Source organism: Lycium ferocissimum, chromosome 4 (assembly GCF_029784015.1).
Source record: "Lycium ferocissimum isolate CSIRO_LF1 chromosome 4, AGI_CSIRO_Lferr_CH_V1, whole genome shotgun sequence".
NCBI classification, from domain to species: Eukaryota; Viridiplantae; Streptophyta; class Magnoliopsida; order Solanales; family Solanaceae; genus Lycium; species Lycium ferocissimum.
Genome location: NC_081345.1, coordinates 46,091,411 through 46,158,443, shown reverse-complemented (window position 1 = coordinate 46,158,443; position 67,033 = coordinate 46,091,411). Strand labels below are relative to the sequence as shown.

Here is a 67,033-nt window from a genome sequence, read left to right as displayed (position 1 = left end):
CCTTCCGTGTTTGATCTGGGGTTGAGTTTGGGTCCCATTGGGTGGGGACTGTTTCCCCCCCTTCCCCAAAACCCAAAAGAAAGTGAGATTTCCAAACACGAAATATAGATGAGTCGGACCTCAAAGTGAGTATCGGATATCGTAAAAGAAAGAAAGCAAAAAAATAAACAACATAAGCCAACAAAAAATAAACAAGATGAGGTGACGTTCAATAAGTACCAAGCAAAGATAAAGTGTAAAAATGAAATATCCTATCGAATTTGAGTATTTGCTAATGTATTACACTAAATACCTTTGAAATATAATTTTTATCCTATTGACTGTAACTATGTAAGTATTTAATTTTACATATAGAAAATAGGCTTAATGCATATGCAGGCATGGGCGGATCTACTTGAGGCCCAGGTGTTTGAACACCCTTGGCAAAAATTAAAGTGTATAGAAGTGAAATTTCTATGTTTATGTGCATATATTAACTTTTGAACACCCTCGGTAAAAAATTACAGTGTATATTTAGCTTCTTCTTTTTTCCGAACACCCTGAATGAAAATTCTGGATCCGTCACTTAATGCGGCCCACTAAACTTGCCCGTTTTTTTTTTCATTTTTAAGACACTAACAAGTGTGTTGCTGCCCTATCAACCCCAAACTCGCCTGTAGCGCCTATCAAACAATCCGACTTACATAGCATTTCACATGATGTATCCTTGAAAGTTAAGCTAATATATGTATGGAATTTGACTATGTTGATAAAGATAATGCTATGCTGATGATGTATTCATATGTGAATTCTTGATTCTCTTTGTAAAATATGTTTTGATTTTCAGCTATTTTTAGTTTTATTTTCAGTTATTGTGATTTGTAGAGTCTTGTGCCACATACTTGAGTTAAAAAAAAAAATGAAACTCACCATATATCTTTATGTAAATCGTATCGTGTTTGATAAACACATTTCGGCGCCAATTTCGAGCTTCGGACAGTGACGACACTTTGGTTGAAAGGCCAAAACGAAAAAAAGGGGCCAGGTTTAGGGGCCGCATATGCATTAAGCCTAGAAAATATATATATGCAATTAAGTCATACCACAAGCGTATTTTATGTAATCTACCCTTTTTCTTTTTTCTAATCACCTCAAATTTTAGGTGAGAATTGAAAAGGCAGGCAGCAGGCAGGACCATGACAACAGTCCAACAACTGCAATTAACAGTAGTATTTTAAGTACTGTTTTTCCCACGTGAGGACTTTGACGTTACTATTCTTTCTTCTTTTTTTTTTGTCCCAATATGATAACGACTGAATTTCATACTTCATTGGATAATATTTCAATACATTTAGCACCTAGGTTTTCTATTTTTCTTCACAATAATTACTATTTGGCCCCATTTTTAGCAATGAGTATTCATATTAAATTTCCCACAGTAGCAATTGTAGAGAGTACACTGTTTCTCAATGTTTGTTGTGTTTAAGCTATGAACAAAAGGACCATTTGCAAAGACACAATGTGCACAAAACTGTAAAGAGACTTGGAAAAGGCTCATTCATTAGACAAACATGAAAATAGTACTACTAATTAATTGATGGTCCTTTGTGTGTGTGACAAGTGATTGAGTGAACATTGCTTGCACTCTCATTGGGGAAAAAACATAGACATTTGCTTTTGTTCCTTTTCTACAAAAAGAGGAAGGTAGATTGATTCCTTTCATAATATAGCCTCTGTTGTGAATTTACCAGAAATAAATCTAAATTAGTACTTTGTTATTCACGTAAGGATCAAAGTTTTCGGTTTATCGCTCTTTTCCAAAGTTTCATTCGTATGGCTTATTATGAGTTTAATCAAGGAAGCCGGCCTTTCAAAGGAATGAGTTCGGCCCCAAATAGCTTTTAATCGAATCATATAGTTGTATGAAAGTTTTGTCAAATATGTACAAATTATTAATTAAGAATCCAAAGAACTTTAAAGAATTAGAACTCCGAACCCACAAGCTTCGAATCCTGGCTCCGCTTCTGTTTAATATCACAATAATTCACACAACTTTGAGTATCTCTTTCGTTCTTATAAGAATCAAGTTACCTCTTTCTCCACTCGTCCGCCACCCTACCACTTCTTAATACTCCCTCCGGATAAAAAAAAAATTAACTTACTATTTCTTAGATACCCTTGTAGAAATACTAACTTAGACAAAAAAATAGATAATTTGACTAAACTACTCAATTAAATAGTGCGTTGGGATTTGATCATATAACTTAGTAAGGGCAAATATAAAAAATTAGGTTAATTCTTTCGATTTCTTCAGTTGGAGCTGCTTTTTTTTATCAAAAAAAAAAAAAAAGACAGTAGACTCTTTTTTTTATCTGAAGGGAGTATAACATTAAACAATTTGTTGTCGTTGAGGCATATTACTCCAACTTTTCTGAGACGCATCCAAAGGTCTAAAGGACAAAACATCTGGCACCACAATCTTCTTTAATTCTCATTTTTTGTGACATCTTTTACTTATGTCAGCCTAATTCCTCGAGTATAGCTAAAGCTTCCACCGTGCACAAATATATGTAGACCTGTGATCAATTTATCAAGCTAGGCTTTTCGTCTCTCCTTGATTCATCTCCTATAAATACTTGTTGGGAACCGTATATAAGAAACTTCACTTGATCGAAGTCATTACATCTTTTCTCTTTTAATCGTGCTAGTTTATCTATATTATTTGCGTGACGTGAAGCGGCGATTTTTGAGATTCAAAATTTGAAAAAATGAATAAACACAGTAATACTTCATTGATTAGTGGAGTATTTGAACTCATGTTTATTTTCCTTCACAATTTGCATTATTTGGCCCCACTTTTAGCACTGAGTATTTATTAAATTACCCACAGTAGCATTGTAGTCGTGTGCACACTGTTACCTCAACGTTTGGTGTGTTTAAAGCTATGAACAAAGGGACCATTTCCAAAGACACAATGTGGACAAAACTGTAATGAGGCTTGGGAAAGGCTCATTATTATACAAACATGAAAAAAGTATATGTAATTGATGGTCCTTTGTGACAAGTGATTGAGTGAACATTACTTGCACTTCAATTGGGAAATAAAAAAGTATAGACTTTTGCTTTTGTTCACTTTCTACAAAAAGTGCAAAGTGGAATTATTTTTCCTTTCAGAAATGGTTGCTTTTCCCCCTAACCCCTCGACGACCTAACAGTATTATTTTGTGGCATGTACAGTAATTTTAAACAGTTAAAAGATGTAGTAGCATTAAATTTAAGTTACCTAAATAGTTTTACTAAAAGTGTATTATTTATATTAAATTCACATATATATCTGTCTAAGCTTGGTAACCAAACTCGTATGAATACTAATCACACTTTCCTCTAAGGATGCTTCAAATCTAAGAGGATCAAATGTCGACGTCTACTAAATATTTAGTTGGTTTGAGATTTTCTTTATATCGATTGTTGAACTATTTATATTCCTCACCCATTCAACCCCTCCCGAAAAATAAAAATAAAAGAACAAGGGCAAAATTGGCCCCTTTTCTTGTTTGCAACAACCGTTAGTAAGAAGAGTATTTTTGAGCTATTTAGCTAGTTTGAGTTTTTTTTTTTTTTAAAAAAAAAAAAAAAACTAAAAACGTAACAGCAAAGTATTTTTGAGCCAAAAGCATAACGGAGGATAAATCTGATCTATTTTGAATAGTTCAAGGGTATGTTTGGCGTTGGGCCTTTCCCCTTGTTATTATGTTGAATAAGCTCTTCATATTTAAATAGGCGCTCAAATCATATTCGCTTAGTGATAGAATGAATATTATCTGCCATTTTTTTAAATTTCTTGTATGATATATTCAAGAATATCCTAGTGTAATGCGTGAGTCAAAATGTATGCTAAGGTCCTAAATTAGACCAATTGAATTTGATCAGCTATATTTAAAACTAATAGCAGTAACTAGTAAGTATCTTTGAATGATGTTTCCAAGTTGATATTTTTTAGCACGTGTTCCTTCGTTTATAATAGAAACCCGTATGAATTATCAATGTAATATAATCCTACAATTTCTTTATCAACCCAAATTTAATTAATCTTGCAAACTATCAAACTTTTAAAAAGTCTTTAAATGTATTTTTCAAAAGTATTTTTCAAAAATGTACTTTTGTACAAAAGTTTCATTTTTTTAGCGCCAAAAAATTGCCCTTAATGCCCTAAAAGACTTGTTTCTCCCATAATTTGGCCAAATACGTCATTTTTTTTAAAACTAGTCTTAAGCATACGTGCATTGCACATGTGTATCGCATGAATCAATAAATAATTTATGTAAGAAGAATACATTTTTCATTAAAATAAATACAATAGTCTAAATGATGAAAGTGAAATGTGGACATAATAATTAAATTTCAATATTTACTGAACATTCAAGCAATGTGAATTTTATTAAATTAATATATATTATTTGTACTATAAATATTTTAGTATATGAGAGACATATATATTATTTTATTGTATCTCACATATAATATCTTTTTATAACGACATTTTTAGCCTGTGTTAGGTTACCTTATATTGTTTAAGTTGTTCTGTTATGATTGAAACTTTTTGTTATTAAAATTGATATCACTTTTGAAAGTGTAACATATAATTGTCATGTATAAAATATAATGTAGCACATGCAATGCAACATTGAATATGCTTTATTTATTATCATTGCAAATAACAAACATGTTAAGAATTATTTAAAAGAAATTCCTTCATTTTTGGAGATAAAAATAGAATTTTTGGGGATAAACATGCTTAGAAGCACTAGTGTACGTTTGTTGGACGTGTCTTCTGTGACTACCAATACGAATGTATAAAATATAGAATAAGAACAAATTATTTGCAATAAGACTTGATGTCGATATAGATACAACATTCTTTTATCCGAAAAAAGGAAAGATTTAATAATTAAAATGTTAGATGATTTAAAAGTTTTAATATTAGGAAAAAAATTAAATGATTGTTTTTGCCTAGTGTGAAATCTATTTTTAAAATATTAAAATGTTCGTGCTTTAAAAGGACTCCTTCGATAGTTTTATTTGAAAGTTACAACAATTTTTTATTATTCCAAAATATATATTATTATTAATGTTATAACAAAAAAGGAGTCCTATGACAATTTTTAATTTTCAAAAAAATATATGTTTAGTGTTATAATTATAACAAAGAACTCTTATAGCTATATTATTACTGTTATAAGTATAACAGAGAAAGGACTCCTAAGGCAGTTTTTATTTCAAAGAAATATATGTTGCTACTACTTAATAGTGTTATAATTATAATAAATAAAGGATTCCTAGGGAAATTTTTATTTTGCCAATAATAACGGTATTTATTTTTGTAAAACATATCTATCATTAGTTTTATATATAATTACAGCTTTATTCAACTTAAGACACACTTACAAGAGGATTAAAAAGAATGACATTTGCTAAGGTGCTTCATGATCCAGCTTTAGCAACATAGGTCTTTTGAAGGTAGTTAATTAAGTTGAGATAGGATAAATATTGATCTCTAGAATGTGAGGGTGCAAGGTTATTTCCAACAGTCATTTACTTGATTCATAGAATCACTTTCTGGCTGGCGATGAGTCACATATATTCAGAATCGAGTCAGGGGCACTCATGCTCGGAAAATCATCCGCATAATGCTTCGGCTTACCAACACAATGTTAGCAAATTTTCATTAAAATAAAAGAAAATAGGAAGAAACATAAATTTGACTACCATTATTGGTAATTATCTTGGATCAAAACTTGAGTATTGTTCAGTTTATTCTCAATTATCTCCAACTGCCATTTATCGGATGCTTATGATGACTTTATGAAATGGAGTCGGCGGTACTCATGCTCGGAAACTCATTCGCACAATGCTTTCCGGATGCAGTGTTAACAAATTTTCATTAGAATAAAAGGAAGAAACATAATTTTGACTACCATTATCGATAATTACCTTGGATCAAACCTTGAGTATGTTCGGTTTATTCTTAGTATTTATGGTAGGACATATGCATTATTTTTAAAAATTAGTCAACTTTAGAAAAAACAAGAAAATTCATGTAATTAAGAAAATTAAATTACCTCAAGCAGGACTGATATTCTATACATCATGCAACAATAGTTGATAGAATACCTGTAAATTAAACAATTCAATATAAGACATTAGACCAGAGGTATTAACAGTGAATCAAGCACACAACATTACATACTTACCTTCATTAATAACGTGATATATATTGTGGAAGCGGGTTGAAGTCACATACTTGATGGCTTGATGAAGATTCAAGATAATTAGCCTTGAATGATTAATGTAAAACATATCGAATTTGTCACAATTAATTATAGAATATCTCTTTGAAAAATTGAAACTTAACAATTTCAGCTCATCTGTTAGTATAAAAAAAATTCTGCAATAATGAAACTCGATAAATACAACTCTTTCCAGAAAGATTAAATTATGAAAATAGAAAATAGATTTTGTAAACAAGTTGAAGTCACATACCTTGACGACTTGATAACGATGTAAGAGAATTTTTCTTGAGTACTGATCAAAAATCGTCAACCATATCATCGATAACAAATTAACAATCATAATCAATCTCTTTGAATAATTTCAGCTATACAATTTCATATTACCTATTAGTATGAAAAAAGATTATGCAATAACTAATTGTCCTTTTTTTATATATATAATTTGAATACTAAAAATATTGCATTACTTGAAAACTTACATGTAATTGGCTTTGTAACCGACTTGGAACCAATTGATGTTGGAATAAAACGATTGTGACTTGCAAGAATATATAAAAGGGCAAAGGAACCTTGATCCAGTAGGAAGGAGTGTATTAATGTAAATTAATTAATTTCAAAACCCTAAATAACCCTAACTTTTAGGACTTGTTATATAGTCAAATAAGGAAAGACTTGATAACTAAAATTTTGAATTAACTTTAGAATCATATTTTTTTATATAAAAAAAATAGTACAATTACAGTTTTGTCTATTGTAGAGTCTTTTAATGAAGGGCAAAAAGTTCAATCAACATTTCTAAGGCCCTTCGTGCTTTTAGGATAGTACTAGTCTCTATGTTCATGCTTTGCACGAAATATCTTGCTTCAAATACTATGAAAAGCTTTTTTTTTTTTTTAAATTAAAACCAAATACTATGAAATGCGTACTTAAACTAATAAATTTTCAACTTATATATATATATATATATATATATATATATATATATATATATATATTATCAAGTATTCCAATTTCAATGTAATGTTGAAGGGCATAAAAATCGATCAATATTATCAAATCAACATTTGACACGTTTTTTTTACCTATGTGCAATGTCATTAAATGTGAAATGGGAAGGGCAAAAAAAGTCCCGAACATATTGCAAAATGGTTTAAGTTTGTCCTCCTTCTACCTATTGGACTCCTATCGTCCTCAGCGTTAGTTTTTGGGCTAAAAATTCCTTCCACCTATAGGACCCCAAATGTCCTTACCGTTAAAAATGTCCCTCATTTTAATGAAATTATATGTCGTACGTATGATTTTTATTAAATAGATGGTACTGATTTGTTGACGCACGTAGATATAAGATCCAACCCATAAGTAACCCGATTCATCCAAATTTATTATGTAGCTTAATTTAGTAATAGTATAATGTTATTTGTTAATTAGGAATTCAAAGACATAGATATTGGATAAAATTTTCATAATTACAATTTTATTCAATATCGTTATATTTATTTTACTCGTTGTTTTGAAATAAATACTCTAATTTAATGACTCTTATTTTATTTTTAAAATCAAAGATAAGAGGTAAAAGGTAAACTAAGAATACCTAAACCTATTAAAATGAGGTAAAAGGTCAACTAAGAATACCAAAGCCTATTAAAATATAGTATAATAATTATTACCTACCCATGTGCAAAGGAGTTGATATTTTCGTAGATGTGATTTCTAACTGATAAATAAATAAGTTCCCCTGCTTAATCAGTTCCAACTTCCTAGCAGTAATAGTATGGTAACCTAAAGAAAATTACTAACGTGCTTTTAGGTTTTTTGGTTTAATAAGAAGTATTTTTAAAAGAAATAGAATTAGAACTTATTAAGGGTATAAAAGTTGTTTAATATCTAAAAAATATTTTGATCAATCAACATTTATATTCATGCTTTTATAATAATATTAATAGATGAGCACTTCTTAGAAAAAATAAATATTTTTGAAAAAAAAAGGCGTCAAACGGTATTAAAAATACTGATTAAGTGCAAGTGTGAATTTGGACTGTCTGTTTTTCTTTGTCAATATCGTCATCCACGCGTGACTTTATTTGAAGTTGGTTCCTTTTTTTCTTTCATATATGTCGGCAAGCAATTGAAATTTCAGAACTTTTAAGTCAATATCACCCGGTAACATCTTGTAAGAGTTTTGTCACGGTTAATGACGGAATCAGAATTTTCCTCAAGGGGAAAATATATATATAAGTTAAGAGATCGAATTTGACCATTGTATATGCAGTGTAATTTTTCAGTGAAGGTGATAAGAATAAAATTCATAAAGTTTAAATTATGAATTCGCCTTTGGATGCCACTACTGTTATAGGTCAGGTGCGGAGCTACAATATCAGTCTTGTATTAATTAAGAAGTCTATTAAGTATATATAAATATTTAATTATGAACTCAGTAATTAACTAAAACGAGCTATGAATTCAATAACAAGTTTAGAACACATAAGGTAAAAAATTATAATCATGTTAGTATATAGTACAGCTATATTTGAAAAATGCTGTATTTTTTTAAATTAAATGAGATAATGGAAGGTCAGATATTATACGAATTAAGAAGCTGAAATTTGGTATGTACAATGATACTGATGAGATTAGACTGAACTAGAAGTGGGATCCAAACAGCTAGCTATTTCTGAGTCTTTTTTTTAAGTGTCCTTTATGTTCAGTCCTCTCTGAAGGTCTTGTTTCTTCATACCATACCCACCACCATGTCCCTACACAAATATATATAATAGCACCACTATTGTGGCTGTTGCACAATATTAATTGGAAGTGAGTACATAAAAGATATTTGTTGCTTTTGACTCGAACTATATATTCAATGCATATATATTTAGCTGCACTAATTATTATTCCTACTGCTTCAATTTTTATGATATAGTTTAATTGGGCATGGATTTTAAAAAAGGATATAAAGACTTTCAAAACTTATGGTCTTGAATATATTGTACCATTTTTCTAGCGGTAATGTAATCTTAAAGATACCATATGGTTAAGTTAAATTATTTTCAAACTAGAAAGGTGACATTCTATTTTAAGCTAACTAATAAAAAAAATAGTGTAGTGATACGGTACCTAAACAACCGCATGTGGTATATACCCCCTCCTTTCCAGGAAAAATAATATTTATCGATTCAAAATCATAGTATAACCCCACAAATATTATAGCATATTTAAGATCAAACGTTTCAAACAAATTTCTTTCTTTTCTTAAACTGCGTATCTAGTAGTCAAAGAGTAATTTTTTTAACATCCTTTACTTTCCCTTTTCATTTTACTTTATTGGCCTCTAAATTTTTTTAGTTTTGCTTTTTACTCTTTTTTGGGTAAAAATAAGGAAGAGAGAGCAGGTGAATTTGAAGTACACTAATTAGAGAAACAAGTAGCTGAACATACGCATAATATATTTGTACAGAGACAACACACCTATGTATGACTCCCTTTGTCTGTGCAAATAGTTAGTTGCTCAGAACTAAAGGACCACCAACAAAGCCAGAACAATAGATTCATTGGGATCAGAAATACCCCAAATAAAGTTATGTAAATCAGTTGAACTAATAGTCACTGAACATATGTTTAATGTAAAATGTCATCATTTGATAAACACACTACATGCTAAATTGTGCCATATAATTTTTTTTTTTCTTCGTTATGATAATACGTTGTAAGAGGTCGAAAATCGTGTTGTTCCTAATAGATGAAAAGAGCTTTTACTTCATGTGAAATTTATGAAAGTTCAAAAAGTTGTAATGTTAGAAGACGAAGACCAATAGCAAAAAAAAGGGATGTAATCTATTCCTTGGCCTTTAGAGAGAAGAGAACGTCAATCGCGCAAGTTTTTAGGAATGTAGTGTCTACTTTAAACTTTGGAGAGGAGAGGGCAAGGAAGAAATCGGTCTGTATTAGTAACGAAAAGGCTCCTGTCTTCGACCAAGAATGCTGTCAAGTAGGAGGGTGACTTAAAAAGAATCACATTGTCCATGCCCCATGGTAATCTTAAGGATTTAAGTTCTATGCGCTGATAGTATAAAAATTATTACATTATCTAATTTGTGACACCAAATTAGTTGACATTTTTACTAAGTTACCAATTAGTTAATATTTGTCATTGAGATTTATCTAAAAGACCTTATAAGTGACATGAGTATATAATTATTGAATTTAAGTTATATACGCTCACAATGTAAAGATTTTTACACCATATTGAACTTTAACTTGTGATAGCAGGTTAGTTACCATTTTTAATAAGTGACCTGATTGAATAAATAAATTCATGTTGTCTGTACGTAAAATTTAAACTCATAAACATTTTTCAGACCGTCGATTCATATAACTCAAACTATAATCTTAATGACAGCAAAGTAACATCAGTAAGAAAATAATTATATTAGTACTTAAATGTACACACAGGGACATTTTGGGAGATACCTTTTGCTAGAAAGAATCAATAATACAACCAAGCCTAAAATATTCCTAAACAAACAACAACAAAGGATACAAAGCCACAGTACACAAAGCACAAACAAGAAAAAATGATCTAATTAATCCGCATGGAGCTTCAGATTTATTCTTCAATGGCATAGTTATAGAATTAGTACTATTCTTGTTCCCACACACATTAACTCCAAGATGAACTCCATTAGCTTCACTCAAACACAGCCCTGGATTTCCACTTAAGTCCAAATTCCTCCCTAGCCTTTTCAAGAAACTTGAATTAAATGGTACAACACCAGCCAAATAATTCCTGCTCAAATTCAAGTGGTACATATGTGAAAAACCCGAAAATCCAACAGGGATTTCACCCGTTAATCGGTTATTCTGCAGTGACAATGTGGTTAAATTCATAAGTCGCGAATAACCTGGTGGTATTTCCCCCGAGTAACCGGACCCTGCAAGCCTAAGTTCTTGAAGTTTTTGTAACTGACTAAATTCCTTAGGCAGTGTTACAAACATTGGATTATCATCCATAAGAAAATACTGCAACCCTTGTAGCTTAACTAGCCCTTTAGGAAAATTCCCACTTAATTTGTTGTTACTCAAAGCCAAGAAATTTAAAGAATGTAAGGTTTCAATTGTGTCTGGAATTTTGCCTGTGAACATATTTGAGCTCAAGTCAAGTTTTTGAAGAGTACCAAGTTGACCAATTGTGTTTGGGATTTGACCAGTGAATGAATTGTAGCTCAAATCTAGGTCAACAAGATTCTTCAGATTGCCAATTTGGTCTGGAATTTTGCCTGTAAGTAGAGATGATAAAATTAGCCCATGAAAACATGACTAGCCCAACCCGCTTAGCTCAAAAAATTACATATTTGGCCGGTCGGCTAAAAATAATTACATGTGCTGGCTAAATATACAAAAAATACTCTATTATGTACCACAAAATGTATATTTTATGTATATTATATTTAATATACAAAAAATATATAGTTGCTGACTATTAATTTGATAGAGCCGCTATTTATGTCAACAACAATAACAACATACTGGAAATTGAAATCCGCACGGTGTGAAGATGGGGAGGATAAAGTATCTGCATGACTCTTATCTCAAAGATCTGAGGAGATTTGTTTCCGAAAGGCACTTGGCTTCAAAATGACTATTTATGTCAATATCTCTATAAAAAAAAATGAACTTATATGTAACCTAAATTGAACCATGAGAAATCTTATCAAAATATTTTCAAAAAGTAATTATGTTTATTTGATATGTTATTTAGCCATTAAAATGAAAAATAATACTCCAGTTTTATTATGTACTAAAAAATTATAAAAGAACAAACAAAGAATTTAAAACTGAGTCAGAAGGCGCTAGTAAGAATTTGGACGGTTTGGGTTAGGACTAGCTTTTTAGCTCAACTTATTTCAAGCCAATTCAATAACCCACTTTATTAACTCAACCTATTTTGACTCGACCAAATTCAGTCCAACCCACCTATTTAACACTCGTACCTGTAAGCTTGTTGTAGCTCAAATCAAGATGAACAAGTGAGCTCAGGCTGAAAATCTCTACTGGGATTTGTCCAAGAAGATTGTTTTGTGACAATGTGAGGATTTGAAGTGACTTCAATGATAAAATTTGAGGTGGAATTGTGCCAATAAGTGCTGGATTTGATCTTAAACTGAGCTGCTGTAGTACTGAAGAGCCAACAACTCTGGTTTCTTGAAAAGAGATTTTTGTTTTTGTGCGTGTGAAGCATTGGATGAAGAAAACAGATTCAAGATTTGGGAGTTGGAAAATCAGTGAAGGAAAAGTTGCTTCTTTTTTGCAGGTGGGGTTTGGTTTTGTGCCAAAATCAAGCCTAGTGACATGGAAAAAGTTGTCATCAAGATTGCTTTTTTTGCATTCAATTCCAGGCCAAGATGAGCCCTGTTGACATGGATTTTGATGTGTGGTTCTCCAGTTTTGGTCATTAGACATGGATTCCATAATCTTGAAAAGAGTTTCTAGTTCATGGGTTTCCATGTTTGTGATTGGTTGTGTGAGATTCTTGATTTTTGTTGCATGTTGATTGGTGGAGACAGAAGGGGTAGAGAGAAATGAGGAGATGAGAAGAAGCAGAGGAAATAGAGAGGGTGTGGATGGATACATCGTGTTGTGTTGTAAGTCTCTGTAAGTTTCTGATCAATAGTTGGAGTTCTATTTGGTTTTTAAGAATAGAATCATTTTTGCAAGAACTGTTTGAAAGGGTTTTTGGGGTTTGGTTTTCTTGGGGGTTTTGTGGGGTGGGGTTGGCCTGGGCGGGGGTGGCGGGGGATGGGGTTTGAACTAAGGAGATATGACTGAAATGATGGATGGGGGAGTGGGGCATGATTCTTGAGTTAGAAAAGAATCATTATTTAAGCAATGTTTGGAGTGTGGGGGGTCGGGGAGAGGGGGCGGGGGTGTTGAGGTTTAGTGTCATTGGGAGGTCGGGCGGAGTTAAAGTTCTAATTATCGGACATAATATAGTAATTTTGGTCAAAATCTTGTATTTACATTTTTTAAAACTAATTGAAAGATGTAATTAATTTATTCATAACTCAATAAACTATCCCTCCGTCCCAAAGTTGTTGTCATATTCCGCTTCTCGAGAGTCCATTTGACTAATATTTAAAACTAAATTGGATTAGATCAACATAATATTTTAAGTTAAAATTTATATATTGATAAACTATACAAAAAAAAATATTACAAGTTTCAATCTTTCTCATGCTAATATGATGACAAAATACATTAAAAAAATGTTGATCAAAGTTAAATAGTACTCCCTCCCATTATAAGTGTCACCTTAGCCAAAAACATGCATATTAAGAAATCAATAATACAATATGAAGTTTACCAAATTACCCCTATATAATAAAAATAAATTACTTTTTCCTCTTGATTAGAGCATGCACAAGTAGTAAACCTTTTGACATTGGGAATCCAACAATACCAAGTTTTTATGTGGCTTCTGCAATCATCATTTAGATGTTACTTTAACTTGTTAGTTTTTATCTAAGAGTAGAATTGAAAAAAACTAGCTAATTTTTATCTTGATTTTCTAAGGTGACACTTATTATGGGACAATTTTTTTTTTGCTAAGGTGATAAGTACTATAGGACGGAGGGAGTATAATTTGCGAGAAGCGGAAAATGACAACTAATTTGAGACGGAGTGAATTTTTTTTTTTTTTTACAGAGCTCATAATTTCAAATTTCTGAATCGTCTGAGGTGGTGGGGGTGGGGTTGCGCGGGGAGCGGGGGTTTCATAGGGTGTGTTTGTGCTGAGGGAGACTGATATGATGGGTGGGGACATGATGATCTTAAGTGAGAAATTGAAACCAAGGTAGGGTCAATAGGACATTCGAAGCCACGGGAAGAGACAGAAAGTTGATGGAAAGTAGCAGAGAATATATTTCATTCAACTTAAGTTACATATTTTGATATTGACAATATCTCAATGGATAAATTATCTTTTACATTATTAGTGTTTTCTTAACTTGTGATAATAGGTTACTTACTGTACTTCCTACGAAGAAGATTTTCCTGAAAAATGAGTGATTTTGTTACTTATTTTTCGATATTTAGTAAGTAAACAGAATATATTATCCGAAAAACATTTATATATAATCTACGCAAACACTATTGGTGAGCAGGGGCGGGAGCCTTGGGGTGTGGGCTAGGAGGCAGGGGCTGAGTGAATTGTTACTTGTTAGGGAGTAGGAAGGAGATAATCAGTGTGGAAAAACTGTTGGAAACATACAATTGGTGTTTAAATTTATGTGGAAGGGTTATGAAATTCAAAATACACATTTGATATAGATCACATCCAATTTTTAAAAATAAACTTGCAGTAACTGTAGTACAAATAAAGAAAAAATATATTTATGCTGGTTAGGTAAAAGAAATTTCTAATCCATATACAGAGGAACAATACAATTCTGCTTAATACATTTCCAAATTACAAGTTTTTCCAAATTACAAGTTTTCTCCTGTGATTTTGCCCAATTTCAGAAATAGGCAGTTTCCTCAGTGTTTCTTTGCTTCTCTTTCCGCCTAAAAAACATGTGAAATTCACAATAAGAATGGCTACATTATATCAAAACACAGATTAATACAAAAAAATATTTGGTTTGGCACATTTAACCTTTAAATAATTAAAATGTGTGTTTTTGGTTCCTATATATAGGAAATTCAATTATTGAGACAATTTTGAATTATATTACCCTTAAAAATGGAGTAATAGTATATTTTTTAACATAAAACATTAATAACTAAATGGTTTAGTACTTGCTAATTTGTTAAATTTGTGAAGATTCATAACAAGAGGAATTAAATTTGCACATATCAATTAATTAAAGATTAAATATGCTTAATCAAAAGGATCAAAATCAAGATTTGCGATATTTAAGGGACTAAAGCACAAAGTCCCCGATTTATTTACTTTAATTTGACAAGGTAATTTTTTTTTTTTTACTTTCAAATCATCCATTCACATTTCTTTTCTTTATTTTAGCGACACTCATAAAAATTAAACATGTTCGAGAAATATTGTTCATACTTCATACCGCTCTGACCACCCTATTCATTAAGGTTTTTTTAGTGAGTTAGACACTCTTGGCGCATAATTAAATTGGTTTGGAAAACTTTACTCATACCGTTCTGATCACCTTATCCATTCACGTTTTCTTTAGTGGCTTAGATACTGTTAGTGCATACAAATTAAACTGGTTCGAGTTCGTACCGCTTTGACCACCTTATCAAAGGCATCTGGTCCATACTTCTCTATGTATCTTTCAACAGCTTTCCTTGCATCAAGGCTCATCATTTGGAGTGCCTTCCTCTGATTTTGGGGATAATTTGAACTTACAGGGCTCCCAACTTTAACGTGTTTCCTTATAATATTCTCATGTATATAAGCTGCTCCATTGAAAATTGGTAGCACCAACCACATACAGCATACTAGCTTCATGTATGGCCAGAATGGAAGCCTGAAAATGATAGTAAAATAAAATTGAGAAAGTAATTTGTTGAGAATATGCATCTAAGGGGTATCCTAACATTGATGAAATGTGTAAAAATCATGAAAGATCATTGTTCGAATTCTAGCACAGACGAAAAAATGTTAGGTGACTTCTTAGAGACAGATTTAGGATTTAAACTTTATGAATTATATATTCTAAGACAATGACCTCAAGTGCCAGTAAATGATTTTTGAATTTAATTTTTGTGCATATTTAATGAATTGTTTAATACAAATATATGATATGAGCCAAAACTATTGATGAACTAGTAAATTCACGATTACAACTTGACTTGATAGATAGAGCAATCCGGTACATGCAGTGGCGAAGACAAAAATTCTGACAAGAATGTAAAAGAAAAACAAGAATGCCATACTTGGAATCTAAACATATGACCTTAAGTAATTTTTTTAAGCACCTTCACAACTACAATCCAAGCATCTCTTTTGTTAACCATATCAATATTAAGGCCAAACTCTAATGAGAGGCCTTAACTTTTAAAAAAATTATATGTATTTATTTATCTAAAATTTATTTTTCTAGCTTTTTGAGACGCAAAATTACTAATAATTTTTTTATTATCAATATCTTCTAATAATTCTGTTTCAATTGACAATATAGCTAATCTGTTCAATTTTTCTTGAGGCATTATTGATCTTAGGTAAGACAATTTTAATTTTGAGAAATTTTTTTCGAATAGCTAATAAAACTAATAAAAGACAGAAAGATAGAACCTGATTCAAGAGATGGATAACTTGATTTTAAAATAATTTTCGCTCTTCCAAAATCCACAATCCTTGAAAACTTGAAAAAGAAATCCAAAGTATATCTTCGAAAAGCTCTTTTTTCCCTCTTAAAATAGTGTATGATCAATTGATTTTGAGCATATATAGAGAATGGAGATTGAAGAGTTTGGTTGGAGATTGAAGAATAAAAAATCAAAGAGAATTTGTGTTTGATAAGTGATGAGTATTGAGGAAAAGTTAAACAGTGGTGAGAAAAAAAAAAAAAGTCAAATATAAAGTACAATAATTTATTAATAGAGAATATAAGATGTATGTAATATATTTTTCCCATGAAATCATGCGTCCCTAAAATATTGTAAATTTATGAATAATGATTTTACATCTTTCTATCACTAACTTTTATTATTCTCTCTCAATCCCAAACGGTGACCTCTTCGTCCTTTTTTATGTTTTTTTTATTTTTTGATTTTTTGTTGATTCCCATTTTTATGCTAACAAGATAGTCGTGGTAATTTTTTTCCTAAACTACTAGATTAAAAAAAAAATACTACATAGTATAAAATAATGTGGGGCCCTCATAATTGTGGGGCCCTAGGCAATTGCCTATGTGGCCTATAGGTTGAGCCGGCTCTGCTACAATCAAAGCATCTCTTTTGTTAAGGGAATTCAATATTGTGTATATATATACCCCAAAAAAAAAAAAAAATCCTATTTCTATAGTATAATTTGTCAACGAAGAGGATTCAATTGAACCCCCTTCTCAATAGGTAGCTCCGTCACCGTGTACATATGCAAATTGGGAGGTAGCGGCCAATCAAGTACCTAGTGAAATAATACTAGTAACAATAATTTGTTCAGAGTATAAAGTTTTGTTACCATTGGAGGACTTTCCAGCAAGATAACTCAAATAGAGTAATGAATGAGTAGAGAACCCAATAGGTCAGCCATTGTTGATCATCTAATGGTGAAGGGCTCTCAATTGCTCTCATAGAAGAATACCTGTTCAATACTCAAGAACAATATATAGTTAAACATATGTTGTGCATTTTATTCAGGCTTTTCACTTGCAAGAAACTAATTACTAATTGATCAGATGGCAACTTACAGAGGATAAAGAAGCATCACTCCAGGGCTGTTAAGAAAAAAGGAGAGAGAAAAAATCGAAAAGTTAGGTCTTAATTTACCAAAAACACAAAAAAATTAAAAAAAAAAAAAAAAAAAAAGGAATCCACAAAATAAAAACTTTAATCTCTAGAGGAGGTCATTATATTAAGATCATACACCACATATATCTAACCCAAAAACAAAAGGAAAAAAAAAGAAGATGTAAATTAATTAGAAAAGGAAATAAAAAAGAAATGCATGTTGAGCATATATTTTTCACACTACAACAAAAAATGGTGATATAATACGTATCATCATATATAGATATATTTAAGATAGTTTATACAGAACATACAGGCAGTAGAAAATTTTAATACGTATAACATAAATTTAAATTTGAACAATCAAAAACATAAATGTATATATATTAAATATTAAATCGCCAAGAACTAAAGTACCCGATTAATCCATTCAAACTTTTAGCAATGGTTCCAGCAGCACCAGCACCCATATTGAACAAGTACTTAATTAACCTCTCTTACTTTGTTCTTGCCTCTTTGCAAATTTGATTTCTTTTTTTGTCTTTCCCTTCCAATTTGTGAAAGAAAATCGTGAATATATATATAGAAGATGAGGGAATATGAGATATTTAAATACTATTTGCTAGATTATATAAGTATATTAGTTAGGTGTTTGATAGAAGAGGCAGGCAAGTAAAGAATATCTTTTGAAAGGAGAGAAAGTCTTATTGTCCCCTTGCATGAAGGAAGTAAAGAGAATATGGTCAAAGAAAAAGGAAATTAACATTTACACATAACGCAATGCTGATCATACAAAGTGGTTTATTCATGAGTCTTCTGTCCTATTGCATTACCTTTGCCTCTACTCTACGTCAACCATGCACCTCCCCAAGTCCAATATATAGAGTTCTATAGTGCAGGGTTTTGTAGATTCTATTGACTTTTTGATAACACTTGACTACTGAGACGGATTTAGAATTTAAACTTTTAAATTTTTTAGCATTGAACTATTATATTTCTAATGTTATGCATTCATATCTACTATTTATTGTAATTTTAGTACATTTTTACATATAAATTTGTACCCCACATCTAAAGTTTGAGGTTCAATTGAACTCTTAGTTATAGTGCTCCATCGCCCTCTTGACTACTATTTTTCCTTCACAGGGAGCCTGCAACTATGGAGCTAATTAATAGCGTGTTTATTCAAGCTTGAAAATTTACTTATTTGAAAGTAGTTTTTAGTAGAAGTAGTTCTCGAAAAAGTAATACTTTTGGAGAGTAGCAGTTTATGCTTGGCTAATGATTTTTTTTTTTTTAATTAATATTAGATTCGTCCTTGATGCTGGCGAGAGATAGCAGATACATAGCAGAATAAATAAAATTGTTCAAGCTAGCCCCAATTTTACCGTCATTAAAAGAAAATAAAAAATAAATGATCATTTCAAAATAAATAAATAAATAAATAAAAGTAAGAAGAAGATAACAAGTAAATTGGACAAAACACAAAAATGAGTAACTGGGGAATTAGTTAAAAAGAAAAAAAGTTGAAAACCAAAGAGACAATTTGGGCCAAACGGACCGAACCTGTCATTTGCACTTTTGTTCCTACATTTTGTGCGGGTCTTTAATTTTTGTCCTTTCTGTAGGAGCATAAGCGTAAGTTACGCATCATACTACAACAAATTATGTCAGCTCCCTTAAAAAATTTATGCTCCTGTAGTCATAAGTTTCATTTTTTTGCGCGGATTTCCCTCTTTGGTGTTGGTCTTTAATTTTTGTCTTTCGCTTAAAAAGTTAACCGAAAATACCCAACATTCTAGATTCGAACCCCCACTTAGTAAAAAAAAAATCGCAAGACTTTTGTAAAAAATCTGCATTATGCGGCAGATTTTGCCTTAAGGCATAACTAAAAGTCTGTCAGTTGTCTTAAGGCATAAAAACATATGCCTTGCGAAAATATTGTTATTTTTTATGCTACTGGATTTCAAACTCAAAATCTCGAAGTATTTTCGACCATTTTTTAAGCAACAATAACATACATACCCAGTGTATTCCCACATAATAGGGTCCGAGGAGGGTAGAATGTAGGCAAACCTTACCCCTACCTTGAAAGGTAGGAAGGTTGTTTCTGATAAGCTCTCAACTCAAGAAAAGGTACCAAGACAATAATAATAATAATAGACAAAGAATAGCAACATATAATAAGATAAATAACGTTAAAGAAAGAAAGAGAGAATCAAGCAAGCTATATGAGAGATATAAAAAATAAGCTAGTGAACAAAGATAATAAAACTCCTAATGGTGAAAAGAAATCCTCGCGGCCCCCTACTAGCCATCTAACCTCCTTCCGACCATTTTTTAAGCGAATGACAAAAATTAAAGACCAGCGTGCAATTACTTGGAAGTTGGGAAACCAAAGACAAATTGGGCCTGATAGAAGGTCTTTAGATAAGCCTAATTCATTGAAGCCCAAAATAGAAGGCCCAATTAAAATTGTGTCTATTTCGGGTTGGCGCCTTTCTTGCCTAAGTCCGATCCATTTACCCAAGACCCTCACTTCCTCCACTCTCTCATCTCTTCCTTCCTTTTTTACACACACAGTTACACCTTTCACTATGTGACATTTTTTTTTTTTCCTTCATACAAATAACGTAAACCAAAAACAAACCCTAAAAACTTCTCTTTGCAAACAACAACAACAACAACGTAAGTCTCTTTCTCTCTCACACACACACACACACACTCTTTCTCTCTCTTGTTTAGGCCATGTTTGGTAGTGTTATAATTATAACTGGTGTGTGTTTTTAAAGATGTTTAAACCCGAACCGAATTAATTCCGGGTTATATTATTCGGGTCTATGATGTTAGTTTTAGTTTACCGATCCGATATCCATAAGGGTTTTAATTAATTCTGCTTTTCTGACCCGACTTTTCATTTATTTATTTATTATTAACCCTAATAATGGACCGGGTTGCGGGTCGGGTTATGGGTCATGGAGACCCGGGTTGGTGAGTGCAAAATTGGGTTCTAGGTTGAGCTTTTTACAGTAATATTCGTTTGAATTTTGCATTTTTTACCTTGTAATTTGTGGTTAAAGTTGCAATAATTGGTTTCCAAACAATGTAACTATTTGAATTTTGCCTTTGAAGCGCTAATTGTGGTTAAAGTTTCAATCTTTGGGTTTCCAAAACAATTTAGTGCTTTGTAAACAATTGAGGATTCATATGAAGGCCAAACCAAACTACCTTTTTTTTATTTTATATATATAACCGTGGTGTGCCAGCTTGCGCGCACCTAGACTAATTCCACGGGGTACCTGCTACTTTCAACCAGCATATGTACTTTTACAACACGACTCGTTGGATTTTGCCTTTCAACCTTTAATTTGTGGTTGAAGTTTCCATCTTTGTTTGTTTTGCAAACAATGTAGTGCTTTGTAAATTAATGAGGAAATTCGGTAGTGTGTAGTTTAAGTGTAAGTTTCTTCTTATTGTCTTAGGTGGGTTTGGGAATTCATATGGAGCAGAGTGGATATTGATATTCATATTGCCGAACCCAACTAGTTTGGGATTGAAGTTATAGTTGTCTTGTGCTGCCTTCGGCGGGTAATTTAAAATTTAAGGGCTATATAAAGCTTAATACACCTTTAGAGAAGCATTTGATAAAGCGGTAAAAATTTATGTAATGTGTGCGGATGTGAAGGTGTTTTTTGTAATGTAAAGATATGAACTCAAAGGGTAAGAATGTAAGGAGGCAGAAGGCATGTTGTTTAGAACACATGAAACATCTTCTTTTTTATAAACCAGCCGATCGATCCTCACAAATGTTCGAGTAATTATCTAAGAAGGCTTCTTCTTTTCGGGTGAAGTCTGAGAAGGCTTATTTATCTGTAGAATAATGTGTTGGTGAAAATTATGGTGTATTTGTTTTGTCTGTACTGTATTGAAACGTGTGTTTGAAATGTTCTCTAGTTGTGTGTCAGTTTAGGAACGGGAATGGAGAAAGTCGTGCTATTTTGTTTGCTCATAAAAAAAAGGGTATCTTGCTTTTTTATTGACAGTGAATGATCTTATGTTGAACACTTGTTTGTCATGTTTTCATTGGAACTGTTCATGAGTTTTGCTTCCATTTTTCTTGCCTATGACATTTGTTATCAGTTCATTTTTGACCACTTTGTGATGACATTACTTTACTAATTTTAGGATATCCTGCCCAGAGAGGATCCTTTAAGTTGTTTTAAAAGTTCCGTTCTTTGGATCTTATTTTAGTTAGAAGCCATTTCACAAGTTGTTGATGTTATTAAAGTATATGGTTGGCGCAGTCAGATTCTAACAAGGAGAAAAAAAGAATGTCAGACCTGGCTCTTGAACCTGCAACATGAAGCATTTTTGGAGCCGCCTTTATGCTACAGTAGAAGATTCCCTTATGTCAGGGGATTCAACAATTTATATTTTAAAAATAAAAAAAAATTACCTTGTATGCTTAGTATGATTTTTGGGCTAAGAGGATTCAATTGAACCCCTTCATGCAATATAGCCCTGCCCCTGATGGTAAGTATACACTTCCTTTTTCTCCCAAGTATTACTCATTATTTCTTTGTGAAAGCTTCTTCAGAGGTTGAGCTTCCTTATAGTCTATTGAATGTGATGCAATTTTTATGTGGATTGTGACCTTCCAATTATTGGTGAATATTCATATAAAGTGTTGTCAATTTTTGGCAAGATATATATGGCGTCGTTGTGCTTGTGTGATTGAAACCATTGTATTCCAATTGGTAATTTAAAAAACTACGTGATTTTGTTTTTTTTAACGATCAGAACCTGTCGGGATTCACGCTTTACATTAACTGCATGATTTCAAGCTATGTTATTGAAGCTTTGTCGTTTCTTCATTTATTCTGGTTTAGAACTAATAATTGTCTTGTCATTTTCTCCACGTCCCCCTAAAAAATATCTCAGGTATTGCTGCAGTACTGGAAGCAATGGAGATAGAGGAGGAAGGAGTCATAGTAAATTCCAGTAGGCTAAAATCTGTTGTGTGGAATGACTTTGATAGAGTAAAAAAAGGTGATACTTTTGTGGCTATCTGTAGGCACTGTAAAAGGAAACTTAGCGGGTCTAGTACCAGTGGTACTTCACATTTGAGAAATCATTTGATCAGATGTCGTAGAAGATCAAACCATGACATAAGTCAGTTGCTTACACGGGGAAAGAAAAAGGAGGGACCCCTTGCCATCTCAAATTTTAGTTATGATCAAGAACAGAGAAATGGTGAAGCAGTCAGCATTGTGAGGACTAGGTTTGAACAAGGACACAACCATGGGATTGTTAACTTTGATAATAGGCGAAGCCGGCTTGATCTTGCTCGCATGATCATATTACATGGCTATCCTTTGTCTATGGTTGAACATATTGGTTTCCGTATATTTGTCAGAAATCTTCAACCCTTGTTTGACATTGCAACATTTGATGGAGTTGAAGCAGACTGTCGGGAAATATATTTGATGGAGAGACAGAAAGTATATGAAGAGTTGGACAAATTGCCTGGGAAAATCAGCCTTAGTGCTGATACATGGACTTCTAATGGTGATGCTGAATACTTGTGTTTGACGGCACATTACATAGATGATTCTTGGCATCTTAAAAAGAAGATTCTGAATTTTTTAACAACTGATCCTTCCCAAACAGAAGATATGCTGTCAGAAGTTATCATGACTAGTTTAAGAAATTGGGATATTGACCGGAAATTGTTTTCCGTGACATTTGATAACTACTCAACATATGACAAAATTGTAAGTAGAATCAGAGAGCAGCTTTGTCAGCACAGGTTTCTTTATTGTGACGGTCAATTATTTGATACACGCTGTGCAGCTAATGTTGTTAAGTTGATGGTCCAAGATACCTTAGAAACAGCAAGTCAGATAATCCACAAGGTACGGGAGAGTATTCGATTTGTTCGAAGTTCACAGGCAACACAAGAGAAGTTCGATGAGATGGCTCAAATTGCTGGGATTGCTTCCCAGAAGTGCTTGAATCTTGATAATTCATTTTATTGGAACTCAACTTATATCATGATTGAAACTACTTTGGAGTACAAAGACGCATTTCCCCTTTTGCAAGAAAGTGATTCTCGGTATGCAATGTGTCCAACTGGGACAGAGTGGGATAGGATAAGTGCCATTGCTAGCTTCCTAAAGCTCTTTGTTGAAGTTTCCAATGTTTTTGCAGGAAGCAGGTATCCTACTGCAAATGAATACTTCCATGAGATCTGTGATATTCATTTGCAGTTGATTGAATGGTGTCAACACTCGGATGATTTTGTTAATTCTTTGGCTCTAAAGTTGAAAAGCAGATTTGATGAGTACTGGAAAAAATGTAGCTTGGCTTTGGCGATTGCGGCTATCTTAGACCCACGATTTAAGATGCAACTGGTTCAATATTATTATCCACAAATATATGGTGATAGTGCTCCAGACTGCATTGATATTGTCTCAGATTGTATGAAGGCTCTGTATAATGGCCATGCTATTTACTCACCGTTAGCTCCTAATGGTCGAGCTGAAGCTTCTAGTGCTAATAATGATCGGCTGACAGGCTTTGACAAATATATCTATGAGAGCTCACTGAGCAACAACATTAAATCAGATTTGGACACGTATTTGGAGGAAAAATTGTTCCCTAGAAAAGACAATTTTAACATATTAAACTGGTGGAAGGTTCACACCCCAAGGTATCCTATTCTGTCCATGATGGCACGCAATATTCTAGGAATGCCGATGTCAAAAGCTTCACTAGAGTATGTTTTCAACACTGGGAATAAGGCTCTTGAACCGTATCGCAGTTCGCTAAGATCAGATACCTTGCAAGCTTTGATGTGTGCCCAGGACTGGATGCGCGATGAATTTGAAGGTTAATATTTATTAATGTAGTTTACAATTATGATATACTCTATATTAGCTGTAAAGCATAAATTCTGAATCTTTCTTCAACAGATACAAAGGCTTCATCAAGCACCGTCACTCTGGCCCTGTGTTATGATGCAAAATAAGAGCAAGTCTTTGGTATGCTTTTGTTAGCCCAGGTTGCCATTCTTTTTGCGTTATCTGTGTATATTTAGCACCTTTTAAACGGTCTCCTCTCTCTCCTTATGTTAAGATTTTGTAGAAATTAGTTCATTTGAAGATTTTGCTTTTCTGGAGCTCCCATAAATTAGTTCAAGATGGGTACTTTTGTTCAAGAATCTAAAAGCTTTTCGCCATCTTAACCCTCATCAATTGACTTATCTCTATCTAGTTTTCTTTTCCTTCTTTTTGGGTTCTTTATGGTATTGAACATGTCAAAAACTGGAAGACTTTTCCACAAGGGATGATCATTCAGAATTTATGTAACTCATGCTCATTATGGTCTGCGATTCGTTCATCCGAACCAGCTGAGAGAAAAATCATGAGGTATTCGTGGACTTTTGCAGTTTTCATTCCCAGCCTCAACCTACCGGCAGATGGTATTGTCTTCTGTTTAGTATTTTGGGCCTCTTGAGTTGGACCATATAGCAGCTGAAAAGGGAAAAGGTAGTGAGTTATTCTGCTTAACTGATAAAAGTTAGATAAAATAACCAAGGAATTTTATAGGGCTTTTGCTTACTATGAAGCCTTACTAGAAACTTATGTAGTAACTTTCTAATTTCAGTTTTTTCAATATTTGGTACTATATTCTGGCAAAAAAAGAAAGTGCGTTATATGAATCTGGAACAATTTTTACAACATAACTTCCAACTTATGGAATCTGCACAATTAAAGGTATGTTAATTGGGGCAATAATGCTACCAAAATTGACTCATTTTTTTAATTCTTACAAAAAATGACCCAAACTTTGTTCTCACTCTCTGCCTTCTTATATGTTTGTATATGTTGGTATGAATGGTCTGTATATGTTTGTATATTTTGGGTTATTTTTTGTAATGTAAGTTTAATTTTGGGCCATTTTTTTGTATGTAAGTAACTAACTTGTATATTTGTGAAATTTTTCCGTTTGAGGGCCTGTTTATGTATTATGTCATTAAAATATCATAAAATGTATAAAAAGCATAAATGCAAGTAAAGCTTGGAATTCTCATCTTGTTCAAACTCCTGTTCTATTCAATTCAACTTCCTTAACTACATCACCTATTTGTATCAAATAAAGACTGATTCAACTAATGCTGATCCAACTATTTGTGTTCCTTCTAAGATCATACGACAAATAGGGCAAGAATGACTTTCATTTAACCAGGGTTTAACACAATCTCCATGAAACAAATGTGAGCAAGGCATACACAACAAAACTCTCTCCTCTCGAAGTTCTTCGAAACAAATGACACAGTTATCGTTCACAACATTTTCATCAACCTTCGTTCTCTTCAGCAACTGCAACATGGACGATGTACTAGCACATACCACCGCGTTGAGGTGTAACAACGTGTCGCATGGCATGTATACAGAAGGGTCGAGTTTGAGACGAAGTGATTTGGCATGAATTTGGTTATATTGGAGTTGTTCAGGGAGATCATGAGGTGGTCTATAATAATGTAGGTCATGGGTAGTAAGATGAAATTCAAGGGACAACAATGGGGGAGCTGGAGAAATGTTATTAGTACTATTACTTAATTTTTCTTGTGGTAATTGAGAAATTGTGACTCTAGCAGAGGAGGAGGGATGTCGTATTCGAAAACAGTTTCCTCCATAATCAAATAGTTGAGATGGATGGTAAACGAAGTGGTATTAACTAATAGTGTGTTTATAATTATACTAGTTGAGATCCTAGACCAACTCAGCTTAGGAACCTGGATTTGACTAATTTTTCTTGTTCAGTTAGGAAAATCAAGAGATAATTTATCATTTCATACCTATTTCAAGAGATAATTTATCATTTCATACCTATTTTACCCTTCTTAGTAATTACTACTCCCTCCGGATCAAAAAGAGTGTCCGCTTAGCCATTTGCACACCCCTTAAGAAAATACTAACTCCTAGAAAAAAATAGGTAATTTGACTAAACTGCATCTAATTAAATAGGTATTGCGATTTGATCACATAGCACTTGAGGGCAAGTTACGGCAAAAGATTTTAATTCTTTCTTGATTTAATTAGTGGACACTCTTTTTGACTCAAGATAAAAAGTCTAAATGGACACTCTTTTTTTATCCGGAGGGAGTATTAGGTTGGAAAGTTCAAAGAATTTTTAGTGGCTCCGTAACTTTTAAAGTATGTTTTATTGCTTTCAATCATTGGTTGACTTAGTAATAATTATGGGTGATATAGTTTGTCATTCTATATATGTCTCCGTGTATGAAGTCAATACATGACAAGTAAAAATAGTCAGAGGGAGTAAATCAGTACTTTTTTCCTATGGAAGATGGATTGTCATAAATAAGGGGTGTTCATGCATGATTCGATTTAGGTCGGTTTTCTCCTAAAAACAAATTAAATCAATAAAGTTGGTTTTTCAAATATTGAAAGTAAACCAAATCAATAAAGTTGATTTTTCAAATATTGAAATCAAACCAAATCAATTAAGTCGATTTTTTATTGAATTGGTTTTTTGGATTTTTAGCATTTTCTTAAAGATGCGACTTGTTAAGATACCTTTATAAAATGGCATTATCTTGATGAAAATGTTATTTATCAAGATATCTTGATGATAATTGAACTAAAATTAATAATTTAAGAACTCAACAAAAGACAAGTTATTTTTAATATGAAACAAAATTTTGGACTTATCAAAATAAAGACACAATCAGAGTAGAATGCCAAGACAAATTAAGGAACTAGACTACAAACCAAATATTACTATCTACCGTAAAATTCTAACTTTTTTTAATATATAAATATATGTATATATGTGCAATTTTATTTTTTTAAAAAGGTTTTTATGTATTTTTGAAAGAATTTAATTTTCAAGTAGCTTTAAAATGTGTCTTAGAGTGTAAATAATTGCACATTTAGTTATGAATTTTTAATATTGTATTAATTTTATATATTATTTTCTAATTAGTGAAATATGCATGTACTTTTGAGATTTTAAATTTAAATATTCTTTTATCTTTTATAACACTAAAAATTATTTTTGGAATAATTTTATCTATAATAGCTTAATAAACTTTAATCTCAAATATTATTATAGGTGTATCACAATCAATAACTATAAGAGCAAAAAGCCAAAAAAATTGTTGGAACAAACGACAGTCACACGGTTATAGAGATTTGACTGTAATATGTATTGGCAAGCGAAAGTCTAACTCGAAAGTCTAACTTGATTTTTTTTTTTTTTTTTTTATGTGACTCACACAACATACTTGAATTGTATGAGACATCTTTTTGTCTCACAAATAAGTGAATTCAATTCTTACAGTATGGGGTCCACAAATTTTGAATCCACATTTTTTGTGAGACGATCATGAACTTCTTTTTTCGGAGAGGAAGCAATGACGGTATCTGGGGAATAAGCATTTGCTAACTCGATGGCAGCAGCCGCATTAATACAGAGGATGTAAGCGTTACCCGGAATGATTGAGCATAAAACATTTGTAGGTTCATTGAATGATAAATAACTACAAGTGATGGAGACAGACGATTTAAATAACGAAAAATTCAATATTTAAAAATTATATCAAGAATGACTAAAAAGGTGGAAACAAGACCAGATATAATTTGATAATGACTAAAAAGGTGGAAACAAGACCAGATATAATTTGATAATTTTGAATAAATTCAAAATCTTTATAAATAGAGTCAATTATTAAAAAGATGTCTCACACGTGATAAAAAAGTTTCGTCCAACTTTGAGTAAAGCACTTTTGCTCCTCTTTTTAATTTGGAAGCCCCAGACTCCAATGTGGTGTTGACGATTCAGCTATTTGCATCATGTTACATGCTTCCTCATCTTCACTCTTTCTTGAGCACCCTAATATTTTCCAGCTTTCTTATAGTAAAAATCAACGATTTTAGATCCTGTATTTATTATATTAGAAAATTTATTAACTATATTTAATTATTTAATTGCTGATTCAACAATTAAAATGAGCTATGTGTTCTATGGCAACTACATTAAATCAGATTTGGACACATATTTGGAGGAAAAGTTGTTCCCTAGATTATTATTTGATTTATTGCATGTGCCTAGTCAAATATAGACAAGTAAACGTGGAGCATATTATAAGTTTCAAACTTTTTTTTCATTCTTACATATTATAAGTTTCAACTTTTTTTTTTCATTCTTACATTCACGTGAATCGGTAAAGAGGGTGTATATAATTTCAGTCACTATATTTTAATCATGGCACATGCTTCCTCATCTTCATTCTTTCATGAGCAACTTAATATTTTCAGGTGACTTATAGTAAAACAAGTCAACGACTTTGATCTCTCTATCAACTTGGTGCTTTGAGAAATCCAAAAGATTTAAAATGTTTTCAGGTAAGCTTCATGATTTTCATCTATACACTGAATCTTAATTAGTCATGCAAAAATGTCTTGTCTTAATTTTTTTGAAAGGTCCTTTTTTTTTTTTTTTTTTTTTTTTTCTTCACTATTGGAGTGAAGCTACATTAACTTTTATTTAGACCTTGTATTTGTATTAAGAAATTTATTAAGTGGGCGTTTGGCAATAGATTTCAAATATTTTTTACTTTATTTGGAATTTATGGAGTTGGAGTTGAAGATGGCTATATGTTTTGCAAAGAATATTTAGAATGATGTTCATGCTTGAATGTACTTCAAAACAACTTCAAAAGTGAAAAGTGAGTTGGAAAAAAGGTTATAGGTTGTTTCCAGATTTGAAATACAACTTTAAGTTAGATTTGAAATATTTGTGGTCAAACACTAATTTCAAATAAAGTGAAAAATAATTCCGGAAAAAAGCGAATATTTTTTTATGGCCAAATGGGTCCTAAATATGTATAAATATATGACCTATGGATTCATGTCAAGTTCAAAAACTCATAAACTCCAAATTCTGGTTCCAACTCTATATTTGTGAATTGACTAAAAAAGTGACATGAGCTGATCTTCAATAAAGGGGTTTTATGCAGTATGGGTAGAGGCGGATTCAAGAATTTTAAGTTAATGGATTCAACATTGTGCATTCCTTGAAAATATGGAGTTCACAACTTATATGTCAAGCTAAAAATGGTGGATTTAACTGAACCCATCCTTGTACAAATACCCCACTAATCATGAGTTTGGTGTAATGTGATATTTGGTCTTTCTCTTCTTCAGTGGATGTTTTTTCTTGAAATCTTTATTGAAGCATATGTTTAAAAAGATTGATTCTTTACATGTTCAATTTGATTATTTTTGTCAATATAAAGTAAAACTGGAGTAAATTGATTTTATCATAGATAATGAGATAGAGAAACTTATTTGAACAAAGTCATGATCCACATCTTTTGTGTTTCCATGGGATTTATCATTCATTTGTTAACTTGAACTGTGAAAGGGAAGTCTTGAAGCAACGACAAAATTCTCTGTATGACCTATAGGTCACGAGCTTAAGCCGTGGAATGCTTACATTAGGGTAGGTTGTCTAAGTCACACATCCCTTGGGGTAATGACCCTTCCCCGGACCCTAGGTGAATGCGGGATACTTCGTGCATTGGGTCACCCTCTTTTTTTTGGTGTGAACTAGAACTGTACTTTTAACCTATTCTTAAGTTGTCTCCAAATGTATGAGAAAATAATGGTCCTGTTGTTTTCATTGTTTACCAGGCATGCTCAATCGAGGAAACAAGATACTAAAATTACCAAATAATGTCCAAAATAAACGACTGCCCGTTTTACTTGTATCTCTACTCTTCATTTCTGCTCTATACTTGGTTTTGCATCGAGAAAACGGAGAAAAATCAGGTTCATCATCTGGGATACTCAAAAAAAATTGGGATAGCTTTAGCTCTGTGGTTAAGTTAGACCCCACAGTTGAGTTCAGAAATGGAACAGATATAATATGGCAAATCCCGGATTCTCCAAAGGCAATTCTTTTTCTTGCACATGGTTGTGATGGTAAAGCAGCTAACTTTTGGGACAAATCAACTAAGTGCCCGAATTGTGTTGGTCTACCTGAAGAGAGACTTATTACACTTAATGCTTTAGCTAGGAAATTTGCAGTTATCGCGGTATCAAGTGCTAAGCCATGCTGGTCGTTCAAAGAGGAAAGACTTATAGTTAAAGATATTATTGAGTGGTGGATCGCAAAACAAAAGCTTCAAAATTTGCCTCGTGTTGCTTTGGGTGCTTCGTCTGGTGGATATTTTGTTTCGATTCTTGCGACTGATTTGAAGTTTAGTAGCATTACGGTTATGATTATCGAAGGATTGTACGATCAAATGGAGATTCCGGAGAGTTACCCGCCTACACTTTTTGTGCACATGCCCAAAGATAAAAGCAGGATGCAGAAACTAGAACGATTTATGATACTCCTAAAGGGGAAAGGTGTTGATGTTGCGGAGGTCAAATGTTTAGAGTTTCCTTTGTTTCCTAATTTCTTTGCTGATAGGATTCCGCATATTGATGTTGCTACCTCGGCGAAGTTGTTTAGTCTATTCCGGGAAAAAGGTTTCGTTGATAAGAACGGTTTCATGACGAATGACGGGCGTGATATTCGTTGGAACGAGACTCTCCAAGAGAAAGAGATTATTCTCCCAGATAAGTCCTTAGTCAATCACATTCAAGAGGAAATGAATCTAGCATTTGCTTTTCATGAAATGACTAGCTTGCAGTCTGAGCAAATCTTCAACTGGTTCGAGACTCATTTGAGCTAATCAGGACGAAATTTCCTCCAAATGCATGGGAAGAATGCCACTCCGCTCTGCTTTCAACAACTGACAAAGGACCTAATAATGTTGTTTGGGCCTTGGTGGATAGAGTTATGTGGTACCTGTGCTGGTAGGAGGTAAAAGGTACCACATGGAATTAGTCGAGGTGCTTGCAAGCTAGTGTAGACACTACGGTTATTAAAAAAAGAATAATATTATTTGGTGCTAATAATATGTTGACCACGTCCAATCCACATCCTGTGTTTGCATTGTGATGTAAAACAATGTGTAGACATTCATACTGTTTGGCTGTTGAGTGTCCATTTAATATTGATGGACCATGATGCATCTAATTTAGTAGGTGCAGTTGTACTGTTGGTTGATTTGCATTTATAGTGATGTTACATAAATAGTACTGCACTTTTTAAAGCGTATAATGTGGTGAGCCAAAGGTGTAATGTTATACTACAATTCTTTTCCGCTGCTCATAATCAAAACATTCATTACAATGTTTCATTGAGCAAGGTTTTCAAGATCTCATGAAGACGACTTGATTAGATCTCATGAAGACGACTTGATCTTTTTTTTTTTTGGTCACCCTTATACATAGATTATTATTTGTCTGAAGCCATTGATGCACTTAAAAGAACCAGAATGAAACTGGTAACTTGAACTCTAAAACTGAATTCTGGTATGCACTCACCAAACACAGCCAGACAGGTTATTTTTTACTGGTTTCAACTTTTGTTGTTTTAGCAGATAGAATAAGCTCGTCAATGTAGTAAATTTATTCATTTTGGGCTGGACATGTTTTGATCTACTTGTGTAAGTTAAACATGAATGAAATTTTTGGAACACAAACTGACATGTTCGCTCCGCAAGTCTTGGATTATCATCCGGACACAAATAGTGCACATTCAATGATGGATAAATCTTTTGGAGTTCGGTTTATGAACGAACACTATGATGGAGAGAAGCCATTTCATTGGTCTCACGTGCTCCTATATGCAGGTATTCATCATCAATTCCTACTCACCTTCAATGTTTGTTAGCAATAGTACTGCTGTTATATTATCTGTGATGGGGGAAGGTCGGGAGATTGTGTGTTAAAGCCGTGGAAATAGACTCTTATATAAATGCAACGTAAGGTTGTGTATAATAGATTTAATGTGGTTCAACCCTTCTCGTACCCCATGCATAGCGGGAGCTTAGTCCACCAGGCTGACCGTTTTAAGTTAAGTGGCTCTACACAAATATATGATATTGTTTATTTGGATATATGGTTTCTTCACAAAGGAGACAATCTAATGTTACTCAAATCTGGATACAGAATTCACACATGTAAAACATCAAAGTAATATTTTACATATGCCTGAACATAAGTTAGTATCCTGTTGAAACATGAAAATTAACCCCTAAATTAAACTCACAGGAAATCATAATGAAACTGGACATGAGTGCAAGATAAAGGGTGATTTTTGAAACATGGTGTTTCAAACTCTAGGCTTTACTCGACCCTCGTTTGCTAACTTGAATCGCTGTGCCTGAGCTGCAGCAGCCTTGTTTGAACTAAGTGCTGCAACAAAACTATCCCTAACTTGTTTAGTAGTGTAAGGGAACTTCTTGCTCACCATGGAGTTCAACAATGAAGCTGTTCCTTCCCTGTAGAGTTCCCCGAGGCCATCAGTACGAGGGTTTGAAAGTGCTTGCAGCAGGTTGAAGTTTGGCCCGAGCCCCGGAGCACCTGCAGGCACACCAAATGCACTACCAACAGTTGCCCACCATCCAAACAAGCCCCATATTAAAGTTGGGTTAGTCGTCCAGTAACTGCAATTCATAACATCACATTAATACTACCAAAAAAAAAAAAAAAAAGGAAAAACTGGATTTAGCTACGAATTTCATCGCTAATCCATCGCTAAGTTGCTCGTAGCTAACTTTTGATAATCCGTCGCTAATTCATCGCTAAATAGTCTTAGCAACAAATTTTGTTGTTTAGCTATAGCATTTGTCCGTCGCTAATTCCTTTTTTTTTAGTAGATGCATACTCAATTTTATCGGATGTCCCTGAAGGGACTTCATAATTAAATAGACTGTATGTAAAGCTGATTAGACAATTCACTTACTTGATCGGGAAAGGTGGTGAGTTTGGATCGAATAGAGGTGGAGGTAAGTAGATACCAGGAGTGCTTGGGATGCCTGGGTTGATGATAGGAGTAGTTGGTGGGAGAATTATGGGTATAGTGGGGGTACTAGGTGTAGGAAAACTTGGAGGGAAGGGAGAGTAACCACCTCCAGAAGGTGGTGAATTGGGGTCAAATGGAGCTGAAGGTGTGGATATATCAGGAGTGCTCGGAGTGTCAGGGCTTATGATAGGAGTTGTTGGTGAGCTTCCACCAGAAGTTGGAGGGGAGGGATAGTAACTACCTCCTCCAGAAGGTGGTGAATTAGGGTCAAATGGAGTTGAAGGCGTGGATATATCGGGAGTGCTCGGAGTGTCAGGGCCTATGATAGGAGTAGTTGGTGTGGAAGGGGTACCATAAGTTGGAGGGGAGGGATTGTAACCCCCTCCAGAAGGTGGTGAATTGGGGTCAAATGGAGTTGAAGGCGTGGATATATCGGGAGTATTAGGAGTGTCAGGGCTTATGATAGGAGTAGTTGGTGCCGTTCCACCAGAAGTTGGAGGGGAGGGATAGTAACCACCACCTCCAGAAGGTGGTGAATTGGGGTCAATTGGAGGTGATGGTACGGAGATATCCGGAGTGCTTGGTGGGGTGGAGGGGGTGGTAGGTGTAGTAGGGGTACTTGGTGTTGGAGTACTTGGAGGACTTCCAGCAGAAGTTGGAGGGGATGGCGTAGAGTAACCACTTCCAGTGCCTCCCGAAGGAGGAGTTGGTGTGGGAGTCTGCCCGCCCGCACCTGCACCCCCTCCACTTGGGGGATTACCACAGTTAGCCGGTGGTGTTCCTCCATGGCTACCGCTTCCATGTGAAGGCGATTTTCCAGAGCCACCTCCTGAGCCATGTGATGGAGGTGTTCGCGAATCTGTCCAAAAAAAAATATATATATGGAATTTGATTCAGAAATTTGACAAGTGTAAGTAATAAACTAATAAAAAGACTGAAACATAAGTGTTCTGAGAAAAGATTTATCATCCGAAAAGAGGAAAAAACGGAGTCTTTGTCTAATTAAATGCATTCAGAAATGGCATATAGAAACTTCCAACGAAATAGTGCTTTTTCAACTCTCAAAAATGGAATCAAAATTGTGAGATTGATGAAAAGAGAGGTTTGCATGAACCTGTCGACAATCAAAAATCTAATACAAACATGGCAAGACACATTATTAGCCTTAATATCTAGACTCAGCAAACATTTAGTAGTACCAAGAACATTTCTTATTTGTTCTCTTTGTAATTAGTTTTCCCTTTTTAAGTTATTCTTACAGTATCATAGCAAATATTAAGCTTGTAACTAGTTAAAGATAGCAGCTTCTATTAATATATTTGAAAACAGCTAGTGATAAAAAGACTTGAGGCAAAAACTGCATGAGATAGAGAGGTAATAAGGAGATACTTCTTGGAGGACTTCTGCAAGAAATTACAGGAATGACCAAATTCTGCAAGAGTAATGCAGCAACTGTAGCCCACAGGATTAGAGAAGTCTCCTTGCTTCTCTTCTTCTCCATCTTGCTTTGCTCTCAAACTGAACGAGAGGAGAATGAATAAGAGAGGGAGAAAGGGGAAGGGGGGTGGGTGAAGACTTCAACTGATGCATATTGATACAAGAGAAGAGTTGTATATAAAGAGTAACAAGGGACGTACCTATGTTGGTTGAAGGTAGCAGATACCCTGTGAAATGCACGCAAACTGGTTCGGACAGTACGATTAAAGAGATTAATTGATGCCTAGTGATACAAGAGAAGAATTGTATATAAAGAGTAATGAAGACGTACTTGTGCTAGTAGGAGGTAGCAGCTATCCCGTGAAATTAGTCAAGGTGTGTGCAAGTTGGCCCGGACGTGACAGTTAAAGAATGTAATGATGCCTGACAAGAGAAGAGCTGTATATACAGAGTAATGAGGACATCCTTATGCGCTTATGCTAGTGGGAGGTAGAAAGTACTCCAAAAATTTAATTGAGGTGCATGCAAGCTGATCCGGCCAATACACGTTGAAAAAATGTAGAGAGTAGTGAGGACGGAAGTTAATATAAGCAGAGGTTAAAGAGTATGAGGTGAGCTGCATATGTTGCAGGTTGCATTTAAGGCGTCATTTAAATCTCACATAGAAGAACATGGACAAATGCCCTTCATCACTCTAAACCTATTCAAGTTATGTCATTGTCACTAACTCAAAATATTTTTCATAGTACCAGTTATGAAGTTGTGAAAAAACCATATTAGCACTTTATGTTTAGGAGAACCTTATAGAATTGCCTGTATTATTATGTGGAATACTGGAATGTGTTCAAAGTCTACGTTGTTCAGACTCTTTAAAAATTTCCTCAAGTGCGTGTCGGATTCTTCAAAGGTTGTGATTTTTGGATGATAAAATATGGATGTAGCAGTATTTTTGAAGAGTCTGAGCAACATAGGTCCAAGCGACATGCTTTATGCTGCTACTTGTGAAGTCAATCTCATTATATATGTAGAATTTAAATGTATCGCTCATATGGTGATTATTTGAAAGTTCGAGCCCTACTACTAAGCCTACCATCCCTTTCTCTTCACTTGATACAAGACAATCGAAGTATCTATCACCCTACTGGTCTCCATTTAGCGACGGCATCTGAAACCTATGTTGCTCGGACTCTTCAAAAATGCATTACTTTTGGAAGATCCGACATTCACCCGTCGATATTTTTTTTAAAAGTCTGATAACATAGTCGGGAACCCCACTACTGTTGCTATCCTTCACACATGCCTCCTATAATTATCACTCACCTAGGCTCGTCCAGCAAGCTCCTATCGTGCAATACGGTGAAATATATCTTAGAGAATGTCATGGTTCTCAAGATTGTAGTGGCATTCTATAAGTTCCTGTCATTTTTTTTTTCTCTTGTGAAAAGAGATTAAAATAAAAGCTTTTTTTCTATTTCCTTTCAACAATAAAACAAAGTAAGCATGTTCTCAAGTGTGTGTGCGTGTGTTTTAATTTTATATTATAATTAACATTTTTAAGTAGTATCATTGCCAAAGCCAAAGGTATGGGACTTTTGAGTTTCCACAAAGGAGATACTTGGAAGAAAAGTGCATGAGTAAGACTAGTTTTGAGCTGACATGGAGTAATATGAGACTTTATGCCTTCTCAGTTAGGTAGGTGAAAGTATACACATTGAATTGCTGTAGTAAATGAGATAGCATCATTACTGTCCCTCCTCTTGGGACTTTGAGCTTTTAAATTCACTATTTTTGTGTCAAAGGCCCCTTATGACTTACTCCCTCCCTCCGTTCACTTTACTTGTCACATTTTGCTTATCGAAAATCAAAATATATGGACTTTGACAAATATTTTAATATTTATTTCTTCATAATATTAATGTGAGAAAAATTGCAACTTATAATATCTTTTGTATAGTTTTCGAACATCTAAATTTTAATTTTAAAATATTGAATTAATCTGATGCAATGCAACTTCAAAGATAGTCAAGTTCTCTCGAGAAGGGGAACATGACACGTAAAAGTGAACGGAGGGAATTTGTTTTTCGGATTTTTTTTTAAATGTCGAGGGGTAGAGGATCCGACACTGGTGCGACATTATTTTAGTAGAGTTCGAGCAACATAACTTGTGACTATTGTGGAGGAAGAAGAAGCTTGGTTTGGTGAATTCAAAAAGAGTGTAATCTTATTATATTAGTAATATATTTTATTTCATTTTTTACTTATATATACATAGTTTGAGTAGAAAATATTTTTTGTTGAAACTACAAAACTCATCTCAGATCTCTCTTATTAATGCTGCTAGAAAAAGGAGCAACATAGGCTGCAGAAGATGTGCATAGAGGACTTGGACTCAATGGAGTTGTAATGAATGCATAGAGATGAGACCATCATTAATATGAGGAGACGCCCATTTTCCTTGGCATTATCTGCACCTTCAAAATAACCCAATGTGGCCTGCTTGTCATTTATGTGAGCTACTTACATTCATATAATTACTGTTTCTATTTCATTTTATATCACTTTTTTGGTTATTATGTTTCAAAAAGAAGTACATATTTCTTTTATTTGAAAATAATTTAACTTTACACTTTTCATTTTACATCTAACGACATATGTTTTTATTGTCACAAAAATTGTATGGCATATTTAAGAGTAAATTCAGAACACCAAGATGAAGGAAAACTGTGAAAACAATGTGATTGCGAGAGAATTAGGAACCATTGCTTGATAGAGGTTTGATGGTATGATGAAGTTACATAACTGCATAGGTCAAGCTTGAGCAGTACAGTTAGGAAATGCTGTAACTGCTCAAATAAAATTAATAACATATGTTACTACCTTTATTACTTACCAACTTTTCTTGCCTCCAAATCTCTCTTTTGGCTTTAGAAACTTCGATTCATGACAGCTACTAAGTACTGCATCTAATAAGTGTTGCATCTTCGTTACGTGTAAAAGAGACTTCCTTCCTTCATATACCAAACGCTCGCTAATAAGTACTGCATCTTCAGAATTGTACTATATGATTTCGAGATAATTGTAACATTGGATTTTCTGCAAGGGTTGAAAGCCTGACGGAGCAATGCCGTATAGAGGTAGAAGGCCTCACGGGTCGTGAACTTATTTTTTGAAGAAAGTGTTGAATAATGATTCCATAATTGAAGAGGCTTTGACAAAATTTTGGCATTCTCGCTTGGGTTATTAAGACTAACTTGTCTTTCATGCTAGGGTCTACTAACAGAGATCTCACTAATATGGTAGGCCCTAATGATCTCCAATGTTTCTTCTTATTATAAATCAAATCACGTTGCCTATGACTCATTCAAGGAGAAACACTTCCTACTATTAGTTTTTTTTTTCATTTCCATTACTCGAACTTAAGATTTCTTATTAAGGTTAAAATAGATCTGATCAGTCCCTCCGCACTTTTCAATGGTTAATACCATCAAAAATGTATAAAAATGACCAAATTTTCCCTTCATCATATTACCAAATCTGAGACATTCAATGTTGTATCAATTTGAGTAATTGCTTGGGATTGATGTCAAACAAGGACTACTTGGCACATTTGACTTTGAGAGAGTATTGGAAGGGGGTTTTCTCCTGCATTTCAGTTACCAAGGTCCAAAATTTCAAGAGCAATAGGTGCAAGATTGGAAATAGAGAAAAAGGTTCTTGAATTTGCAAGAGAGAAGAAAAGGCAAATAAAAGAACATTTGAAAAAAGGAAAATTAGAAGACACATTATTTTTGTCCTAGATACCCGTGCATTATTTACTCTATAACATTATTTTCGTCTCTCAACACTTCCTTTTATGTGTGGAGCCAGTTCTCGTGGGTCAAGTACGTGCAAAACTTTGGCCTTCAGTAACGGTGGGATTTAAGTAGGCATTTGGCCATGGAAACCAAATAATTTCACTTTATTTGGAATTTTTGAAGTTGGAGTTGTGTATGGTAATAGCTTTAGCAAATAATATCTGGTTGTTCGAATGATTTTTTCTAAAAAAATATGAAATACGATTTATAACCTCGATTTTTAAAAAACTAGCAAAATCACCCAACTTGACTAATTTATCCGAATTTGTCATCCTTATTATTTTCTTCCTCTGTCCAAACCATATTTATTAACTCTATCCTTACTATTTTAAGCAATATATAAAAACCACATTCGTTAATTCTAATGCTTATTATTTTTTTCAAACTAATCAACTCCAAAGAGTGTCAAGTTCTTTCCTATGAAGTTTAGAATATTGCGTAATGGATATTAGAGCATGCAACAGTTTGGTGGCTAATATAAACGGGGTCATTTTTACAAAACAAAAAGTTTATGATAAAATTTGAAAAAGAAAAATAAATGTAATGGACCAAAACTGAAAGTGAAAACAGAATTTTAGGTGTTTTATATTTGAAATTTTCATGTTGAAATGCAGATTTTCAAATAAACTTAAAAAAAATCCGAAAAAAAGTATAGCTTAAGCCCGGACGTATTATTAGTTCTTAATTATATTATCTCCATACAGAAAAGCTACTTTCCGCATGTACCATCTTTTGTTTTAGCCTTCAAATTGAATTAAATTTAATCTTGGAAACTGGATTTAATTATTCATGATAGAATTCATATTAATATCATGAGCTCTGGTCTATATGATGGAAAAAAATTACAAAATAAAAGATTGTGTCTTATAAAAGAAATACAGAACTTTCTGTTGAGAAAATGCAGTGATTTATGACAACATTTTGATGCCCTTCTCCAAATTTTACCTGTAAAGGCTCTAAACAGCCAAGGGAACCCTTTTCTTCGAAGTTTGTGGCTTTAAAATCATTAGCATTGGGGTTAAAAAAAATGTCTGAAAAAAACAATTCTGTCTAAATTCCAAGTTGAGGTCAGTCATATGACCAAAAAGGGTCGTGGTGGATGGATAGGATCCTGGGTATAGAAAAAATCTTGTTAGGAAGTACTTCAGCCTTAAGAGGGCCTTACACGGTCCGAATCCGGATTAGTCGGGATCCCAATATGGGTAAAGGGCACGGATGAGAAAAAAAAAAAAAAAAAGCCTGTCGTATGAATGTCTTTAAACTACAATGTTTAAATTCCAAATTGAGATCAGCTATATAAATCCCCACTGACAATCGCTCCATTTAAACTCATCTAAGACACAATTTTAGAAGTATTTCAACATCACATACAAGGGGAAAAGAATCCTAAAATCTTAAATCAGAAAGAAAATTCCGTGCTCCTCTCTTAAAGGATATTTAAATCATCCACAATCTGCCTGTAATTTTCACATCTTTTCCAGGGAAAAACCATTGAAGTTTGAGAAAATCTGTACTTGATTGTTGATTATGCTTTTTCACATTCAATCAGATAGCAAATATAATATACTCAAGTCAGCTATCTTGCTCAGCCACTACAAAAATGTCACCAGGGCGTGTGTCAGATCCTCTAAAAGTAGTGCATTTTTGGAGGATCCGATACGGGTGCAACAATATTTTCGGAGAGTACAAGCAACATAACAATACATGTCAGAGTGAAAACAAAATAAGATAGTCCCTAATATAATACACGTTAACTATCCAATGACCATAGACATCCAAGCTAATTGAGCCTTAGATCTTCTTTGAAGTTTGAAGGAAAATATAAACCTGGCCAGCTTATATATGCAAAAAATACTTCATCCACTATGAATCATTGCTAGTAATATTGTCAAAATATGATACAAAGCTTGATATGCTTCGCGGACCGATGGCTTCATTCCCTACTTAAAGGAACAATGTACTTACATTACAAGTTCACATGTTCCAGAAAAGCACAAGGAACAGAAAATTCAACCAGGTTTAACAGTTGAACACCTCAAAACCTCGAAAGCAAGCCCAATTCCTACTTCTCTATCTGACCTGCAGAAGATATAGCAAGAACCAGTAAGAAATCAACCAATTGGAAGTTGGAACAGCATCGGGTCGAAGCACCACAGGTATTTAAAAGTTGAAAAAGGAACACATCATCTTCAAGAAGAAAAAATAAAGAATTGACCTAAATAGCTGTCTACCCAAGCTTAAACTAAAATAGCAGGTGGATGTATAAATAGTGTATAATCTATGTGTAATATGTGCATAACCTTGTAAATGAGTGTATAATCTATGTATGGCGGCTAAGAGAAGTAAGCAGTGAATCTGGCCAGCTATTGCTGTAAGGATCCCAAAAATAAATGGGTCAAGCAAAGTACAAGACTAAAACTAATATGCACACCCTTGCTCCAATTCTGCTATCTAATATCTCTGCGCTCTCTCCCATCCCTGTTTTTAGGTTTCTCCACACCAAAGGCTAATAATAATTACATAAAAAAGCATTTACCTCCAAGTCAAGATAATGGAGTAACATAATATTACAATTTATCTTTAGCTAGCATTCATGTTCTATTGAAAACCTCAGGAACTCAGCACCTTTTGGCTTTACCAGTTTTTCCAACTTTTTCCTCTTCAACATGGACAAAAATAACCTCGGGCATTCTAGTTATGCTTTGAAAATAACCTCCCAAACCATATCATAAACATGTGTCTAGTTCTCAGGCTCCACCTCCCATGAGCAGAGGATTAGTTAATTATTTTTATGCCTCTTTTTTGGCCTCCTTACTCTTTTCTTCATTCCTGGCAAATTCTGTAAAATTATAAAGACTAGGTTACTCAAGTGGCTATGCCTATCCCTCCAATCACCAGTATAAGAATTCTAATTTTCCTTTTATCTGAGCTCCTAAACAGAACCCACCCTTTATCATTTCTTGTAAAATCCAAGCTCTTCCCCTTCATTCAGCCGGACTACCTAATATAATCCTCATTGCCTAGCAAAAAAGGTTCGGCTTCTCAAACAAGAGAAGTACCTCTGAATCCTCACTCTCACTGGCAACGAAAGCTTGATCTAGTCCATCAAAGCAAGACAGTACAACGAAGCGAGAACGTTTATGCCCCTTATATTTGTCTATGAACTTTATACTTTCCTCTATATTCCAAAGATAAGTTTCTTGGTTTCAAAGACTTACCAATATATATATATATTGTCTGCGGACAGTACAAATGAAGTTATTGTTTCATCCTCCTGAGTTATTTGCTCAGCTTTTGATTCCACTCCAAATAATAGTATCATATTATCTTTACAAACAGAGACCATATGTTTCCCATAACTAGTTATCCCTAAATCTGCTATTCTACTAATCCGATGCCCTTCCCAACACTCCAGCTCTTTCCCTTCAAGATCCCACGTCTAAATGACTTCTTCTATTCCCAGAATAAATAAATGAATTTCCAAAATGAAGTCAATTATACAGTGTAGTATTTTATGTTTTGCATGACTTCGAGGCCTTTTGATTCTAGAATTAGACTTGCAGATAAGCAAATATTAAACCCATCAAGAGCCACAATAAACTACAGAGATTAAAATGACTACGAAGTCCTTTGCGACTTAAGGTTATACACACCAGAAGAATTTTGACCTTCAGCAAGAAAAAATTTATCCTCAAACATGAGCTCTACCCTTAATTATTAATATCATTGAACACTCCAATATCCTCTATAAATGAAATTGTGAGAAGTATTCACCCCGAGATCTTTGAATAACCCAATAAGCTTGGTTCCCCTGGGAAGAGGGAGAAGAAATCCAACTCAAAATTACAGCTTGAAATCATCCCAGCTTATATATCTACTAGGAGTTCCATTTACTACATAAGTGGCTGCTCTCAGCAAAAATTGGTTAAAAAAATTCAATCTTTTAGCCTACAAGAGAGTAGCTTCAAGTATGTACAGCAGATACAGGGTTAAATAGAGAATTCTAATTTATAAAGTGCCATAACATGTGACAACAACAACATACCCAGTGAAACCCCACAATATAGGGTTTATAAAGTGCCATAACATGTGAGAAAAAGTATAATGCCAGGGTTAACATAAGCTCCTCAAAATTTCCCATTTCACAAAATGAACAGACCATGTTGGCAAGAACAAAACAACACATGAAAAGGAAAGAAAAAAGGTGGGGTTACACGATAAGTCGATACAAAATCAAGAAATATCCTACTCAAATTTACACCTTCAGATCATCCAGCTTATATATCTACTAGGAGTTCGATTCACTACATAAGTGGCTGCTCTGAGCAAGAAATATGTAATAAAAAATAAAAAATCAATCTTTCAGCACAAGAGAGTAGCTTCAAGTATATACAGCAAATACAGGGTTAAACAGAGAATTCTAATTGGAAAAGTTCCATAACATGTGAGAAAAACTAAAATGCCACGCCCAACAGAAGCTCCTCAAAATTCCCATTTGACAAAATGAACAGGACCACGGTGGAAACAACAAAACCACACCAAAAGGAAAAAATGAGATTACACAGACGGTCTATACAATATCAAGAAATGAGCTTTTTTGGTTCTGTCCATATTACGCCTTCAAATCATCCAGCTTATATCCTAATCAAAATTACACATTCAAAGTTATAAATCTAAATAGTTTCATTCACTACATAAGTGGCTGCTTTGAGCAGAAAATATGTATAAAAATTCATATCTTCCAGCCTACAAGAGAGTAGCTTCAAGTATATGGAGGGTTAACTAGTGAATTCAAATTGGGACAAGTGCCATAACATGTAAGAAAAAATAAAATGTCAAAGCCAACAGAAGCTCAAAATTTCCCATTTCACAAAATGAACAAACCAACAAGGAAAGAACAAAACTACACAAAAAAAGGGTTACACGATGAGTCAATACAAAATCAAGAAATGAGCTTTACATCATCCAGCTTATATATCTACTAAGAGTTCCATCCACTATATAAGTGGCTGCTCTGAGCAAAAATATGCAACCAAAAAAAAAAAAAAAAAAAAAAAAACAATCTTTCAGCCTATATGAGAGTAGCTTCAAGTATATAAATTATAATACAGCATATACAGGATTAAATAGAGAATTCTAATTGGCAAATTGCCATACCATGTGAAGAAAATAAAATGCCAGAGCCAACAGAAGCTCCTCAAAATTTCTCATTTGACAAAATGAACCAGACCAAGTTGGAAAGAACCCAAAAAAAAAAAAAAAAAAAAAAGAAAAGGAGAGGTGACTCGAGAAGTCAATACAAAATCAAAACATATCCTAATCAAAACTACATCTTAACATCATCCAGCTTATATATCTACTAGGAGTTCCATTCACTACATAAGTGGCTTTTCTGAGCAAAAATATGAATAAAAACTTCAATCTTTCAGCCTACAAGAGAATAGCTTCAAGAATACAGAGGGTTAAATAGTGAATGCAAAGCGCCATAACATGTAACCAAAAAAAAAAAAATGCCAGAGCCAACAGAACCTCCTCAAATTTTCATATGACAAAATGAACCAGACCAAGTTAGAAACAACACACCAAAATAAAAGGGGTTACACACTTACACAACAAGTCGATGCAAAATCAAGAAATGAACTTTATGGGCTCTGTCCATAAATTACCCCTTCAAATCATCCAGCTTATATCCTAATCAAAATTACACCTTCAAACCATCCAGCTTATGTATCTACTAAGAGTCCCATTCACTAATAAGTGGCTGCTCTGAGCAAAAATATGTAAAAAGATTCAATCTTTCAGCCTATAAAGAGTATCATCAACTATATACAGCAGATACAGGGTTAATTTAGAGAATTCAAATTACAAAAGTGCCATAACATGTAAGAAAAAATAAAATGCCAGACCAACAGAAGCTCCTCAAAATTTCCCATTTGAGGAAATGAACAGACCAATTTGGAAAGAACAAAACAACACAAAAATGGGGTTACAACATAAGTGGATACAAACTCAAGAAATGAGCTTTAACATATATCTACTTAGAGTTTCATTCACTATATATATGCTCTGAGCAAAAATATGTAAAAAGATTCGATCTTTCAGCCTATAAAAGAATATCATCAACTATATACAACAGATAAAAGGATAAACAGAGAATTCTAATTACAAAAGTGTCATAACATGTGAGGAAAACAAAATGCCAGAGCAAACAGAAACACCTCAAAATTTCCCATTTCACAAAATGAACACAAAATAAAAAGGGGTTACGATACAAGTCGATACAAAATCAAGAATCAAGCTTTAAATCATCCAGCTTATATATCTACTACTAACAGTTCCATTCACTACATAAGTGGCTTCTCTGAGCAAAAATATGTAAGAAAAATTCAATCTTTCAGCCTAGAAGAGAGTAGCTTCAACTATATACAGCAGATAAAGTGTCATATAGAGAACTCTAATAGAAAAAGTAACATAACATGTGAGAAAAATAGAAAGCCAGAGCTCCTCAAATTTCCCATTTGACAAAATGAACAAACCAAGATGGAAAGAATAAAACAACACAAAAAAAAGGGTTACAAGATAAGTTGATACTCTACAAAATCAAGAAATGAGCTTTACATCTTCCAGCTTATATATCTTCCATTCACTACATAACTGGCTAGTCTAAGCAAAAAAAAATGTAAAAATATTCAATCTTTCAGCCTACAATAGATTAGCTTCAACTATATTCAGCAGATACAGGGTTAAATAAAGAATTCAAATTGGAAAAGTGCCATAAAATAAAATGCCAGAGCCAACAGAAGCTCAAAATGAACACACAATAAAAAGGGGTTACACAACAAGTCCAAACAAAATCAAGAAATGAGCTTTAAGGGTTCTATCCATCTTCAGAACCTTAACAAACAACAAGAACCACAAACTGAAAAAAAAAAAAAATTATGCAAATTACAAAAAAATGAAAAATGAGAAAAAGGGTGTTCAGTAATTTACCTTTCTTGGTGAAAAAACCACCAGCTGGAAAAATGTAGTAGTGGCAATGCCATAACTTGAAGTTGGTCCAAATAAACCCTAATTAGTCAAAGGGTTTTCACAAGAGTTAGAAAATGCATTCAAATAAATTTAAACACACACACATATACATATGCACACACAGTCACACACACACTCTCTCTCTCTCTCTTCTTGAAAAAAGATTTGTTTTTTTACTTTATATATAGTATTTGTCTTCTAACCATTAAAGGCACTCCCCCTCTCTCTCTCTCTCTCTCTCTCTCTCTACAGAGAGTATTATTTGTATTTTTTTATCCTATTAACTTTACTCTTATTTATTTATGTCTAACTATTTATTTAATTAGGCTTAGAGCCCATTTAAATTGGCTTATAAGTTGCTTATAACTTTACCCTTAGTTATATCTAACTGTTTATTTAATCAGGCTTAGAGCTCATTTGGATTGGCTTATAAGTTGCTTATAAGTTGTTTTCAGCTTTTTTGTTTGATTGGCGAAATTAAAATCATTTTATCGTAAAATAAGTGCCTCAAAAAAATAATTGAGCCGTTTTAGGCATTAACTTATCTGTTATAAAAACGAACATAAAAAAAAAATAAATTAAGCTACCCCAACTTTTTTTTTGCATAAGTTTCACATTTTAAGCCCCATCCAAACAGTCTTAATCGTATACGATCCTCCAAACTTATCCTTTTTTTCTATTTTGGCATCTTAATTAAGTGTTATTCTTATTAAACCCAAAACTCATTCTCAAGTGTGTCTATCAAACCCTCTAAATTTAATTTTTATTAGAAGCAAAAGCTAAATTGTGATAATGAAGGTAAAGTAATATTTTAGACGTGTGGTAAGCTATTCTTTTGGTCATGGATGTATTGGTTTTAAATTTTTTACGTTTCTTCCACTGTCAACTTAATTAAGAGCTTATCCTTTTTTCCCTCTCAATTGCTGCTAATCTTAGCTAAAATATATCATAATTAAATTAGAATATATATTAGCATATTGCTACATTGAAGATAAAATACTATATAAGTCAGATTGTGTTTGATAGACACACTCGAGGACGAGTTCAAAAGTTCAATAGGAACAACACTTATTTAAGGTGCCAAAATGAAAAAAGGGACAAGTTCAGGGCTGCATATGCATTAAGCCTTTTTATTTATATGTCCATAATTACAAAAATTTACTAAGGATAAAATGGAGAAAAAAATTAATTGTGTCTTGAATTTTTAAAATGATAAATAATTTGAGATAACTATTTTTAGTAACCACGACAGATGATTTGAAAATAATATATTATTCCCTCCGTCCAATTTTACTTATCCTATATATATTAGAAATAGATAAACTTTTACTTATCCAGTTTAAAAAATTAAGTGATAATTTACCATTTCATACCTATTTTATCCTTATTACTAGTTGAAAACTTCAAGATATTGTTATTGACTACACAATTTTTAAAGTATGTTTGATTGATTTCATCCACTAAATGATTTAGTAATAATTAGGAGTGATATAATAAAATTATGTTCTATTTTAGACTCCTTATACATGTGTCAAGTTAATATATAACAAGTAAAAAAATAAAACTTTACTTTTATTTATGTCTAAATTATAATCTCTATCCATTAAATATTTTATTTTATTATATCATCTCCGTTAATGATATAAACTTACTAAGGATAAAATGGTGAAAAATAATAATTATGTCTTTATCTTTTAAAACTTAAAATAATTTAAGATAACTATTTAAAATCACGATAAATAATTTGAGACGAAAGGAAAGATATACTGTTGTTTTATCTTTGTGTGGGTAGGGGTTTTTCTTTTTCCCACGGTGCACGAATTACGAGGAAGGAAAAAAGAGGGGGCCAAAGTGCATAGGGAATAAGTTCGAAACGGCTACACACACATTAGCAGGCTAGCAAGGCAGCAGCGCTCGTAATTTTCAAAAGTTGTCAGAAACTGCTGGTTTTTTTTTTTTTTGTTCATCCGGTGTCTGGTAATGACATTGAGGCCCGACTAAATTTAAATTTGTCTTAGGAATAATCTCATATTAGAGAACAAAACATTCTCTAACAATAGTAACTTCGTACCCAAGAGAGCTCGAACTCAAGACCTCTTGGTTAAGGTCAGAAACTTGCTTCACTTTGTGGTAACCCTCCAATTTTATTTTCTTTTAATGAAACACCCTTGACCTTCCAATGTGAAATTTGCAAGACCAAGAAACTATAATGCGTAAATTATTTACATCTAGTGAATATTATGGAAATTTCTTAGTAACGGGTTCTTCACTTTGCGTCAAATTAAATTGGGAAAGTGTACAAATATTCATTTTTGGGGTCGCTATTTAACTTTTACCCAAAGATCGTATTCTTTTTACAAATTTATTCGCTTCGAGTAAAATTTCAGATAGTCACGTCTGAGTTTGAGGAGACATTTGCGTCTCAAGTGTGGCTATTGTGAAGGCCAAACATCAAAGGTTTTCGCTTGAGTCGTGTGTCTGAATTTTTCATGTATGCATACAGGTAAAAATAGGCTAAAATTTCAGTCATGTATGTCTGAAATTCTTTTGCCAAAGATAAATAAATTATTTTTCGAATTTCAACAATCCAATGCACGAACTACATGTAAAAATGGGCTCAAATTTTAGTCGTGTGGGTCTAGAATTCTTTTGCCAAAAAACAATAATTTTTTTTTTCGAATTTCAACACCCAAATCTACTCCAAAATAAGCTCAAATTTGAAACATAAGTTTCATATATCATAAAGAACAAATTTCAATCACCAATTCAAAAACAATAACAAATCTAACAAACTCATTTAGCACCCCTTTTAATTTTTTCATGTATGCGTCGTTTCAGTCATACATCCATGAAACACATGTTAAAATGAGCTATAATTTCAATCGTGTGCGTCTGAACAAGAAGAAGCGAGAAGAAGCAGTCACGAATGTCTAAAGTTATCTAATAAGTGTGTATTCATGCAGGAAAAAAACTCAAAGTGGATGCTACTTAAAATGGGGGATCAAAGGGCGCCCCGCGAAAATTAACAATTAATTTCATGTTCTATTGTTTGTGTGGGCCTTCATCAATTCCTTTGAGATGCATACTTCCTAGGTGGATACCTAATGCGTATTGCACTGAACAACTCAATACGCACAACGCCTAGTATCCAATCATTTACGGTTAGGATAGCTGGGATATCTAATTTACTTTGTTCTCCTAGACTACATCTCTCGGTGTCAGTATCGCTCCAAAAAGTGCTTTCTCTGTCAGTGCTTTTTTTGATCTTTACGCATTTCATTGCTCCACCGAAAATTTCTATAGTCCGTACTGTACTCGGGCTTGGTAATTTCCATTATCCTTCGAGAGTTGAGCACTGAGAGTTGAGAATAAACTTAAAAAACCGCTTATAGATGCTTTACACCCAATCATTTCGGATAACGCTTGCATATATGTCTTCTCTGTGTGTCTATATATATATAAAAGTATTCTTTGAAATTACTATTTGTTTACATATATTTTTGGAGTTGAGTACAAGCGAGTGAATGCTCGCACATGCTCTTAGTAAGATGAATTTACTTCATTGCAAAATATAGATGGCTCTGTACTCGAATAATAGATTTGGATTGCGCGATTATTGACATAAACATGGTTTATTTTAATTACAATGAATCATCGAAACTAGATTGGAATAGAACTATATGAACATTAAAAATTTGTATGACCGATCCAACTAATTTAGGATTTAGACATGGTTTGATTTTATATCCTTAAATCAGAAATTTTACTCATCCATAATTTACCAAAAATCATGTTGGCAATTCCTTTAACAACAATCGCCTCAATATAAAGTCCATAACATTAGAATCCTGTAAAAGTAATCTATAAAAGGAACAACATTTATAAACATTTGCCTTGATATTCAAGCAAGGCCAAGGGTGTCAGTTGCAATTAATTGCTTGATTTCACAAGACGAACTAGCAGCTGCTATTTATTGCCTAGGCCAAGATTTGCATGGCTAGCTTACAACTTCGAGCTAGATCCGTAACTTAAACAGCCTAAGGTTCAACCAAAAACAAAACTTAAATCCAGTCTAGTCTAATCCCAATTAAATAGAAATAGTGCCAATTGGTCACTTTTCGGCTCTATATTTTTCAAATACATGAGCTAACTGGTGACTATTTGTGGCCCCTTACATGTTCAGATGTAGATTCAGAATTTTAAATTTATGCATTTTGAATGATGGAACAATAACCGGGTTCAGGATAAGTTATGTACACACATTACGTGGAATACAAATAGAGGGTCTAAACCAAGGCTATTGAATTCTGCAGAACCAATAACTTTCAACAGTAGATCCACCCGTCAGCATGTTACCCTTCAAATCTTTAAATACCAAGCTTTGAGTTAGTTCAACTTATCATCTTTTTGGCAATAGTAATCAACAGTGTTCACTAGAAAATGATGTGCTTCAACTACATCAGTTATCACTCTCTGTGTACCTCCTCATGGGATTTTCATTCAAGAGGAAAGTTATAAAGCATGTAGCACTATTGCAACAACAACGACAATGACTATGCCTCAATCCCAAACAGTTAGGATCGACTACATGAATCTTCACTTCCATTTCAGCCAGTTCATGATGAAATAACCTTCCCGAGAGAGGCCCCTTAGCCAAAACCTTTTACATAATTTAGCAAATGAGAGGATGAATGACAAGAAACAATCAAAAAACATTTGAAGGGACGTACAAGAACATAAACAAGTTAAATCAAAAAACATTTGAGGATGAATTTACTTCATTGCAAAATATAGATGGCTCTGTACTCGGATAATCGATTTGGATCGCGATTATTGACATAAACATGGTTTAATTACAATTTACAATGAATCGATAAACGTGGCTTAATTACAATAAATCGTCGAAACTAGATTGAAATAGAACGATATGAACATTCAAAATCTGTATGATCGATCCAACTAATTTAGGATTGAGGCATGGTTTGATTTTATATCCTTAAATCAGAAAATTTACTCATCCATAATTTACCAAAAATCATGTTGGCAATTCTTTTAACAACAATCGCCTCAATATAAAGTCTTACAATCCTGTAAAAGAAATCTATAAAGGGAACGAACATTTATAAACCTTTGCCTTGATATCCAAGCAAGGTCAAGGGTGTCGGTTGCAATTAATTGCTTGATTTCACAAGACTAGAACTAGCAGCTGCTATTTATTGCCTAGGCCAAGATTTGCATGGCTAGCTTACAACTTTGAGCTAGATCCATAACTTAAACAGCCTAAGGTTCAACCAAAAAGAAAACTTAAATCCAGTCTAGTCTAGTCCCAAATAAATAGAAATAGTATCAATTGGTCACTTTTCGGCTCTATATTTTTCAATTACATGAGCTAACTAGTGACTATTTGTGGCCTCTTACATGTTCGGAAGTCGGTCCAGGATTTTAAGTTTATGCATTTTGAATGATGGAACAACAATTGGGTTTAGGATAAGTTATGTACGCACATTACGTGGAATGCAAATACAGGGTCTAAACCAAGGCTATTGAATTCTGCAGAAAACCTGTAACTTTCGACAGTAGATCCACCCCTAACAGCATGTTACCCTTCAAATTTTCAAATACCAAGCTTTGAGTTAGTTCAACTTATCATCTTTTTGGCAATATTAAACAACAGTGTTCACTAAAAAAGGATGTGCTTCAACTATATCAGTCATTACTCTCTGTGTACCCTCCCCATGGGATTTTCATTCAAAAGGAAAGTTATAAAGCATGTAGCACTACAGCAGCAACAATAACAATAACTACGCCTCAATCCCAAACAGTTGGGATAGACTACATGAATCTTCACTTCCATTTCAGCCAATTCATGATGAAATAACCTTCCCGAGAGAGGCCCCTAAGCCAAAACCTGGTACATAATTTAGCAAATGAGAGGATGAATGACAAGAAACAATCAAAAACATTTGAAGGAAAGTACAAGAACATAAAGAAGTCTGAGTTATAACAGCTTAGCAAACATAAATCAGCAAGCTATGATATATCACACAATGTGCAACGAAAGGTTTCAATTATTGCCACGGTGAAGCAAGAATTCTTGAACTAACATACACATTTGAATGTAAAAGCCATGAATCTACAAAATATCCAGCAATTGACTCAGATGAGAACTTCAAGACTGGTTTGCAGGAAGACGGTCAAGCACGAGAACTTAAAGACCTTAAAATTTAGGGCATTTCAGAGTAGAGATAACTTGTTTCAAATGATTGGAAAGAGCAGTAAAAAGTTAAAACAGGCAAATCCTCTGAAAACCCCACACATGATGTATTCTCAAGATAAACGCCGTAGTCAACATAACTAAGAAACAAAGACAAACGATCAACCGCAGATATTACTCAGTAATTTCATAGCAGCACCTCGGTTATCAGGTCAGAGTCACTTCATCAAAGAAGATACAAGACCTCTACAAAAGACACGTAAAATACTGAAATAGAGATTTTTTTCTAGTTTCCCCAATACTAAAGCGATTTTTCAAATTAGACAGGCACCAGTAGTTAATCTAATCAGAAGGAAAATCACCACAAGATTGTAATATAATTGCCAAAGCAACACTCTGGCTTCAAACGAACATAGAGCGCCAACACTTTAGGTAGTCAAAATAATAGGCTAAAGGAGAGTTATACACGAACTCAATTATTCGAGACAATTCAGTACTACATATGAATTCAGTGCGATACAAATGCTTTCTTTTAATGGTTATACACCAACAAACTTGTTTAAATGAAGAAAAAAATGGTTGCAATAAAAACTCCCACAGCCGAGAGAAAAGTACTAACAGAAATATGTCACCTAGTCCACTTTAGCAAACAAAACGTAGTTCATGGCCACTAGCCAATCAAGATAACACATGGAATTCTAGTATAAGGTGAGAGCCAAAAGCTAAGTAAGGTAGCCCAACATAACCAAAAGCGCTACCAAAAAATTGTAACGTCCATACTTGGTCAGGTAAAAAAGCTCGACTTTATGGTTTTCTTGCATATCGAAGATAGCAGAAAATGCCAACTACAGCAGCTGCAGCAACGGAAGATGCAGCCACCGCCGTTAAGTTTACTTTGCCACCCAGAGATTTAACCTTATCCTCTGCTGAAATACCGTTAATATTGCTGTCGACGTCTCTTTCAGTAATCAATGCTTCCTTCTCCTCCAACTTCTTCTCCAACTCGGTCACTCTCCCCATCATTTCTTTTACCCTCTTCTCCAACTCATCTTTCACCGTGTGAAGCGCCTCCTTCTCCTTTTTCCACGCCTCGTTGTTCTTCACAGTAGCTTTCAAATCCTCGATCTTTTTGTTCAAACCCCTAATTTCTTTTTCCTTCCCTTCTATTTCAGCTCTCCGATCTTTTTCACTAGCTTCCAGTTTCTCGACTTTCAACAATAATAAATTCCTTTTACTCTCAATAGCGCTCAGTTTCTCGCTCTTCTCATTTTCGCTACTCTTTAACCCCTCTAGAACCGATTTCAGTTTCGAAAATTCAGAATTCGATTCTTCCAGATCGTTCATCACAGTTATGAGATCGTGTTGCAGTCGAGAGTGTTCACCCTCGAGCTCTGCTGCTCGAGAAGCTACAGATCCAAAAGACTTGTTTTCGGATTCAAGCTTCTCCGCCTTCTTCTGCAACTCGATTTTTTCATTCTGGATTTCTTCAATCGAGTGCTTCGATTTCTCCATCCTCTCTTTGATGACTTGGTTCTCATGAAAAAGTTGATTATTTTCTTGCTCTAATGCGGCTATTTTCTGCGTCAGTGGAGCGGTTTTCAATGCAGCATCCGAATCTTCCTCTCCTTCGATCTCCACTGCATCATCGAAAACATCCCCATTGGCAGCGTTCTCATCCGCCATATTTAAACCTGAAATTAATCCAACAATACTCAACAACAACTACTACTACTACTATGCCTTAGTCCCAAATAAGCTATGTTGCACGGACTCTTCAAAAATATCGTCGGGTGCGTGTCGGATACTCCAAAAGTAGTGCATTTTGGAGAATCCGACATGGGTGCGGCAACGAAAGTGAAGAGTCCGCGCAACTTAGCAAATAAGTTGGAAATCCAAGAGAATATGCCTGTAAATCAATAAATCCAGAAAAACAAAACTTCAAGAAAATTTCGAGAAACGCCAAATTCACCAACCCAGAAATGAAAATTTTCAAAATTAGCCAATGATGAAAAACTAAATTAATTAGCTCTATTACATGTTATTCAATTTACAAATACATAATTTCCCTTCCTAATCTGCATTTTACAATAATAATATCAACCCTTCATTTCAAATATGTAACTAAATTCTACAGTAAATCCAATCAACTAAAAGAATTTTTTTTTTTTTTTTTTTTTTTTTTGTGAAATATGAACTCTGACCTGAGAAATGAAAACTAAAATTAAGTTTACACTATTACATTAAATTCTATTTTGCACATACAATATTTCATTTCCTAATGTTTATTTTATAAAAATAGCATCTACCCTTCAATCCCAAACTAACAAGATCTCAATATATCCATTTAATTTCAAATATTTACTTAAATTCTGCAATTTCAAACAATTTTTTTTAAGAAAAAATTTTGCCTAAATTAATTGGGAAATTAAGAAACACCGAATTCATTGACCCAGATTTTTTTTTTTTTTTTTTTGAAATTACCATATGATGAAAACTATAATTAATTAACTCCTAATCCATTAAATTCCATTTACAAATACATCATTTCACTTACTAATTTGCATTTTACAACAATAATAATATCTACCCTTCATTTCAAATATGTAACTAAATTCAACAAAAAATCAAATCAACAGCAAAAAGAGAAGAAAAAAAAACTAAATTAAATATTTTCGAAATCACCCAATGATAAAAAAAAATTAAAAAAATTAAAAATAAATTAATTGTAAAATTTGACAAATACCCAATTCACTAACCCAGAAATGAAATATTTTTTAAATCACCATACGCTTAGAACTAAATATGTAACTAAAAAAAAAATCAAAAATAAAAAAATAAAAATTGTGAAATGTGAACGCTAACCTTTGAAATGAAGAATGTGAATTCGATTAGGCAATTAGGGTTTTGGTTGTTTTGCTGTATTTTATTTGATTCTAAAAGATCAATTGATTTTTTTTTATTTTTTTTGTGATTTGGAGAATAATATCAAATTTAAAAAAATGATGGGTTGTGAAATTGTAAGGTGGCAAATGATTGAGAAAAAAAAAAAAGGGAATCTGAATATTAAAGTTTTGATTTTAGTGGGCCACATGTGATGTTAAAGGGCTCAACTTTTTTGTTGGATAATATAAAAGCCCATTTACAAATTGGGCCTAAATTTCTCTGAGAAGTGTCGAATAATTACGCGATTTGTCCTTCAAAATCGAACTTATGCTTGGTAGGTATGAGTTCTTCGAGGAAACGGGCATAACTTGTGGATATTATGAAGCGTAACTTATACCCTCTAGTTATGTATTCGATTTTGAAAGTCAAAAATTAGAGTCCAGCAACAATAATATCTACCATTCATTTCAAATATGGAATTAGATTGTGAAATACTCAAAATCAGTTAAACAAAGTTGCCTTGAAATGTTACCATTTTCTTTTTTTACTTGTAATAGTTTATTACTTGCGTTGGTGAATAACTTTGAAATCCGATCGGATTGGTCAGATTTGTCTGTGTTGTTCAATTATTCACAAGTTCTATCATATTGTCAGGGTTTATTTGTTACTATTTGCAATGTGCGTTATTGAAGTATCATGAAGTCCTACCAGGTTGTCAAGACTTAGTTGTAACTTTTTACAACATATGTTTTTGAAGTATCTTGAAGTCCTACCGGATTGTCAATATTCACTTGTAACACTTTACAACGCGTACTGTTGAGTTGCCTTCAAATCCTACTAGGTTGTCAAACCTACTTGTAGCCGTTTGCACATGTGTTGTTGAAGTACCTTGAAGTCCTACCGAATTGTCAAGACTTACTTATAACAGTTTACAACGCATGTTGTTGAGTTGCCTTCAAGTCCTATCAAATTATCAAGACTTACTTATAACAGTTTATAATCTGTGTTATTGAATTACCTTGAAATCCGACCGGATTGATAAAATTTGAGGCTTGTTCAATCTTTCAGAAAATCTCCCGAATTAACATGACTTCAAAACCTTAGAACATCTTTTTATCTCCACAAAGAAATAAAGATGATTGCTTTATAAGGAAAGTGCTCTTTGATCCATTATTTTTTTCAATATTAGTTATTCAAATTCATTGAAGACTAATGCTTGAGAATATCTCTCTCACACTCGATTGCTTCTAGTTAACATCCTTCATAAATTGATATTTTATCTCGAGGTCAAAGAGAATATCTGTCCCCTAAATAGTTCCTTATAAGGTCTCATGATGTTAAAAGCTACCTTTTTCACTTCCTAAATAAGATTTCTAACTTTAGACAAATTAGCATTTTGCTCTAAAATACAATCCATTCAAACAAAATGACTTAATAAACCCAGATAATTAAGAATGGCATTGCGGGTTTAACTTCTATACGTTGATAGTGTAAAATCAAATCAATAGTTAAAGAAGTCATTTTAAATTGAGATTGCATAATATACATTCCAAAACTCTTAAACTGGAAAACACGAATGACTTAATAAATTATATTGCGTATTCTATTTTGAAAGCTTCATAAAAGTTACTAAATAAACTAATGTTTAACTTTTTGTTTTTTTTACCTGTGTTTATTTCATCTCAATGTATTTGATGAATTACATATAAATTATATGTATTTCAAAATCAATTTCAAAATCAATCACTTGAATTTCATATATAGAAAACCCCATAACACAAAATATCGTATATGATCCCTTTTGAAAATGGGGTTTAATTGTTTGATTTTAATTATATGCAAGTAAACAGTGAAAACTTATTCCTATCACATTAAGTCAATAAATGCATGATACATGTTTGCACATGGATACTAAACAATATGTTAACGGTAAAAACTTATCCGCACCTGACATTTACACCGAGCCATTAGACGTACGGTATATGTTTGCATATAAGCTTTTGGAACTTAATCATATTTAATTAATATGTAATTTCACCTCATTAAATTATTTATCTATAATAAACTTACATGATTTTGTGTGAACACCATGTGCAGGTAAATATCTTATCCGCACTCAGTGTTTACACCAAACTAATATATGTATGACATATATATGTTTGCATATAGACTTTTAGAACTTAACCATAGTTAATTAGTATATATTTTCATCTTATCAAATCATTTAATTATGATAAACTTATATGATTTTGGTGTAAACATCGAGTGTGATTAAATATTTACAATTGTTAATAATATGCATTTTTGCCTCATTAAATCACTTAATTATGATAAATTTGGTGTTAACACTGGGTACAAAAGTATTTACAGCATGTAGTTGCTTAGATTAGTTTACTCTTCTTACAGATACGTCTTAGACAAGAAATTCCCAAATAACTAAATATTAGATAAGGTAGTTGCCAAGTCTTATACGATGCGTGTTAAGTCAAAGATAATTATAGGGTTGCTTTCGTCCTAAAGTTTGACAAGGATATCATACAGCTCCTATAGCTTATAATAATGTTGTCATTTTTTATTATATGAGCAAGTGGTCCATCCATATTTATGACCTAATTTAGTTGCAAAAAATAATAAAATAATTATTATGACTGTGACTGTGATGATATACCTAGATAAAATTTATCAAATATGTTATTCTAAATATTAAGAGGGAGAGAAATTAAGAAGGTTATGATCATTTTACAAGAATTTATCAAAATATGTTATTCTAAAATTAAGAGGGAGAGAAATTAAGAAGGTTATGATCATTTTACAAGCACTTGTTAATTTATTTACGTGTACGTATTAAAGATGTCTGTAAGTTAAGTGTTACAAATCAAATATAGCCAAAACACATCAGTTGATAGTTTATATAATGATTTTTTAACTTATAATTTTTTTTTTTTTTTTTTGGTAGTTTCGCCAATACCCTTCGCAAAACCAAGTTATTAGAATTTCCTCCCGTTCCATTTTCATCGTTTGTCATTTTTCATGTCAAGACACTTTTAAATTTTCACAATTTTATAAAGTAAGTTAAACACCTTTAATGACATTATCTTTCACTAATTTAACACAAAAAGTGTTTATCATTATTTTTTGGGAAAAGGGTCAAAAATAACCTTCTACTTTGGGAAAAGAGCTAAAAATATCCTCCGTTACGATTTTGGGTCAAAAATATCCCTCCAGTCATTAAAGTTTTCAAATATACCCCTATCTTAACGGAAATCCCCAAATCTCCCTAAAATAACCCGATTTCATTTTTTCAACCCGCTCTATCATTAAATTCGTTTAGCTCCGGCAGCATGATTAAACACACTTCTTAAATTCGACGACACTGAAACCGACGTCGTTCTTAACCCTTCTTCTCCTATTCTTTACACACCCAAAAAATTAAACCACCACTACCTCATCCATCAACTACTCACCCGGGTCCAACGGACCTTAAACTCGCAACCGGTGAACCCACCGGCTATTCGGGTCTATTTGAATCATCTAGTGGTGGTAGTAGTAATTTTCTAAGGCAGAACAGTTCACCGGCGGAGTTTCTTGCACATATTAACTCTGATGGTTACTTCTCAAGCTATGGAATTCCGACCACTTTGGACTATCTTTCTCAGCCCACTAAGCGAGCTAGAGAGGGTGATTCGGAAAGTTCCCCCAGAAAATTATCATCCCACTTGGTTAGTATATAGTTGGGTCGGGTTTAATGATGGAGCGGGTTTAAAAAATGAAATCGGGTTATTTTGGAGGATTTGGGGATTTTTGTTAAGATAGGGGTATATTTGAAAACTTTAGTGACGGGAGGGATATTTTTGACACAAATTCGTAACGAAGGATATTTTTTGCCCGTTTCCCAAAGTAGAGGGGTATTTTTGACCCTTTTCCCTTATTTTTTATGAAACACATTACTTGTACATTATCAATTCGAACATTTCTATCTTCACATATACTGTTTATTTAAGATCGATTTTAGCAGTTAATAATATTTTCCAGCTATATTTTTAGTCAATTAAGCCAAATAGGCTCAAAAGCAAGATAAAATATAATCCATTTTTCCTTTTTTTCCCTTTCTCAGTAGTAACTGCATGAATAGAGTTTATGCATATCTGCAAATGGAGTCAACTTAGAAAGTAAAAAGAGCTTCTAAAATTTTCAATTAATAGCATCACATTAACTATTAATGTACTTTAATTAGTTGACATATAGAAAACCACTTTGATAATTGCTATTAAAAGACAGCATATAAAGTTTCTCCTCACAATCAACAGTTACTTAAAGCTACCATCAAAGGATGTGGTGCAGGGGATGGGGCTGCTCGATCCTCCCTTAACTAGAAGCCTCGGGTTCGAGCCTTGGTTATGGAAAAATTCTTAGTAGGGAGCGCTTCCACCGAATGAGCCCTACGCGGCGCGAACCTTGATATAATCGGGCTCCAATGCGGGTACCGAACACCGAGTGGAAAATAAATAATTTCAAAAAACAGTTACTTAAGCCTAGTTTATATATTCTTAATTTTTTAGTAGCTACTATTACATCATAACTTCAAAAGCACGTAGACTTATACATATAGCTTAATAATTGAATTCATGTCTATTTTAAAATAATTAGTCAAAAACTCAACGTTGTTCGTTATTTGTTGATACCATTATGAGTTTATTTATTCTGGAATAATCAAGTAGAATGATCTTTCTCGTTTGATCAATAATGAGGATATGACATCAATTCACAATGATTCTATATACTACATTCATAATAATGTTCTCCATGCCTAAATAAGCAAAAAAACTACTGTACTGTACTATATTGCAATTAACATTTTCAACGACAAGCTGCATGATATCAAAATGACTGTAATTGACAAGACTCTACATTTAGTATGTTTACTATACAAGTTAAGTTCCATATTAGTTACTATTAATTTTCAATAATTGTACTATCATTTTTAAAGGAAAAAAGGTGTCACCTCATTAGAACTTAGAAGGCGTTTTATCCTCTTTAATGAGCCCACTCGACATGAATTCAAATTATTCGACCAATGTGTTTTAGATATCAAATGATTAAATTGAAAAAGTCATCAATTAACTCAAAACACATGGAAAAAATCCTACTCATATATGGTACCAAAACAACAAATGCATGAGATGCATCATTTTCATATTCTTTTTTTTACTTAATTGCAGTAGATTTGCATTTTTACTTTAATTTATTGCTTGACCAAAACAAACTCATTGATTTACGCCAAATATATGTAATTTTTTCTCAAAGAAATTCCCATCCATTTTAGCCTAATTTCTATGCAATAATAATGAAAGAATTGTTAACGTACGCTATCAATTTAAAAGTCAACCATTGATAATTAGATATAATATAATATTAAGTATTTGTGTAAACAACATGAAAAACAAGCAACATGCTACACGTGTAAAAGACTTAAACTTTTTTTTTTGTTTTTTGTGTGTGTAGAAATCAGGTTTCATCCATATTAAACCACAACCTAATCAATTGTCAGTATCGTATTAAGGAATTCAACTAATTTTTCTATAATAATTCTTCTAAACTTCTTTTAAATTCCTCTTAACTATAAACAAATTATAGTTTTTTTTTTGGAGTACTTCCATAAAAAATGTACTTGAATTGAGAGCTAAATGTAGATAAATTATTGATCATTAAAGGACCCAAACTCCATGTATATATTTAATTTAATGGACAAGTGGAATTTAGCAATGTTTCTCATGTGGGTGAAAAAATAACAATCAAACTTTCTCATCCAAGTTGATATGCACATTCTTATCCACTATTTTTGACTTCTGAGATGAGTAATATGTGTAGATTTACATTCATTCATATCCTAAAATACAATCAATTCAATCTTATCTATGATCTACCTAATCCTTGTTTGGTTAAACCGTAGAAAACCAATCCAAACATATTAAACAAATGAAAAGAAAAGAATATATACATACATAGCTTTGTGTAACAATATTTGACTTTATACTTGACTTTTAAAAGTAAAAGAAAACTTTGTACACATAAACTAAAAATATATGTTCATTTATAGCATCAATATTGTCCTTATCTTTTTGTTTGAACATTTGGTATTAGAAGTCCACTGTTCCGATTAATTTAGATTCGTAGAGCCTATTAAAGGGGACATTATGATGAATTCTTAGTACACTGGGCATGAAATCAAATATCGGATTAAGGGTAAGAAAATTTCATCCATTTCATCGCATCACATCCTTTAAAATCACCTTATTAGTAATCAAATACCAACAATTAAATAAGAGAAAGCCCCATATGTAAGTTCAAATTTCTTTATCCCTCATTAAAATAAACCTCAACATCAAGTGCATTCCAGCAAAGTCATGATATCAAGGTAGCATAAAATTAATAAGATCAAATAGTTTCAAATAATAATACTAATTATCGGACAAACTAAAATGAAAATTGGCGCATAAAACGAAACAAAAAGGGAAATAAAGATTTCTTTTTTGCGGTCATGCTAGATATGCATTCCTTAAAAAATTATTATTATTATAGCTGAGTTCCTCCTCGTTTGCTACCCTATTTTCTTGGTGGATCTTTTTATAATAAAATAATAAGGGATCCCTACTAATAATGATGCTCAAACACCATTAAAAAATAATAACGCTCAAATACCAACCACAAGCAAGTGACAAACGAGGCAGTTTCAAACTGATGTCAAGGACAATATTGTCATTTTTAACATTGCACCGTCAACAGATGCCAAACAAAATTCAAATGCATCCAAATAGAAGGAAAAAAAATAAAAAAAACAAATGAAAATTAAAAAAAATAAAAAAAACTCAAAACATGGAGAATGAGGATGGAAAATTCATACTGGTGTACTAATATCATTCTTGTTCCTGTCCCCTTGCATTTCTTTCTAGAGAAATTTCCATTTATTTATAAATCAATTACGAATATAAGAATATAAAGGCAACTCGGTGCATGAAGTATTTCACGTTCTCCTAAATTTTGATGGTCGTAGTTCAAGAGGATGTGATCTAGGAAGTCTATTATAACATATATATCAATGGTTGATACCGCTTCTCAAACGTTATTATGGGTGATTTGCACAAATAAAATATTCGGTGTCACCATTTAAGCTTTGGCCTAGTAAAAAAATGGTGCAACAATAACCATTTTACCAGAATATGGAGCAAAATCCCGACGGGTGCCTTAACAAGTTATGGTGATTATTAGGATTTTGGCCACAAATTCTGACTAATCGCGTTCTATGATTCTAGTCACAATACTTGCGTTAACAATAAATTACAGTCATACGTCAAGATTTGACCATTATGAACTGTCATGATTTTGGCCACAAATCCTGATAGATCACCAGGATCTTTTTAGTAATTGTGGTTGCAATCCTATCGATCGTCAATATTTGTTGTCATAACCTTGAATCAACATAACTTGTTACGTAGAAATTTCAACTATACATTTTTACTTTAAAATCGATCTAAATTATTCTAAATTGACTCCAAATGACTCTGTACATGTGAAGAAGATGGAGGAGAAGAAGAAGCAGCTGCAGCAATATTATTAAAAATAGAAGGAAGAGGAAGCAACCAAATAAGTGTTAACTGAGATTTAAATTATGGAATCAAATTTAACACCTTGAATACTTGATAAATCTTCTGATTGTAAAGAAGCATCATGCAAAAAATGCTCCTTTTATAAATGGAATAATATCTATATTCATTTTAGAGAAAAGAATTTGAAATTTATTCTCGAAAACTTGCATGTTTTGTTAGTAGCGGAGTTGTACCTTTTGAAGTTCTGCAAGTTCTTTTATTAGTGATAGATAAAAGTATATGAAAAAAAAAATAGATAAAGTATATTCTTTTTTGATTCAAAAGTAAATGGAAGAAAAATTATCAAGGACTTTTTTCAAAATCTTCTCAATCTTTTTTGGAAAATTAATCACTTCTTAAATGTTTTGGAACTTTAAAAAACAATCGCATTGGATCCGATTAAATTTGAATTCGCGCCGTGCAGGGCTCATTCGGGAATAATCGTATTGGATTTCGATTAAATTTGGATTCGCGCCGAGTATGACCTATTCGGGGAAGCGCTTCCTAACAATTTTTTTCATATTCAAAACTCGAAACCTCTAATTAAGAAAGGAGCGGCCCCATCTGCTACACCACTTCCTTTAATGCTATGAAAATTATATGTTGATCATTTATCAAGTTCCCAATTACATTAATGCTTATCATGAATCTTACCTATAATCATTAGTACTTTATAAGATTATGATTGCATAAATATTAGTTATATCAATTAAACTCTTATCTTAAGTTATATTTTCGTTATAACTCATCATTAAACTTTTTTAATCGTTATATATTTTCAGTTGATAACTATCAAATATGGAGTATAGTAAACTTTTTAATCGTTACTAAAATATTTTTGATTAGTTTTTGGGTTGTTTTACATTTCAACGTGAATTTTCAACCATTTTTGCTCGTTTTTCAGGATAGAAACCGCATTATGAATCAAGTCGTTTTTAGTAGAAACCGCATTATTCCTTGAGCGAGGCTTTCCGATGCAAATGCTGAAAGTCTTGAGTTCTCTCGATAATAAAATTGCCTTTAGTAGAGTGCGCCTTTTATCTTTGCAGTTTGATGTTTCAATACGAATTTGAATTAACCAGACTCCAAAATAAACACTTCTTCTGTCGCAATTTAGGTGGCACACTTTCATTTTTAGTCTGGCCAAAAAAGAATGTCTGAATTTCAAGGTTTAGAAATAATTTATTTTTATAAAATGAAATATAGCCACACAAATATCTAATGTTTATTTTGGACTATAAATTTCAAAGTTTTTCTCTTTTAAACTCCATGCCTAATCAAATGATGCCACATAAATTGAAATGGAAAAAGTATTAAATATCGGGTATAAAACAAAAAAGATATCATTATTTTTCTTTTGACCTTTTTATCCGATGTTCGATTCCGACTAAATTTGTATTCATGCCGGGAAGTCCAAATAAGATAAAGCCCCTATTAACAAAATCTTATATTTATTTTTCTTTTGATTTTATCCGATGTTCGATATCCAACTAAATTTGTATCTGTGCTGGAAGTCTCAAATAAGATAAAACCTTTACTAACAAAATCTTATATTTATTTTTCTTTTGACCTTTTTATCCAAGTTCGATATCCGACTAAATTAGTATCCGTTCCGGAAAGTCCCACATAAGATTAAACCCTCACTAACAAAATCTTATGTTTATTTTTCTTTTCTTTTTATGTTTTTTTGATGTTTTTATCCGATGTTCGATATGCGATTAAATCTCGATCCGTGCCGAAAAGTCCCACATAAGATAAAACCCTTTCTAACAAAATCATATTTATTTTTCTTTTTCCTTTTATTTTTTGGTGTCTATTATTACAACAATTATAGATACATATACTTTCTTGAGTTCTGTCCCTCTCTCTCTCTCTCTCTCTAACCTCCAATCATTCTCTCCCCTCTTTTGTGTCTCTCTCCTTTTGGTCCAAATTTTGATTTCTTGGTTTCTCTCTCTCTAATAACTCTTTCTCTCTCAAGAGCTTCACTAAGTGTACAAGAAAACAATTCCTAATTTTAATTTACAAAAACTGTTCTTTTTTTTTTTTCCTTCTTTGCTGCTACAATCACCTCAATTGAGACTTTTTTTTTTTAATCTATTAGTTTTCTTGATTTTTGTTCAATTGCTACCCTTCCATGAGGTAATTCATTTTTCACTTTCTTTTTTTGGATACCCTTTTGGCTTTTTATATTTCTAGTTTGGGAAATTTAAAGTGGGGGTTTGAGTTCTTGATTGAATTATGTGTGTTTGTGTGGTTGATTGTGTTATTCTTTGGTTTTAGGTGAAAAAAGATTACTTTTTTTTTATTTTTGGATTTTGGGTAATTTCAGTTTATAAAAAGATTACTTTTTTTTTTTTTTTTTTTTCAGGAATTTCATTTTTGGAAATTTTAAGGGGTTTTGAGTTATTGGTTTATGATGTGTCTGAATAATTTAAAATTCAGAGCTTAATATGCTTTTTTTTTTTTTTAAAGTTCAGTAGAATATTTCTATTTTTGGAAATTTTAAGGGGGTGTTTGAGTTCTTGGTTTAATTCATTGAATTTTGTGTGTTTATGTGTCTGATTGTGTTATTTTTTGGTTCTAGGTGTATAAAGTTGTAATCTTTTTTTTTTTTTGGGTAATTTTAGTTTTCATGGGAGGTATTAATGGTGAAATCAATTAAAGTAAATTCAGATAACTTAATGTGCTTATGGGGTTTGATTAAGTTCAGTACAATATTTCTATTTTTGGAATTTTAAGTGGGTGTTTGAGTTCTTGGTTTAATTCATTGAATTTTGGGTGTTTGTGTGGCTGATTGTGTTATTTTTTTGTTCTAGGTGTAAAAAGTTGTAATCTTTTAGGTGTAAAAAGTTGCAATCTTTTTTGGGTTTTGGCTAATTTCAGTTTTCATGGGAGTAATAATGGTGAAATTAATTATCTGTTTAGTATTTCTTTGTGAGTTTGCTTATGTGTTTTGATTGGTCTGCATTTTTAATATGGGGCATAGTTGACCACCAATTAAATTAAATTTAGAGAACTTAATATGCTAATGGGGTTTTTAACCAAAAAAATGCTTATTAGGCTTTTTTAACCAAAATAATGCTTATGGGGTTTGATTAAACTCAGTAAATATATCTAGTTTTGTAAATTTTTAGTGGGTGTTTGAGTTCTTGATTTAATTCATTGAATTGTGTTATTTCTTTGTTTTAGGTGTATAAAGTTGTAATCTTTTTGTTGGGTTTTGGCTAATTTCAGTTTTCATGGGAGGTAATAATGTTGAAATCGAAATGTTTTCTTTGGTGTTTCTTTGCTAGTTTCAGCATTTTCGATATGTTGTATGGTTGATCAGCACTTAAAAGTAAATTCAGAGAACTTAATATGCTTATGGGGTTTGATTAAGTTCAGTAGAATATTTATGTTTCTGGAAATTTTGAATGGGTGTTCGAGTTCTTGCTTTAATTCGTTGAATTTCACATGTTTGTGTGGCTGATTGTGTTATTCTTTAGTTATAGGTGTAAAAAAGTTGTAATTTTTTTTGAGTTTCGGCTAATTTCAGTTTTCCTTGGGTGGTAATAATGGTTAAATCTTTTTATTTTTAATCAAAAGTAATAATGGTGAAATCAATTGTTTGTTTAATGTTTCTTTGTGAGTTTGCTTATGTGGTTTGATTAGTTTCAGCATTTTTTTGACATGGCGTTGGGTGACCAGCAAGTAAAGTAAATTCCAAGAATCTAATATGCTTATGCGGTTTGATTAAATTCAGTAGATTTTTGGTTAGGTTGGGGTTGACTAGTAAGGAAAGTAAATTCCAAGAGTTGATCTTTTTCTTCTTTTCATCTGAAGTTGTTGGTTCTATTGTTCTTATTCAAAAAATAGAAATTGTCGGCTCTATTGTCGTTTTCCCAAAGCTTTGAACTTTAAGTATAAGTTAGTAGCTGAGCTTTATAACGAAAGCAATGATGTTTTTTAGTGTTTGTTTCTTAGCGTGGCAATGGAATTTGATAAATTTTAGTTGATTTTCGTTTTGGGTAGGTTTGACCAGTAGGGACTGTAATTTTCATGAGCTGATCTTTTCCTTTTTGTCTGAAGTTGTTTCAGTTCTATTGCGGTTTACCTAAGCATTGACCTTGTAGTTAATATTCAGTACTACAAATTACAAAATAACTACTTCTCAATTCCAACCTAGTTTGGTTCAACTTTATAAAATCCTCTATTTGAGCCAATTTCATTCATGTAGTCAATAACTTGTCTAGCTAGAGATTAGGCATTTTCTAAATTTAGTAGCCGAGCTTGTTCACTTCCTGCTACAAAAATGAATATGTATTGAGCTTGTTTCATGCTTTGGGTTCTAAGGTA

At 32.8% G+C, this 67,033-nt stretch overlaps 7 protein-coding genes and 1 long non-coding RNA gene across 12 annotated transcripts in view; 3 read left to right on the top strand and 5 right to left on the bottom strand.

Moving 5' to 3' along the window:
- Window positions 1-10,676: 10,676 nt before the first annotated feature.
- Window positions 10,677-12,962, bottom strand: LOC132053312 (receptor like protein 29-like). The gene is made up of 2 exons (XM_059445281.1): window positions 12,257-12,962; window positions 10,677-11,542 (listed from the first exon to the last, which is right to left on the bottom strand). The coding sequence occupies exons 1-2, from the start codon at window positions 12,894-12,896 to the stop codon at window positions 10,782-10,784; spliced, it is 1,401 nt and encodes a 466-aa protein (XP_059301264.1). The 5' UTR covers window positions 12,897-12,962; the 3' UTR covers window positions 10,677-10,781.
- Window positions 12,963-14,520: 1,558 nt separating this feature from the next.
- On the bottom strand, window positions 14,521-18,279 carry LOC132053313 (HVA22-like protein f). Its single transcript, XM_059445282.1, has 5 exons — window positions 18,102-18,279; window positions 17,645-17,671; window positions 17,416-17,538; window positions 15,514-15,760; window positions 14,521-14,825 (listed from the first exon to the last, which is right to left on the bottom strand). The coding sequence occupies exons 1-5, from the start codon at window positions 18,152-18,154 to the stop codon at window positions 14,799-14,801; spliced, it is 477 nt and encodes a 158-aa protein (XP_059301265.1). The 5' UTR covers window positions 18,155-18,279; the 3' UTR covers window positions 14,521-14,798.
- A 1,994-nt stretch (window positions 18,280-20,273) lies between these two features.
- On the top strand, window positions 20,274-25,393 carry LOC132053311 (zinc finger BED domain-containing protein RICESLEEPER 2-like). Of its 2 annotated transcripts, none has more exons than XM_059445279.1 (3): window positions 20,274-20,372; window positions 22,626-24,575; window positions 24,659-25,393. In XM_059445279.1, the coding sequence occupies exons 2-3, from the start codon at window positions 22,649-22,651 to the stop codon at window positions 24,712-24,714; spliced, it is 1,983 nt and encodes a 660-aa protein (XP_059301262.1). In that variant the 5' UTR covers window positions 20,274-20,372; window positions 22,626-22,648; the 3' UTR covers window positions 24,715-25,393. The 2 variants fall into 2 exon arrangements, with proteins under 2 accessions (XP_059301262.1, XP_059301261.1); XM_059445278.1 differs by lacking the exon at window positions 20,274-20,372 and adding an exon at window positions 20,971-22,217.
- A 3,539-nt stretch (window positions 25,394-28,932) lies between these two features.
- LOC132053310 (uncharacterized) lies at window positions 28,933-31,823 on the top strand. Its single transcript, XM_059445277.1, has 2 exons — window positions 28,933-29,116; window positions 30,407-31,823. Exons 1-2 carry the CDS (start codon window positions 29,107-29,109, stop codon window positions 31,453-31,455), a joined length of 1,059 nt encoding a protein of 352 aa, XP_059301260.1. The 5' UTR covers window positions 28,933-29,106; the 3' UTR covers window positions 31,456-31,823.
- An 882-nt stretch (window positions 31,824-32,705) lies between these two features.
- On the bottom strand, window positions 32,706-35,391 carry LOC132053309 (protodermal factor 1-like). Of its 2 annotated transcripts, XM_059445276.1 has the most exons (4): window positions 35,273-35,391; window positions 35,025-35,153; window positions 33,576-34,494; window positions 32,706-33,276 (listed from the first exon to the last, which is right to left on the bottom strand). In XM_059445276.1, exons 2-4 carry the CDS (start codon window positions 35,134-35,136, stop codon window positions 32,943-32,945), a joined length of 1,365 nt encoding a protein of 454 aa, XP_059301259.1. In that variant the 5' UTR covers window positions 35,137-35,153; window positions 35,273-35,391; the 3' UTR covers window positions 32,706-32,942. The 2 variants fall into 2 exon arrangements, with proteins under 2 accessions (XP_059301259.1, XP_059301258.1); XM_059445275.1 differs by lacking the exon at window positions 35,273-35,391 and having other exon boundaries at window positions 35,025-35,211.
- A 5,371-nt stretch (window positions 35,392-40,762) lies between these two features.
- Window positions 40,763-46,222, bottom strand: LOC132053308 (uncharacterized). The gene is made up of 2 exons (XR_009414105.1): window positions 45,917-46,222; window positions 40,763-41,005 (listed from the first exon to the last, which is right to left on the bottom strand). It is a non-coding gene; the product is annotated as an uncharacterized LOC132053308 (long non-coding RNA).
- Window positions 46,223-51,566: 5,344 nt separating this feature from the next.
- On the bottom strand, window positions 51,567-55,179 carry LOC132053307 (peroxisomal and mitochondrial division factor 2). 2 transcript variants are annotated; one of them, XM_059445274.1, is made up of 3 exons: window positions 55,032-55,179; window positions 52,950-53,860; window positions 51,567-51,863 (listed from the first exon to the last, which is right to left on the bottom strand). In XM_059445274.1, the coding sequence occupies exon 2, from the start codon at window positions 53,850-53,852 to the stop codon at window positions 52,974-52,976; it is 879 nt and encodes a 292-aa protein (XP_059301257.1). In that variant the 5' UTR covers window positions 53,853-53,860; window positions 55,032-55,179; the 3' UTR covers window positions 51,567-51,863; window positions 52,950-52,973. The 2 variants fall into 2 exon arrangements, with proteins under 2 accessions (XP_059301257.1, XP_059301256.1); XM_059445273.1 differs by lacking the exon at window positions 51,567-51,863 and having other exon boundaries at window positions 52,626-53,860.
- Window positions 55,180-64,562: 9,383 nt separating this feature from the next.
- LOC132053306 (protein MEI2-like 2) overlaps window positions 64,563-67,033 on the top strand; it is a 9,889-nt gene continuing 7,418 nt past the window's right edge. The window contains exon 1 of one of the 2 annotated variants that reach the window (XM_059445270.1): window positions 64,563-64,837. The gene's annotated coding sequence lies outside the window, so the exon portion shown is untranslated. Of the gene's footprint in view, window positions 64,838-65,176; window positions 67,031-67,033 lie in introns of those variants that run through there. The other variant, XM_059445271.1, reaches the window with a different exon arrangement.

Bases quoted from the DNA above. Each gene is read 5' to 3' on its own strand.
- LOC132053312 (XM_059445281.1), bottom strand. From the start codon at position 12,896: ATGTATCCATCCACACCCTCTCTATTTCCTCTGCTTCTTCTCATCTCC. The intron at 11,543-12,256 runs GTACGAGTGTTA...CTCTACTTACAG, and splicing joins GAGCTACAACAAGCTTACAG to GCAAAATTCCAGACCAAATT.
- LOC132053313 (XM_059445282.1), bottom strand. From the start codon at position 18,154: ATGGGTGCTGGTGCTGCTGGAACCATTGCTAAAAGTTTGAATGGATTA. The intron at 17,672-18,101 runs GTACTTTAGTTC...TTTTCTTAACAG, and splicing joins AGTTTGAATGGATTAATCGG to CCCTGGAGTGATGCTTCTTT. The intron at 14,826-15,513 runs GTACGAACTCGA...CATGTTTTTTAG, and splicing joins TTGATAAGGTGGTCAAAGCG to GCGGAAAGAGAAGCAAAGAA.
- LOC132053311 (XM_059445278.1), top strand. From the start codon at position 22,193: ATGCAATATAGCCCTGCCCCTGATG. The intron at 22,218-22,625 runs GTAAGTATACAC...AAAATATCTCAG, and splicing joins ATATAGCCCTGCCCCTGATG to GTATTGCTGCAGTACTGGAA. The intron at 24,576-24,658 runs GTTAATATTTAT...TTTCTTCAACAG, and splicing joins GATGCGCGATGAATTTGAAG to ATACAAAGGCTTCATCAAGC.
- LOC132053309 (XM_059445276.1), bottom strand. From the start codon at position 35,136: ATGGAGAAGAAGAGAAGCAAGGAGACTTCTCTAATCCTGTGGGCTACA. The intron at 34,495-35,024 runs GTATCTCCTTAT...TTTTTTGGACAG, and splicing joins TTGCAGAAGTCCTCCAAGAA to ATTCGCGAACACCTCCATCA. The intron at 33,277-33,575 runs GTAAGTGAATTG...TATGAATTGCAG, and splicing joins TCACCACCTTTCCCGATCAA to TTACTGGACGACTAACCCAA.
- LOC132053307 (XM_059445274.1), bottom strand. From the start codon at position 53,852: ATGGCGGATGAGAACGCTGCCAATGGGGATGTTTTCGATGATGCAGTG.